Source organism: Equus quagga, chromosome 11, assembly GCF_021613505.1.
Source record: "Equus quagga isolate Etosha38 chromosome 11, UCLA_HA_Equagga_1.0, whole genome shotgun sequence".
NCBI lineage: Eukaryota > Metazoa > Chordata > Mammalia > Perissodactyla > Equidae > Equus > Equus quagga.
The window spans coordinates 91,867,634-91,938,532 of NC_060277.1; the positions used below are offsets into that span (position 1 = coordinate 91,867,634).

The 70,899-nt window shown below is 47.8% G+C and overlaps 1 protein-coding gene across 3 annotated transcripts; it reads left to right on the top strand.

Annotated features, from left to right (window-relative positions):
- The first annotated feature begins 3,106 nt into the window (after positions 1-3,106).
- TTLL6 (tubulin tyrosine ligase like 6) lies at positions 3,107-49,175 on the top strand. Of its 3 annotated transcripts, none has more exons than XM_046674433.1 (14): positions 3,107-3,186; positions 12,106-12,146; positions 13,639-13,757; positions 13,881-14,011; positions 15,491-15,647; positions 16,439-16,582; positions 17,202-17,287; positions 22,429-22,654; positions 23,789-23,964; positions 26,625-26,813; positions 27,672-27,849; positions 28,823-29,098; positions 40,519-40,882; positions 41,352-49,175. In XM_046674433.1, the coding sequence occupies exons 3-14, from the start codon at positions 13,743-13,745 to the stop codon at positions 41,618-41,620; spliced, it is 2,211 nt and encodes a 736-aa protein (XP_046530389.1). In that variant the 5' UTR covers positions 3,107-3,186; positions 12,106-12,146; positions 13,639-13,742; the 3' UTR covers positions 41,621-49,175. The 3 variants fall into 3 exon arrangements, with proteins under 3 accessions (XP_046530389.1, XP_046530388.1, XP_046530390.1); XM_046674432.1 differs by lacking the exon at positions 3,107-3,186 and adding an exon at positions 10,085-11,228; XM_046674434.1 differs by lacking the exons at positions 3,107-3,186; positions 15,491-15,647 and having other exon boundaries at positions 11,237-12,146.
- The last annotated feature ends 21,724 nt before the right edge of the window (positions 49,176-70,899 follow it).

Consider the following 70,899-nt stretch of genomic DNA (forward strand, 5'->3'; position numbering starts at 1 on the left):
AGCAGGGTAGCAGGTATGCTGTCTCAAGCTGGGTGGTCACAGGTGAGCACAGCAATTATCCCCAGCCTAGGGAGAGATGCTTATCCTTAAGGAAAGGCCAATGTGGGGGAAGTTGCATCTTTATCTTAAGGGCATTTGTTCTTCTTGTCTTTGGGACACAGTAAATGCTTAAAGCAGATGTACAACACATGCTCAACGGCCATGTCAGGCCCTTTTGGAAAAACAAGGTCAGGCCAAATTAGCTTTACACCAAATGGCTTCCTCATATACTCCAATATATCCTATTGTTTATATTTATTTATCACAGGAGGGACCTTGGTTCAGGCGGGCAGAAGGAGGACTCTTTTTTTCATTAACTACTTAAAAGAAGAGTCCCAAACTGAGACACAGAGTCTGCGTGTCAACTGTAGAGCCAACAACCTTCAGAGGGATTTATTTAGTCAAGTGGTGCCTTAGGAACAGAAAGACACTGAAAACAGCAGCTTCAGATCTGCGTTTTTTGCACACTCTTGCCTCTGAGTTGGAGCTCAGAGGAGGGGACCCAGTCTAAGTTTTTTGATGACTGGAAGGACGCTCCAACACATTGCTTCAACCTTTCACACCAGGCTCAGAAAAACCCTCAGTGTTTGCTATGTGGATGTTTGTTTCTGGTTTGCCCGGCACAAATCACAAATCACGGATGCTCTCTGACTTCCTGGCTGTTGCTCTCTGGCCCTGGAGGGGATGTCTGATGGGGTCAAATCTGCCTTTGCTCTTCAGTGGGATAGCTCTACTGTTCACCCTGCGTTTGTTCCTGTGATCACCCCTGAACGGACAGCAGTGCCAGGCTCTGGCCTATTAGCTCCCACTGCAGCCAGCCCTTTCATAAATAACTGATTGTCAGGGATTTTAATGGAAACCCTGTGGAAGCGGTAAATCTTTGCTGCTCGCTCCTGCATCCTCTCCCTCATTTCCATCACAATATCACTCCAGAGGGACGTGAGACCAAAGCGGGAGCGTGGCAGAGCAGATTGGTAGGACACTGGGGAAAGAAAGAGGCGGGATGGGGGAGGGGAACAGAGCTGGGGCAGTTGGTCTTAGGGAAGCATCTGCTGGGTGGCCAGTTGATGATGGTCACCTGGGTCCCCAGAGCCCTGGAGAGGGGGAGTGGCAAGATAGCCCAGGGCCACCTGGAGGGAAGAGGGAAGACAACAGGATGGCAGAAAGGTTTCTAGAAGAGCAGCAATGGGCTGCTGGTTCCCCCTCGGGCCCTCCAGGGTGAGCAGGTTTTCAGTGTCTGCTTGGGGCTAAGCTATGCCTTTGCCTCTAGCCTCCTGCCTGCGCAGATCAGCAGGTAAAGGGACAGTGTCCTGTGTTGGGAGGAAAACTTTTCCTCTACCAACTTAGGTGCAAAAGGTAACAAAGTATATTCACATATATATGAGAGCACTCAGGAGTGAGTAACTCTTCAAACAGGTAGAGATAAACGTTTATACATCAGCTTAAAAAGGGAGGTTTAGGGCTTCAAAGGATGGAAGACCCTGATGAGACCTGTTAACACAATTTTTTTGGAATGTCCATGTGTCCAAGGACAGAGCCTGCCTGCCTAGCAATTTTCCTGGAGGATGAGGGAGGCAGTTGTGGCAGGTGACTCTCATAAAGCTCTGCTTTATTTAGATAAGAGAAATTCAGATAAGACATCTTTCTGCATCTGCTGTAGCTCAAATGTTTTCATTTCAAGTGAAAACTATGCTGGAGGGTTTTTTCAGTCCCTTCACCTGCCTTTCCTCCAGCATCCTATCAGAGCACAGCATGAAGACTGGGCACTCTCATCGGATGCAATGCTCCCAATGAATCTGCTAAAAGCTCACATCCTCTGGGAAACTCTCCTGGACCAGCTCCAACAGGCTTCACATGAAAGATGTGGATCTGGCCTCCTCCATTAGTTCTTTTGACTATAGGTTTTCAAAGAAGGGCCTGCTTCTCCTCCTCACATGTCTTCCAAGAGCCCTCAGTAGAGAGGAATGACCGATAGTCTTCCAGAAGTCTAAGAATAAACAATTCTTTTTCACAGGAGCAGCTGCATTTCAGTGGCACCAAGTCAAGCATCTGGAAAATAGGCAACAAGAATCCTTGGATCAATCCACAAGGGAGTTTCCTAAAATCATTAGGGTTCAGGAACTTAAAATCGATCCTTTGCTCTTTCACCCATCCTGAATTAACCCAGGCAGAAACAGCTCTACTGACTGCCAATCCTTCGCAGGCAGGAGTCTGGGCTTAGACAGGTGGAAACCGAAGGAAACCACAATTAATTTGAATCCGTTCTCTACTCTCATTCCCAATCTGTCCGAGGACAGTCAAGACGTTATGAGAAGCCAAGACCCCCGAGCTCCAGGCAGCCCTCTCTTATCGGCCAGTTCAGTAGAGGGGCCACGAGCCCCCTACACACTCTGAGTAGACGGATGATTTACTAAGTCTGAGCGGTTCATTATAGGTTTTCAATACCCATTTTACTTTAAAGAAGCTAAGCTTCCAAGAGATAATGTCAACTGCCCGAGGTTACACAAGCAGTAATATGCCTGAGATCTTGACTTGGGTCTCAATCCAACGCTCTCCGCACGGCGCCTCCTGCCCCTAGTTGTGGATATTTATCTCCCTGGAGGCCTAAGGATGTACAGGCCCCCCTCGCTCAGCGCAGCCCAGCGCAGCCGGGCGAGGGAGCCAGACCCCCGGATCTGCGCCCACCCCGATGTTCCGGCCGCGCCTGCGCAAGGCGCCCCGACCGCGCTGGCCGGGGTGGCCGCGGACCCGGGCTGGGGCGCGTGGTGGGACGAGGTGGGAGGGCTGGGGAGGGCAGGGACCCGCGCAGGACGAGCGGTGGTCGGCCCCGCGCGCCGCCGGCGCGGCCCAGCGTCCTCGGCGTCTCCCGGGACAACCTGGAGCGCTTTTCTCTCCGAGCGCCAGGCGGTTAATTGGGTTCGGAAGGGGGCGGGGCACGGCAGCCTACCGCAGGGGCCAATCGAGGGCCTAGAAAGCCCCATATGCAAATGTGAGGGCCAGGAGGACCCCAAGTTAGGAGGAGCGCGGGTGGTGGTTAGGGCTCGTCTGGCGGCCAGTGGGAGCACGTCTCCTTAATCCTTCGAGGAGGGGCCCGCGAGTGTGGTTGGAGCGGTACAGCGGGGCGAGACCGGGGAGTGGGAAACGCGGGTAAGAGCGCCCCAAAGCCAGGGGCTAGCCCCAGATCGCGACCTCCTAGTGCCTTCCCAGTGAAAACCCGATGTCCCCCACGGTACCAGTTCCCCAGGGCTACCCCTCTGCCTTCCCTGGTGACGTTCTACAGCACAAGCCACTCACCCTCACGGCCCCTGCTCCCCCTCGGCTCCGTACCTCAGCTCTCCTCAGCAGGTCTTGGTAAGGAGCGCCCTCTTCCCGGCTCCTTACTCAAGTTTCCGCTAAAATACCCTCACGCCCTTTTCTCATCCTCAAGACCCCAAGGCCAGGACCTTGCCCACACATCGACCCTTCTTTTCCCAGCTCCATTCTTCCTGTCCTCACGTCCCTCCTGAACCCGGGTCGCCCTCCGAGTGCACCCTCACTTGCTGCCTTCCCTCCATTTACCAACCCTGGTGCCCCCAGGGAGCTGTCCTTATACCAGAGAGCCCTGGGAATGCACAGATCTCTTCCTCTCCTCCTTCCCCATCTCTGGATCTTTCTCTTGATCACGTTTCTTCCTTTGTCTGGAGAAACCTCCGAGAAACACACTTCTGTTTTTCATGGCAGCACAGCCTCTGCAAATACCCCTATCCTTTTTCCAGTCTTTTTCTTTCACTTCCAGTTTTTATGTCTCACCCTCCTGAAGGAAAACTCTTCCAGGCTTGAGGAAAGTTCTCCTGTGGGATTTGGATCCTAGCAAAAATGTAACTTACATCTGGGGATGACAAGGGAAGGGAGCTAACGTGTACTAAGCACCGGTATGTGCCAGGCATTTCAATAAGTCATTTAATATGTACACCAATCCTACCATTATATTTTCATTTTACAATAAAGCCCTTATTTTGAACCAAACACTGCTTTAAGAGCAATAGGAATATTAACCCATTTAATCCTTAAAATGACTCTATAAGATGAACATTATTACGCTCATTTTACTTGTGAGGAAACTGAGGTACAAAGAGGCTCAGTTACTCCCCCACAGTCACCCTTCTAGTAAGTGGTAGAGCTTGGATTTGGATCCAGAGCCATCTGTCTTTGCTAGTAACACACTGAGTATTGTGGAGAAAATGGCTGGGCATAAGCCTACCCTGAAAATTGCATCTTCCAATCTTGCAGAATTCCCCAGTTTCCAGCAGAATAAAAGATGGCATCTGAGTCAGCAAGAAGTTTTTTTTTAAAGATTGGCACCTGAGCTAACAACTATTGCCAATCGTTTTTTATTATTATTCTTTCTTCTCCCCAAAGCCCCCCAGTACATAGTTGTGTATTCTAGTTGTGAGCGCCTCTGGTTGTGCTATGTGGGGATGCCCCCTCAGCGTGCCTTGATGAGCAGTGCCATGTCCACGACCAGGACCCAAACCGGTGAAACCCTGGGCCGGAAACCCTGGGCCGATAGAGCAGAGCACAGGAACTTAACCAACTTAACCACTCGGCCACAGGGCCGGCCCCCAGCAAGATTCTTATTGTCCCAGTGAATGTGGCACGTCATTCTCAGCCCTTCTTATTGGCAAACCCCTTGAGCAGTTGAGTACCCACACCCCTCCCTTGTTAGTCCGTGTGATGCTAAAGACCCCTTCAGGCCCTGTGCTGAAATTCAAAGGGTGGCTAGAATGAAAAGCCAAAAGGCCATAAAAGGCATGTTATTTTATCCTGCCTGCATCAAAGCTCAAAGCACTTTTCTAGATATGAAGCTTTTATCTTCCTGGTGATCCTGTCATCACAGAGAAGAAAGGGAATGAGGAAGGAAGGAGATAATCGCTTGGCTTCTTATGATATGCTATGTCAAAGAGGCAAAGCTGAAAGCAAGATCCAGAGGTCTTCCCTCCACGTCTCCCCACACCCATCCACTTGGTCCTTTCCAAGAGCTAGCCACTGGAAGCCTTCAGAGGGATGCTTCTAGTAGGGGAATGAGGACCAAAGGATGAAAAGGGGAGAGGGGCGCAGGAAAACCTATTATTTGGAGGAAGAGAAGGAAGTCACAGGCAGACATCATGGGAGAGCTCTTCAGTGCTATATGTGTTCCTACAGACTGAAGAAAAGCCTAGGCTGCGAAGGTCAGGATGAAAAAATTTGGTTAAAAGTTGGAACATGTTCCAATCTTTCTTAACTGCCAAATGGTTCTTTCCACCCATTTAGAGGACACCCGTATTAATTCAGCTTTACAAAAGAAAGCACTAAACATTTTCCACCCTTCTGCAACACCTTCAGGGGAAGAAAGAGTAGTCAACATGTACAGTCCTTCAGAAGTGGACGTGAGACGTGGTCCCTGTGAAATGTCCCCAGTAACCAGCAATGTGTTTGCATGGAGCCATCCCAGTGCTCATCCCCTCCCCCTGGTGGCCAATGAAGGTCATTTTCATGCTGTCTAAACAGGATTTGACAGCCTCTGGCTTGGAAGATCCCAAGGTCAAACCCCATACTAAAATGGAAGGAAACATCAAAGTTTTTCACTGTCTTGACTATCCTATTTGGAAAGGTGAACGGAATGTGTCTTGTGTCATTAAGAAAAACTGAAGAGGTATTTACTATGTTTGCTACATTTGTAGCACAACTTAGTCTTCTTGTTTAACCTCCCCAAAGCACTTAGGCCGCATTGCCTGCCCTCTAACCTGGCATAATGGAAAGGTACACAGTGGGGCAGGAAGCCAGGGCTTCGGTCCTGCTCTGCTGACTTGCTCTCTGACTTTGTGCAAGTCTCTTTCCCTAGCTGGGCAGGGGGATTTCAAAACCTCTAAAAAACAAACAGGTTGAACCAGACACTCTCTAATGTCCCTTCCGGCTGTAATATTCAGGAATTCCATAAGAGCTTAGAAAATGTTCTAATTACACCCCAAATAAGAGCCCAGGTACAACGTGGACGTTGGTGAAAAGAAGGGAAAGAAAGTGAAAATAAATACAAAGTAGAAACAATGGAGCTGTTCCCAGGTTATGGCAAATCTGGGGAGATCCAGGCCCCTTCCTGGAGGTGGGAATTTAGAAGCAGTGGCTTTAGGGAAAATGATGTGGAACTAACTGATTCTTAAGGGACTGAAGTCACCAAGGCTGCTTCTGGGAGCTCGGAGATCAGTTGCTTCCCTTTACGGCCCACCGTTAGTGAGTGATCAGCAGAGAGGGAAAGGCAGCGGGTGGAATGTGGAGGAGAGACAGGCTGTGGGGTCAAACGGACACGGCTTCTCATCCCAACTCTGCCTCTACCTTAGCCTTTCCGGGCCTCGGTCTCCTCATCTGTAATGGAGAGAAGATCATATCTGTGATATGATATCATGAGGATGAGACAGTATGTGTGTAAAGTGCTTTAGTATGATGCCTGTTACTTGCTAAGTAGCTTGCAAATAGTAGCTACTGTTATAAGTGAATGAAACTAAGTGTTTTAAGTGCCTGCTATATGGAAGTATTAAATAAATGTTATTTATTTAATGCTCACCGCAAGACTTCTATTACATAGATGAGGAAAATGAGCCTTAGGTGAAATTAGTTCATGCATTTATCCGTTCTTCCAGTCTGTTCATTCAGGAAGCATATGAACCTCTGCTATGTGCCGGACACCGTGGGAGGGGCTGAGAATTCCCAGACACAGCCTCTTCCATCAGGGAGTTCATAGTCCAGGGCCGAACAGCTGAGAATGATAGATAGCATTTAGTGAGCACCTCCTGTGTGCTGGGCACTCTTCTAAGCGCGTTGTATTAACTCAAATGAATTAACTCATTTAATTTAATTCCCATAACTGGGTGAACCATTTTACAGATGAGGAAACTAGGGCAGATGGAGGTTAAGTAAATTGCCCGAGGTTACACAACTAGGAAGGGTAAAGCTGGGATTTAAATCCAGGCAGACAGACTCCAGAATCTGAGTTCTTCGCCACTTCACCACAGCTGCCTTAGCAAGTCGTTTGGAGTCACCTCTCTGACTGCAGAGGCCCTTACACCGGGATGTATGTATATCCCGGGAAGCCAGCAGCAGCCCCCTTCACTCTTTTGTGTTCTCCTTGGGCCTTGTCCTTTGAATCGATTGCCTGGCCTCCTTTCATTCCTCAAGGCTACGAGCGTACTTGGGTGGGAACCCTCAGGTTGGCAGAGAGTGGTTGCTGAGACTGGGAAAGAGAAGTATGGAAGAGCCCAATAAGGCCCACATCTGAAAAGACCGAGAGGGTTCTGGCTCCAGCAAGGTCAGAGCTAATTCTTGTTCTGAAAATGAGCGCATTATAATGCTTTGTGTCCCGCCCTGGGGAAAGCAGCTTTGTTCTAACTGGTTGCTGCTGGGAGGCCAGAGATAGCCTAGAGGAGTAAATTCAGATGTAGATGGGTAAATTCAGATGTAGTGTACCCTAGGAAAATGTTCCTTCCGGAACTCTTAATACTACTATAAGGAAACTAATAGCATAAGGACAGCTGTCACTTGGCTCCTGTATCAGGGAGACAATAGGGAATGTTAGGGACTGGGGCAGACTGGAAAATATCTAAGGAGGGAGCCGTTACTCAGCTCTGGTTGATTGCTGGCATGAAGCAATGGGGACCTACTTTTCCAAAAGGAATGGAAATCTTGATTTTTATGATAAATCTACATTTTCTAGTTATTGGCAACTACCTCTGTTTAACAACTGTAACAACAACACATTACTGTGGGCCAAGTAAACGTTTCTGCAGGCCAGATCTAGGAAGCAAGCTGCTGGTAGGCAACCTTGGAGTGAGATATTCTCTTTCAGGAGCTTTTGGAGAGAAGCCAGCAGGATTTAGTCTTGGGGATGAAATAGGAAGGAGAGGACTCGGGGGAGAGAAAGCCAGGGGACCAAAGACAAAGCAAAAACAGTCACTGGTGGCAATGCCAGTTGTCTGCCATCTTGCACCTGTCTCAGGTGCCATCCAGTGGCGCTCGTGTCATAGGTAGCCTAGACTACAGGGGAAGGAGGCGGGAATGCCATGATGAACACCGGCTCCATTCCTTGCTCTATGTGCCCGAGGCCCTCTTGTGCAAGCGTACCAGAATTTGACTGTTTTTCTGTTCTTTTTGAGGCAGACAAATATAAGCAGCCATGGTTTGTTCTCATCACTTGGGCAAGGACTCAAAAAAGGGTAGAGACAACCCGCAACTCCAGAGGCCAAATTCAGGGTCAGTTTTCTCTCCTCCAGTTAACATTAACCTTTAGGTAAACGGAGCCACTCCTCCTCGAGGGCTTGGTAAACAGGAGCTGCTGCGGAGGGCTGGGGGAGTGGAGCTGGCTGTTTACCTGGAAGGAAGGGAACAGCCCAAGGTCAAGATTTCATGTAGCTTAGTCCTCTTGAACTTCGCCAAGAATGTGCCTGTTCACTGGGAGAAACGGACTCGCCGTGCCCAAGTCTCATTGCTCCATAGCACTGAGCACACTCTTTCTCCCCCTGCTCAGGTGTCACCATAAAGGGACTTGGGTGTAAGCCCTCTTCAGGAAGAGAGAGAAACAAGCGGCAATCCCTGGCTCGCTTAATAATTCTGCCCTCCCTCTCCGGGGCGTGGTTGTGAGCAGTCAGTGAGATGGTGTAGGTGACAATTCTTTGGAAAGCTTAAAAAACTATACCCACATAAGGGCTTATGATTACATTATTCATAGGTAGCCTCCAAGTTAGAGCACTGCCCACCACCAATTTTGGTTTGGGAAAGGGGCGGAGAGACGTGGAAGGGCGTAGAAACGTTAGAAACATGGCCAGAAGGTATAAAAGTTGTCTGGAATTAGCAACTTTGGGTACAGAGGGAAGGGATTCCCAAGAGATCATGTGACTGGTGAGCCTGCTATAATTGCATATTGCTGGTGGTAGTCCAAATTGTTGGAATCCCTCTGGGCAATAATATGGTGACATAAATAAATAACTTAATAACTAGATAAGTAAAACCAGAAGCTATAGGATTTTCATATTCATTAACCTAGTAATCCTGGTTCTGGATATATATCTTAAGAAAATAATTCTAAAGTAAAGGCCTTTTACTTAAAGCCCTTTTATACTTGAAAGTGTTCATTTTAGAGCTGTTTATATAATAGCAAAATTGGAAGCAACTTACATTGCCAACAATAGGATGACGGTTGGTTAAATTCAAACACATTCCTTCAGTGGGACATTATTACACAACCATTAAAAACCAGAAACATGTAAACTCTGCCACAACCCAAAAGATGTTTAGATATGATATTAAGTGGGCAAAAAGCAGATACAAAATTGTTTATATATTATGGTTACAGTTATATAAGAATAATTATGCTTGGAAATGAAGAATAAAAGAGACTACACAAAGAGGCTAAAGTTGCTATGCTAAGGTAGAAAAGCTATGAGGATTTCCCACCCTACCCTTTTTCTAAGCTTCCTTTAAAGATTTTATTTTTTCCTTCTCCCCAAAGCCCTCTGGTACATAGTTGTATATATTTTTAGTTGTGGGTCTTTCTAGTTGTAGCATGTGGGATGCTGCCTCAGCATGGCTTGATGAGTGGTGGTAGGTCTGCATCCAGGATCTGAACCTGCGAAACCCTGGGCTGCCGAAGCAGAGCACGCAAACTTCACCACTCAGCCACAGGACCGGCCCCTAAGCTTCCTTTAATGTTACAGTATTCCAATAATAATAATAATAATAAATTAGAATTAATTTTACTACATATTATTATTATTATTATTATCTGCTGAGGAAGATTCACCCTGAGCTCACATCTGTGCCAATCTTCCTCTTTTTTTGTGTGTGGGTCAACACCACAGCATGGCTACCAGTGAGTGGTGTAGGTCTGCACCCAGGAACCGAACCCGGGCCCCTGAAGCAGAGCATGCAAAACTTAACCACTAAGGCCACAGGGCCAGCCCCTGTAATAAAGATATTATTCATATCTTTTTTAAAAAGCCAAAGAGTTTGTGAGGGAAGAAAAGGTTAGTAAGTCACACGAGGACTCGGCCATCAAAGGAGAGGGGTTGAAATGATGAGCAGGTTGGCAGGGTTTTTGATGGTGAGAAAGGAGGGGAGAACACCACAAAATTGGCTTTATGCTCATAGAAGCCTTGGATGTGAAGGGGATAGGGATCAGTTAATTGGAACTGAGCGGTTCTGGCTTACCTAAAGGCAAACTAAGCACATTCCTAAGCATTAGTGAAGCAGGGGCATTAGAAATCTTTCCCAAAAAATCTGGTAGTTGAAATTTCAAGCACACATCAGAGAAGTCATCATGAAAGTGGGGGGATGAGAACTTCGCTGGACTTCCTTGGAGGTGTGTTATGAATTGGTCCTGTTTCTATTTTGATTCGGGTGGTCGGGGAGACATTATAGCCTCTTCTGTCGCTGGGCTCTCTGGAGGTCTGCATCTGGCCCTGGGCTGGAATCTCATCCAATCAGCTACGAGTCGGTCCTGCATTCCGTGGCTCTCCGGCCAGCAGGTTCGTGCAGTGCTGAAACAGTTAACAGGACTCCTCGAAGCACCTCATCCGCACCCGCTGGGACTAACTCACTCAGCTGAGAAGGCTTAGGGCTTGGTTCTGAGGCTGTCTCCAGACACCCAACTCACTTTAATAATAAGATTGTTTACCAGCTGGCACCACACATAGCAAGCATCTCGGCCATCTCCTGAAAACCCCAGGAGGGAAAAACCAAGACCAGGGTTGGCTGACGGAGTCCCCAAGGTCATAGTCGCTGGCGAAAGGTGGAGTCGGCTCCCTCCTGGAGTTTGCACCAACTGTAGACGTGGGGTGGAGTTTTATAAACTGCAACCTGTTGCTTGGTCTCAGAGGGCTGGTCCACCACCCACATGAGCGAGGGAGGGGGTCCCCCTGCAGGTGGATCCAAGTAACTGCCGCTCCCTCTGCCCTCTCTCCAGGGGGGGGCCAGTATTTCCCCAGGGTCTCCTCCCTGGCTGGGGAGATGCTCCAGTGCCTGCCTTTGGAAGGCGAGGAAGGGACGGACTCAGAAGAGAGGGAGGACAGTACCATAGAAGATCCGAAAGAAATCGTCACCCTCGCTTTTGTCAGACAGAACACTGGGATGCAAAAGGGGCTTCAGAATGCCCAGCAGGAAGGCAAGAAGAAGAGGAAGAAAAAGAGGTTAGGATTGAAAGATGGGGAATGGGGATCCATGTTGGCGAGAGCAGGAGGGACCTGGAGGGAAGGAGGCCTAAGCTGCTAATAGGAGGGTCAAGGAGAAACCGTGCGCTGAGACTGTCAAAATCACACCTCGTTCGGTTCGTATAAAAAGAACCACTTTTGATGATCTGTTTTGTAGAATCAAATACTGATATGTATAATCTAAAACTACACCTTGTCCTCATCTTCATTTTGCTTGTGTTTATAATGCCTCCTTTTTTTTAATTGTGTGGGGAGAGACGATGTCCTTGTTTTAGGAAGTGCTTATTATCGCGGGAATTCAATATACTGTAAATATAACAGGACTATGCGACTTCTTAGGATCTGACTGCAGCTTCTACATTCCAGTTCTTATTTAATATTTTTCTATACCTTGCTCCGTTTTTGGGGGAAATGAATCACTCCTCAGACTGATGGATGTCTGAAAGCTTGTCTACTTTCTAACTCACAGATTCCCTTAATGGGGTGGCAAGAGGAGGGAGACCATTAAGTATTTTCCCCAAAAAGACGTTCACTTCCTGTTTTTGAGGGGCCACTGGAGTAAAAGGATTGAGGAGGCGATGACGTTAACGTGAAGCTGCAAGCAAAATTAGCTGCAACAGCAAGACGGAATTTCTACCTCACGGGCAGAGTAATAGTACTCTGAGCCCACGTTTTCTGCCACTTGGCAACCCTTTGAATCTGTGTCCTCAGTGTCAGGGACCGTCAGACCAGGCGGAAGTGAGGCTGGTTAGGTTCCATGCAGCTCCACCTGGGACAGGGTGTTCCCGTGTGCAGTCACCTGTCCCGGCAAGTGTGTCTGCCTCTGTCTTTCTGCTTTCTTTTTTCTCTTTTCCAGATGATTGGTGATCAATCTATCCAGCTGCCGATATGAGAGTGGTGAGCATCTGCATTCGAGGGATCCATCATGGGGCCCCACTGGATTCCCCCAAAGGGTTGGGAAGAGTCACTTTTATATATTTTTGAGGATGAAAAGGCGTGTCTCCAAATCCTGTTCTCAGCTTCTCCCAGCTCAATGAACTATTTGAGGAAGTTGGGAATCTCGTTCGGAAAAAATATGGGTTTTGACCACACTGGTGTGTGCTTCAGCTGTCTATTGTTCTTGTGTGTGGCTATGTGGGGAATCCGATGGTAGAGAAGGCAGCTGTTGCTGCAATCAGTGGCTCTTTTTTAGAGCACAAGTTACAAACTGGCAGTCTATGGGCTGAAGATGATCTACAGACCTACTTTGTACTACAGAGTGAGTGTTATTATTATTATTATTATTTGAAAGATTGGCACCTGAGCTAACAACCGTTGCCAATCTTTTTTTTTTTTCTGCTTTTTCTCCCCAAATCCCTCAAGTACACAGTTGTATATTTTAGTTGTGGGTCCTTCCAGTTGTGGTATGTGGGACACCGCCTCAACGTGGCCCAATGAGCAGTGCCATGCCCGCACCCAGGATCCAAACCGGTGAAACCCTGGGCCACCGAAGCAGAGCATGCGAACTTAACCACTCGGCTACGGGGTCGGCTCCCTAGTTATTATTATTTTAATTTCAAATTTGGATGCTTTAGGCTGGTCCTGACTCTCCAGATCACTGCAAGCACTTCTTCCTTTTTTTTCTTTTTGAGGAAGATTAGCCCTGAGCTAACATCCACCGCCAATCCTCCTCTTTTTTGCTGAGGAAGACTGGCCCTGAGCTAACATCTGTGCCCATCTTCCTCTACTTTATATGTGGGACGCCTGCCAAAGCATGGCTTGGTAAGTGGTACGTGAGATCTACACTCAGGATACAAACTGGTGAACCCCAGGCCGCTGAAGCGGAGTTTGGGAACTTAACTGCTGCACCACTGGACTGGCCCCTGGCACTTCTTCCTTTCCAGGCTCTTGAAGGTGTTTGAATTTGTGTTGGAGTCAGCTCCTAGTTGTTAGACAGTAGAAGAAAGATGTGATAGCCTATATGTGGCTTTGAAATACATTGTATACTTTTTTTCTGTAAATTTGCCTTACTAAGTAAGCTTGGCTCTGGTGATGTTAATGATAATTTTATATTCCCTGAACATTCATTGCTTAGTGTTTGGAGGAAAGTCAGAGGCCTACTTCCTGGCAAGAGGAAGCCAGGGTAGGTAGAACATTCTGCAGGCAGGTAGATACCCTCCTGTGGGGATCAATGGGCATAGGCCGTGTTCTTCAATAGCTTTCAACTCTCTGTGTTCCTTTCTTGGCAATGGTGTGTCCACACGGAGCAAGATGGCTTCCCGTCCCAAGGAGCCAAGGTGTCTCGCTTCAGTGCTTGGTCTGGGAGCACCTAGAAATGGCTCCTCTTCACCCCATGCTCCTCCTCTGCTTCCTGGGCTAACAGGCCTTTCTTTCTCCAACTCCATGGCAGTGCGCAGGGCTGCTCAACAGTACGGGCTTCGAGAGGGAGCGGAAAATGAGGACTGGACTCTCTGCTGGACAGACTACTCCGTGTCGCTAGAGCGAGTGACGGAAATGAAAAGTTATCAGGTATCTGGATCAGAGCTGATCCTCAGGATGAATGGGGCCCCCACTTTTATGACTGTCCCCCAAGGGGATCTCGTGGGTACTCCCATGTCCCCCATTGTTCCTCAACTCCGGCTTCCTTTGCAGAAAATCAATCACTTCCCGGGCATGAGTGAAATCTGTCGCAAGGACTTGCTGGCCCGGAACATGAGCCGCATGTTAAAGATGTTCCCCAAAGATTTCCACTTTTTCCCTAGGACCTGGTGTCTTCCTGCTGAGTAAGTGCCTGCCTGTGGCCCCTTCTCCACTACTCTCTGAGTTTACGCCTCCCTCTTGCCCCTGATTTCCCCGTTGCTACTTTCCGTTTCCATAGGCTCTCCCATCTCTCTCTCCTCTTCAGGAAGAGAAGGGATGAAGGGTGTGTCCAAGGTTGGAAAACATAAGACTCTGACTATAAAACTGGATGACATTTAGGGGTGGGTGCCTTGGAGCCTGTGCCTGAGCATTTGTTCTGACCCTGAAAGCCGTTGATCTTGAATTTGTTCCAACCTTTTAACTGTGCACTTTCTGATTTGTTAAGGACCACGAGCACTTCTGGAGGGAGTGACGTAGTGCTTAGCACCCAGGCTAGGAGCAGGGAGGGACGTCTGACCTTTGTCCCATGGCAGTGCCATGGATGGCGGTCAGCCTTTCCCCTTCTCTGGTCTCACTTTATCCATCTTGCTGGACATCCATTCCTGGTTCATGAAATACTCTGGACCACACCACCAAGAAACAGGAGAAGTGTGAGATGACCTGAACATGACCTGGTACAAACTGGCGTTTGAGATGAGGTGGAGGGGGGCAGAGAAGTGTCACCATCAGATTTATGCTTACAAGGCAAGGGCCCCAGAGGAATTCCACTCTCCCCTCCCCACCTAGTGCTTTCCAGAACCAACAGATTCCTGGACCAAGAGGTCCAGGGTTGCTCACTTTTCCTATTTGTCTGGAATAACTTTCCGGGCTTAGCAGCAACTTAAAAGGAAATGTGTTTACCCTCAGGTCAACAGGCACCTCCAGATTTCATGGCCACCAAAGAACTTTGCAGATAAATGACTTCTCCAGTGGTCACAAGTTTCCTTTGAGCAAAATGAGAAGTATAGCAAGACTGAGATTTATAATCCGTTAAGTTGGTTTCTTTCTTTCTTCTGAATATACTTTCTTCAAAGTACATTCAAAGATAGTATTTGCCCTCTCACACTCTGGCTGGAGTAGAGGTGTTACAGAGGAAGAGCTGAAGCCCAGAGTGAGGGAAGAGAGACTGACCCAAGGTCACATCATTTGTCAGAGCTTGAGCCAGATCGAGAACCCCAAATCTATCTGCAAACTCAGACCGCCAAACTACTCAGATCACGGCCACCTTTATGGGGTGTGCAGCCATGTGGCAGCGCCTTGCCTGCATTAGGGGTCGTTATCCTCATTGTGTAGATGATGGAATTGAGGCTTAGAGAGTTTAAATCCTTGCAAAGAGTTACACAGCTGGTAAGTGGTGTTGCCTGGGTTTAAATCCAGCTCTGAATTCTCTCAAAAGCCCACCCTCCCTCCACTGTGTGTGCTCTCCTGTCTCTCCCATAATGACACCTCTGGGCATCTGTCTGTCAACTCCAGGGCTTTTGTCACATTAGATAGCTTTATATATAGAGAGAGAGAGAGAGCTAGCCTTCCTTTTCACGGCTCCTCAGCTAAAGGTGTATCTTGTTCCCTCCCTGCTCTGGTAGCTGGGGAGATTTGCAGAATTACAGCAGGTCAAGAAAAAATAGGACATACATTTGTAAGCCGGATTCGGGCTGCCAAGGGAGAGGTATATTCATCACCCGGACGGTGAAAGAAATCAAACCAGGGGAGGATATGATCTGTCAGCTCTATATTTCAAAGGTACTTGCTCATTGTGATTATTTATTTATTGCCCATGGCAACTTCAGGCTGCAGCTCCACTGGACCTAACGTGAAATGAGGGAATGGAGGGTGGGGTGGGGGTGAAGCCGGGTGCTGTCTCCTGCTGTGACTTTGTCAGACCAAGCCTTCTGACCAGGGATGTGATACGTGCCTGGGCAAGAGCATCCCTTGCTCTTACATCCTTGTCAGTTGGTATGGCCCTACCAGGCTGGCCCCTTCCCTGTAACAGACGACAGCTGGGAGGGCACCTTTGGTCTGTGGAGGATCCACCTCCTTGGGGAGACGGGAGTGATCCTGGAGAGACGATGGTAACCAGTTTCACTCCATGACTAGAGGTCAGAGGTCACAGTGGTATAGCCTACTGCAGGGAGGGAGCCCTCTAGACGTGTGCATGGAGGGGAAGGACTGGCCAGCCGCGCATGTCAGCACTGCAAGGAGAACTCTTGCAGCAGTGCAGCAATAGCATAGCTCCAGATGGCGACAACAGGTCCTTCATCACAGGACTTTTTAATGCTATTTTGTTTAGTTGCCAGGACATCTCTTGGAGGTGGATACTGGTGCCATTTGACAAGAAACTGAGGCACAGTGTGGTTTAGTGACTTCCACAAGGTCACGTAGCAGGTCACAGAGCCCAAATCCCCTTGTACCCCTCCCCAACTGTGGCCAAGCGTGCACTTGGTAACACCAGGCAATGTTGGGCTGGCCCCAGGAAGACAAGATGGGGCACTGATGATCTTGATGCTTCGGTGACTTCCGCTCTCTCCTCCCAGCCCTTCATCATTGATGGCTTCAAGTTTGACCTACGGATTTATGTGCTGATGACGTCCTGTGACCCCCTCAGAATTTTTGCGTACAATGAAGGACTGGCCCGCTTCGCCACGACCTCTTACTCCCTCCCTTGCACAGACAACCTGGTGAGCTCAGGGGACATGCCACCTCCCCCTTCTCCCTTAGCATGATAAAAAATCCCAGTTAAATCTGCATTCTCAAGCCCTTGTGGATGTGACTGTCATTTGCTACACACGTACTCTGTGCCAGGTTGCATACGTTCTTTTGTTCAGCCCTCCCAGGAGCCCTCAGCAATAGGGATTGTCATCTCCGCTTTACAGATGAGGAAATTAAAACCCAGAGAGTTTAAGGCACTTGTCCAAGGTCACAGAACTAGGAAGAGGTGAGGCTGGGACTTGTGGCCAGGTCTGCCTGGCTGCCAAGCCAGTGCCATAATTCTGTGGTAGGAGAGAAGGCAATGGGCGAGTGCCCAGCCCTCTCCCCACACCCCCAGCCCCCAGGACTCCTGAAGTGTCCCTCAGGCAGGACACCACGGAGGAGTGTCAATCTCCGGAGAAGGTAGAGGCTGTTCTACTCCAAGCTGTATGATACCTCTTCTTATTTCCTGTTTGGCCAGTTTAAGTAAGCCCTCAGACTTCCCCTTTCTTTCCCATCTCTAAGCCCCAGAGGCAGTGGGAGGGCACAGAGAGGAAGTGGGAGGCCTGCCCTTCCTCCTGACTACACAGACTTGTGTTTCTTTCCCAGGAGGATGTCTGCATGCACCTGACTAATTATTCCATCAACAAGCACAGTTCCAATTTCATTCGAGATGCTCACTCTGGCAGCAAGAGGTGAGGAAGTGGCTCCACTTTTCTTTCCTCTCCCTGCTGGTCTCAGAGCTGCTCTCCAGGATTCTACTCAGGCCCTGTCCGTCCCCATCAGTGTTTCCATCTTGGGTCACATGGTCTCAGAAAATATTTCTTTGCCTCTAAACCCAGAACAGACTCCTTAGTCTCTGCCCTCTGGCTGTTAATCATTAAAAGAAGGCCACATTGTAAACCCTAGGAGGTTAGGAGGAGGAGCGATAAACATGCGCTGTTTCCCCAGCAGGATACACACACACACCAAAACATACGCCGATTTCAGTTGACCCTTCCGACATTTCCAAACCAGCAGATAGTTATTGATTGCTAGCCTCCCACGGGAGGAGGACGTGCCAGGCAATTGATCCTTGGACTGTGGTTCCCCAGGGTGTTGCTTCAACAGAGATTCTCAAATGATGTGTCACGATGCCCTGGTGTGACATGACATGTGGCTAGCTGCCTTTAAGATTCCCCAGAAGAAGAGGGGAAAGCGAGAGGATCACATGAGTATCTTCCCAAGTGGTTTCTACATTCGTGTTGTTGTCTAATCCTGTCTCATTTGAGTTTTAAGACAAAAAGGGACTGAAGAATGTGAACACGATCAGGCCAAAGGGGAAAGGGACAGGAAGTATTTGTGGAGGCCTCCTGGGTGTGGGGGCCCGTGCTGGGTGCTTTGTGTGCATTTTTTTTTTCATCGAATTTTGACGACACTGTGGCACAGGCATTGTAATCTACTCTCTGTGGATGGAGAAATATGAGTTAAGTGCCATGTCCATTTCACAGATGAGAAAACCGAGCATCTGAGAGGTTAAGTTGCCCAAGGTCACACAGCTATAAATGCTAGAGCAGGAAGAGAAGGGAGGTCTGCAGATTCTAAGGCGCATGCTCCTTCTCCTGCACTGGGCTTCAAAGAACTGGTAAATAGGCAATCTGTTTGGCTTCAGAGCATCAGAGAGGCACGTGAAATTTCATGACTTCCTCGGTGGCAGAGCTCCAAAAAGCAAATGGAAAATCACTAGGTCAAGGCTGTTTGAGGGGGACTTGTTGGGCTGGGAGGAGACTATCTCCCTTTTCTCAGAGGGTGCCAGCCACCTGTCTGGCATGAAGCTCTCCCACCTCCTCTTCTCCCCACCTGGACTGCGGGCTCCAACTGAGCCTCCTGCCGTGTCGCCAGTTGAGTGTCGGTGCTCAGCGAGGCCTGGCTTCCAGTCCTAGCTCTGACTCCTGCCAGCTGAGTAGACTTGGGCAAGTCCTTCCACCTCTCCGAACCTCCATGTCTTGGCCTGTAAAATGAGGACAATGAGACACCCTGCCCTGCCCTGTCCGGCCATGCCCTCATGCCATGCCCTCACGTCATAGGGTCACAGGGAGGCTCAAATGACCTAGGATAGCCGCACGGACAGTGCTTGTCGTCACTGTTATTTTTCCTTAGTTTAAGGACATGCAATCAAAGGGGCCTCATTTCTCTCTTATGAGAACTGACACCCCAACAACAGGCTTTGGCCCCTCATGCCATGATAGAGAGATGCTATGAGGTGCCAGGACTAAGGTGAGGGTGTGGAGTATTGTTCGGCCACGCTCCATCCCCCCCTTCTTCCTCTTCCTTCTCGCCTCTCTCTCACCCCAGGTCTGGCCTCACCCCTCTGCTCTTCTCCACCCCCCTCTCTGCTGGTGCAGTCTTCTGCTCCCCAGCCTCCACCCTGCCCTCGCCTGGCTCAGCCTCTCTCCCCTGAGCTCCAGACCCATTTCTCTTGAGCTGCACCTGCACATCTCCTTGTTGCCTTCAACTCAGCATTTCCCACCATGGATGTGTTCTCTCTCTTTGCTTCCACTCCAGCATTCCAAACTTAGACCCCTGCCTGACTTCCCCATCTCTACCTTCTAATCTGCGGGATCAGAGTTTGGTGTCATCTTGGGTGTTTACTTTTCCACTGAGTCATTGAATCCTGAAGGTTCCTTCTTCAAGTGTCCCTGTGTCTCTTCCCTTCCACCAGGTCCAGCCCTCACTTCAGCCTCAGACCCAATGGTTGCATTGGCCTCCTCTCTCTACTCTCTAGCTCCAGGCACCTCTGCTTAACCTCTCTGTACCCCCATTTTCTCATCTCTGAAATGACACGGTAAAAATATGAATACTGGCTGGCAGCCTCACAGATAGGCCGTAAGGACCTATTGAGATGATGTGTAGAATGGGCTTCAAAAGCAATAACCCCCATGCAAGTGGATGCTGTTATTATTACACCTTCTGTATTCTCATTACTTCCACTCTCAGGTAGCCAGTGTGCCTCGCAGGTGCCTGGAGCGTCAAGTTCAAACTCTTCTGCTCAATCTACCATAATTTGACCAGACCCCACTTTCCACTGTAGTTACTGCTACACTAACAGCCAATATTTTATTTGTTGAGCACATGCTATGTGCCAGGCTCTGCCCTAAGAAATTTACATATCTCCACCCATTTAATCCTCACAACAACAATGTAAAGTAGGCATTATTATTATCATCCCGATTTCATATATTAGGAAACAGGTGTAAAAGGTTAAGTAACTTGCTCGAGGTCACACAGCTAGGAAGTGGTAGGGCTGGAATTAAAACTCCCGAGTCCATGCCCTCAACCCCTAGGCCATACTGCCTGTGCTATTCACTCGCTGGTCTTCTACCGGGACACTTTTGCTCACATCCCATATACGGGCCTTGCTCATTCCCACCTCTCTGTCTTTGCTCAGCTTCCGTGGAAAACATGGGAGAGCATCCTTGAAGGCCCGTCTGTCTACTAAGCTTCCGCGTTCCCCTCTCTGATCTGGTTCTAGGTTCTGGTCCAGCCACATAACCACTGCGATGTGGGTGAGACCCATCTCCTCTGTGGGCCTCTGTCTCCTCACCTGTCAGATGAGAGGATTGGCTCCCATCTCTAAGGGCCAGCCTGTGGAATCTGAGTCTGACCACCCACAGTAACCTTTCCATCTCTGGGCTGCCACCACCCTTACAGTCAACATCAGCCATAACCCATAACTGTTCTTTGCTTGGTGCACGTGTTTGTCCTGTGTCCCCAACTGTACTTAAGTTCCTTGAGGGTTAGAATGGTACCCTGGCCTTCTGGGTACTTTCCATGTTGCCAGGCAGAGCCCTCTCCTTCTCCTCCCTTTTCCTTTCACCTTTCCTCTTCTTCTGCTTCCCTGTCTTTTGAGACAATCTGCTTTTCATACTGACTGCCTCACCTGTCCTCAAACTTCCCCCAACTTGAGGTCAACTTCCCCCCGCAGTAAATCCCCCACCAGACTTCAAACTCAGTAGGACCAGTGGAGGAGAAGACAGAAAAACTGGAAACCTGTCCTGCCTCTGGGGCAGAGACCAGATCCCCTTCATCTTTCAGGGTGCCTGGCACATAGCTGGTGTGTTAAATTGAACTGACTAACCGCTGGGTGTTACAAAATCACACAATAATGGATCTTCATTGTGACGTGCCTGAGTCATCAAGAAGAGGTTACATTATAATTGGTAACATCTGTTATAAGAAGGCAGGGAAGTGTTTAATCTATTTCGGGAAAATTTATTTCCCAATTAGACAAATTAAATACATTTTTTTTTTGCACTTGAAAGGACTGGCTTCGTACAATCTGGAAAATTCATTTATGTGCCACACTCCATTCCCCGGTAATGGCAGGTAGACAAGGTGGGCCTCTTCACTGAGTGGCCTTTGCTTATCTGTCTTTATATAAACGCATCCCTGGTTGTTTCATATGTGTGTTGACTCCCCAAATGGTCCTCAGGTTTCCCGTGACAGAGGTGGCAGTTTCTTGGGATCCCATCATTGCATCAGCTTTGCATTCTTGCACAGCAGGCCCTTAGCAAATGTGCGCTGGCTGGCTGACCCTGATTCCTCCTTTATGGCTCCATTGGCTGGGGTCCAGGGAGCTCTCTTTTTTGTTTGTTTTTTGGTGTTTTTGCTGAGGAAGATTCGCCCTGAGCTAATATCTGTTGCCAATCTTCCTCTTTTTTTTTTTTCACTTGAGGAAGATTAGCCCTGAGCTAACATCTGTGCCGATCTTCCTCTATTTTGTACGTGGGTCGCCACCACAGCATGGCTGATGAGTGGGGTAGGTCCATACCCAGGATCTGAACCCGCAAACCTGGGCTGCCAGAGCAGAGTGCACTGATCTTTATCACTATGCCACCGGGCCGGCCCCTCCAGTGAGCTCTTTGAACTGCCTGGATAAGCCATGTCACTTGTCTTCTCATTAGCCTCTTTGCTCTTCACTCCCCTGCGTCTCCTCCTCCTGTATTTCTACTTCCCACCTTGGCTATCTGTGCTCATGGATGTGTGTCTGAGAGGGTGTGTGTCTGTCTCACGTGCCCTCTTGGGCCTGTCAGATTCACCCTCTCTCTCTGTTCTGCCCAGCTTGGAGCTGCCCAGAGCATCCCCTCAGTTGTTTCCTCATGCACCTCTCCACATGGGGTAGACATCCTCTGATCTCTGTGATCTGGTGACCAGGCTGTGACCGAGGGGTTTCCTGGGATGTGGGACTTTCACTTCTAAAATCAGGGCTGTCCCAGTTTGCCTGTGACAGCTGGTAACTCTATTTGCAGAAATGCCCTGGGGCTGCCTTTTCCCTGTGGGCAGCCCTAAAAACAGAATTTCTCTGTCTTTAGTGTCCCCAGAATCCCCTTGGATGGCTGAGGTGGGACCCCAGTACTGGTGTTCTTAAAAGGCTCCCTAAGTGCTTCTAATGAACACCACAGACTGAGAAACCATTGCCACCAAAGCAAAAGCATGATGGAAGGTGTTGAATTTTTACTCTTTTATTCACCCATTAAGCTTTCCACCTGGGATAGCAAATAGCTGCCCCAGGTCTGGGGTGTTTTGTGGGTCACAGTGAGAGGGCCCCAGCCAGGGCTGACATGTCATTATATCTGCACCCACTCCAGGGCTGTGGAGGCTTGAGGAGTGTGGCCCTGCAGCTCTTGCAGGTCCTTCCTGAGATGACACAGCCCTGGTGTCACCCTGACTCCTGGGTGTCCATCCCCACTGGCTCTGGGGCCTTATCTTCTCCAGAAGTTTCTGGTTTCCAGTATGTCATGGCCTTAGATGACCAAAGGGGAGCTGCCCTGCGTCATGGTCTGTGGTTCCCTTCCAGGAAGCTCTCCACCTTCAACCTGTACATGGAGAGCCATGGCTACAACGTGCAGCAGATATGGAGAGATATTGAGGACGTCATCATCAAGACGATCATCTCGGCCCACCCCATCATCAAGCATAACTACCAAACGTGCTTCCCCAACCACACCCTCAACAGCGCCTGCTTTGAAATCTTGGGCTTCGACGTTTTGTTGGACCACAAACTCAAGCCCTGGCTGCTGGAGGTAAGGAGGTTGCGGCGAGTGGGGAACACTGGGCCCTGTTACTGAGGTCAGCCAGCTTAGGGCTCATCCCTCCGCCCTCCCGGCTCAGCTAGAGCCTTTTAATCAACTTCCTGTGCCAGTTCCTCCCACCGTGCCTGCTGCCTGGGGCTTCTCCCTTAGCTGAAAAGTGGCCACCAGAGGGGGGTAGATGGCCAGGAATTAGAGAATTCCTTGTGCCTTCTGGAGGTCCACCCAGACTTGAAAACTCTGATCTCAGGCACAGAGTGATTCTAAAGAATCAGCTTTACATTTTGTAACGGAGTCGTCTCCTGGAATGGGGTCGTTGGTGGTTGCCTCTCTTCACAATTGGTCTTGTGCTCAGCAGCCCTCTCAAGTGGCCGTTCAGTATGCACACAGAGAGCGCAGGTGCCGGGTGGGGCTGTGAGGCACAAGTCAGAGGTGCTAGCGACAGCTGCCCTGACACAGTCAGCCTTCAGATCAGAGAAACCAGAATTATAGATCAGACTCCGGGAGCCCTGCCTCTCCTCCATTCCCAGCCCTCGTTCCCAGGTGTAGGTGGGAAGGAGAATATGGCTGTTTGGAGCTCTCACCCAAAGAGCAGAATAAGCCCATCAGGAGCAAGCCTTCAGAAACTGCTAGAAATCTTCAAATGTCACACAGTGCCTCTGAACAATAAGGGCTTTTCTGTGAGCAGGAATGAGTCCTTTCTCTCCTCCCAGCTGCCTCCCCCTCAACCCTGGTCAGGATTCGAAACGCATCACTCCTTTCTACTCCCTCCCTCCCTCCCTCCCAGCCCGGCCCTTCGGCCTGCCCCATTCCATCTGCTCTGTGGAATGCGCAGTGCACATGAGAGAACATGCACACCAGATGGAGGGCAAACCAAAGACAGGGTACCCTCTGATGCTTCTCAAGAAGAAAGGACTGGAATGAAAGCTGGTTAAACTAGAGGGGTTTCCACTTCCTCCTTTCCTCACTGTGGCTCCAGAACAGACCATCTCTCCCTCTCCCTTCCACTCATCTTGGTAGCCAGGGCCCCAAGGTGGGCTGAGGTGACTCCCTGGAGGTGGCATTTTTGCCTCACTCTCTGCCTTCACTCTGGACAGCCCAGTCCCAGCTGCCTTCTTGCCCTCACAGGTCAACCACTCCCCAAGCTTCTCCACCGACTCCTGCTTGGACAGAGAGGTGAAGGACAGTCTGCTGTATGACACCTTGGTTCTGATCAACTTGGGAAGCTGTGACAAAAAGAAAGTCTTGGAGGAGGAGAGACAACGGGGGCGGTTCCTGCAGCAATGTCGTTCTCGGGAGACCAGGTACAGTAGCACCTCCATACCCCGGGGACCCCATTCTTTATGACTTCCCTCCCCCCCAGTAAGACTGGCTTGTCCTGGTTCAAGTTATGACTTGACAGCCTACTAGTTATGTGGCCTTTATGTCACTTCTCTGAGCCTCAGTGTTCCTTCTGTGGAATGGAGCTAATGAGACATAAGGCTGTTGGAGGATTATGTATAAAATTTGTATAAAATGTGTGTATAAATGTGTATAATGTATATAAATGTGTAAAAATGTGTATAAAAAACTTAGCCTAGTGCTTGGTGCTATAATTTGTGTTAGAGACTATTAAGAATCTTGCCTAGGGGCTGGCCCGGTGGCGTAGTGGTTAAGTGCGCACATTCTGCTTTGGCAGCCCGGGGTTTGCCGGTTCAGATCCCGGGTGTGGACATGGCACTGCTTGGCACGCCATGCTGTCGTAGGCGTCCCACATATAAAGTAGAGGAAGATGGGCACAGATGTTAGCTCAGGGCCAGTCTCCCTCAGCAAAAAGAGGAGGATTTGCGGCAGATGTTAGTTCAGGGCTAATCTTCCTCAAAAAGAAAAAAAAAGAAGAAAAAAAAAGAATCTTGCCTGGTATGAAAAAAGGCATTATTCATAATTAAACTAGGACTACAGGACAGAATAGGGACACATGATTACCCTACTTAAACTATGACATCAAACCTAAACTAGCCCAAAGAAACATTTTTGCACTTCTGCATGTTCGAGAAGAAACAAATGTACTACTAGGCTTTCTGTTTACTTCATTAAGCAGTAACAAATATGACATTACTGTCTTAGCTATTTTATGTTCAGAGTATCATTTCAAGTCAAAGCGTTTAAAAGATGCTTTTTTTGTAAATTTCTTTTGTTTCTTAGGTTTTTTTGGCAGGTGTTTGGATTTTTCGTAAAAGTATAGACAATTTTTGCTTTCCATTTAAAACTACTTTTTAATAGGTTCAGTTAATTTAAAGTGTTTGGAACTTGAACAGTCTTTTTGTTTCCTTGTATCAGTAGAAGGAGTGGTATGTTTGAAAAATATTGGTAAAATATATGCTTAGAAGTCTATCTTATAAAACTAAAACTCTAGTGTCCTTTGTATGCCTTTAACGTAATCTGAATAAAATCCTGCCAAGTAATGTTTCCAACTGTGACGTTCACCTTATGGGTGAAGGGCAACGAAAGGTTTGAACAAAGACAAGCTGAAACCATGTAAACTGTTGTTCTGTTGGATGTTTGACTGTTACATCTCTCTCAATAAAGTTTACCACTTTCTCTAAAGGGAAAAAAATGAATCTTGCCTGGAGTTGGTGAGGAGGGGATCAGTTCTGACAAGTGATTATCACCATCCTACTTTGAAAATTAGTTTATATTTGCAGAATGTGGACAACTTCACTGTGACTATTCCTTTGTTCCTAAAAATAGGAGATGAAGTTATAGACATAACTATATATAATGGATATGAGTTGATTAATATCATATGAAGATTCAGGGATTATCAATATAAAAATAAAAGCCCTTCTTCTTCTTCATTTTTTTTTTTTTACAAAAAGAAAGATTTGTCTGTCCTGCCCTGTGTTACTGTGTTGGAGGCACCGACGTCTCCTGTTTCCCGCTGGGCAGCACTTGCCTTTTAACAGGGGCTTTGGTTCCGAGGGTGATTCTAGTGCCAGAAGTCTCTGAAGTTGGTCAAGGAGATGGCTTGTTGCTTTTCAGATCCCACTGCAGCCCTGTGCCCTCCTCATGAGCAGAGCCAGCCTGATCCTTCGGGATTGAGCTCCTGGAACTGGGACAATAGCATCTGTCTTTGGATGGCTCTGTGTTTCTCAGAGCGCTTTCGTGGGTACTGTCTTCCCTGTAAGGAGGGTGGTAGGCGGGTAGCATGGGGTACTGTATGGTTCTGTTCTTGGAGCCAAGGAGACCAAAGCTCTGAAAGGGAAACTGACTTATACAAGGTCACTTCTCCGGTAAGTGGCAGGTCTGGACCCAGAGCCCAGTGGGTGTGCCGCCTGGGATTCCAGGATGCCTTCCACTGTGCCAGCTTTCTCTCAACCCCTCGAGGAGGAGGCAGCGTCAGTGAAGGAGCAGCCAGGGCGCTCTTCTGACTCAGTCTCCTCATCAGGACCTGGCCCGGGATAGCTCAGCAGCTCTTGGTTTCCCTGCTGTAAGAGGGGCTTATCACTCCTCCCTTCCTGACCTCCAGCTCCCCAGGGGGCTGTGAGGAAGAGTGAGATCAGCACAGCTCATAAACCTCCTCAAGCTCCTCAGGCTCATCCAAGAAGCCCTCAGATTTAGAAAAACACAAGCTGCCCTTCTCCGGAGAAGGGCAAGAGGCGCTGTGATGGGGAAAGCGGCGACAGTCTGCCTGGGCAGAACTAAGCCGAGAGAGAAATGGGCGTTACTTGTAACAGGAGAGAACCTGTGCTGTCAGAAAAGACTCTTCTAACGAGCTCCTAGTACGTTATGACACTGGCTGTCCCGGAAGGACTAGAGTCTCCTTTCAGGGAGACATTCATGTGTTGATTTAGGAAATACTGACTGACCATTGTCGTGTGCAAGGCCTCCGTCTGGCCCTAGATGACATGCAACTCGGCCAAGTTCCTTCCAAGCTTTGTCCCAAGGAAAGCTAACTGCAGCGCTGTGTTCTGCTCCTCAACAGGATCGAGGAAGTCAAGGGTTTTCAGGCCTTGCGTCTAGAGAAAACTGAGAAATACGAGAAGGCAAACTGTGGAGGGTTCCGCCTGATTTACCCCAGTCCGAATTCGGAGAAGTACGAGAAGTTTTTCCAGGACAACAGCTCCCTCTTCCAGAACACTGTCGCCTCGCGGGCTCGGGAGCTGTACGCCCGGTAGGAAGGCTCCCAGGGTGTGGTGGGTGGGCTGGCTGGGGGGATTGTGCTTGACCTGCTGGGTGACTGGCCTGGGGCGCTGGGGAGGGTCTCAGCTTCAGTCCCCAACCTTGAAGTTGCCACGGGAACATTTGCCTCAGTCTCACAAGGACCAGGAATCATGGGCTTCCCTGGCGTGGGGTGTCATTAAGTAGATGTGTGGCTGTGTCCAGAAACTCGTGCCTGAGACAGGCATCCCCGTTACACTCCGGAATGTCCAGCCCCTCAGAGCTGCCTCCTGGAGTCACAGAGGGGTGACGTCGAAGAGCTGGAAGGGACTCATCCGCCTCAGTCTGATCCCCCCACCTCATTTTATGGAAGGGACAGTCAGAGCAGAGAAGGGATCTTAGAGCCATAACGACTGAAGAGGGACTAGAACCCCTGTCTCCCGACTCATGCCACTGCGTTAGTACAGCTACGCCATTGCCCAGAGAGGCCTAGCATATGAAGCAGTCCAACACGGGAGCCCCTGCCTTTGCTCTGCTACTCAGATGCTCTCCCCAGCCCCTGCCGTGTGCGGGATCGGGCCTCCTGCGAAGTGGAGAGGGAGAGGGGTGTGGTGGGGTGGGGTGTAGCCCCCTTTCTGCACATCTTTCCTCGGATGCTATTCCCCAGGCTGAGAATGCGCATGGCTGGAGGGATGACTTTCCCTTCCACATCCTGCCCTGTGACCTTCAATCATTTATGCAGACTGCACGCTTGGGGAGGGAACGCGGAGAACTTGCCTTTTTGCCCAGTCTTGTCCTCCCCTCGAGGAAAATACCCGCTTTCGCAGCCCATCTCTAACCCACGTGACACTCACTGTTCCTCCGTGAGCAGGCAGCTGATCCAGGAGCTGAGACTAAAAGAGGAGAAAAAATCCCTCCAAACGAAAGAGAAGACAGCAGAGATGCAGGGGGAATCATCAGGCGAGCCAGCGAGAGGCAAGAGCGGGAGGAACTGGCCACAGAAACAACAGCAGAAATGCAAAGCCGCCACAACCCACGCCTCCAAACAAGTAAACGTGGAAGGGAGGGGAGCACACATGCCCGGCACCCTTCCCCGGCTGGGGCCAATCCGTGAGGGGCTGCTGAGGAGACCCCTACTCAGAGCCCAGACACACTGAAGAAATGGGGCTGCACGGAGGGCTGGGCCCCAGGAGGGGAAAGTCTCAAGGAGTCTGGTGTCCTTCAGAGCATCCTTCTATTTGGGCAGAGAGGACTGTCACTGGTCTGTCATTCTTGCTTCCTCTAGCAGGAGTAAAAGCAGCTGGGAGGCCCAGCACGATCCCCATGTAGGGACCAGGCTCCGGGACCGCATGAACTCATGGTCCCCAACTCCAGTTTGGGTTAGAATGCCCTCCTCTAACAGGCCAGGGACATAGCTGAGAGAGGAGGCCACAGGGAAGAGCTTCTGGGAGGCAGGACCTTTAGGACCTTACGTGGGGCGATTGACCACAGCTGGGTCCTTCCAGCCTGCTCTCTGCTCAAGTGTGGACCAGCCCAAGGCTGTGGGCCAGCTGTTCAGTTGTCTTACGATCTGAATCTTTGCGTTCTCCTCTCTGCCTAGCTCTCTCTTCCAGCTCCGTGGAAAGATTCAGTTGACTTTTCAGTCCATCTCCTCTTTCTCAAACACTCACCTAAAGGGACAGGATTAGAGCAGATTAGTTTTTGTTTTGTTTTTTTATAACTTTGTTAGGGCCATAGACCTTTTGAGAATCTCATAAAAGCTATGGGATCTCTTGCCATATAGTACAGAAAGATATACTTTTAAAACTGCAGTTTCAAGTGGCTCCAAGACCCCATCAAACCATCCATGAGCCTTTTCGGGGTCCATGAACCCCAAGTTAAAAGCCCCGGATTAGAGAGACTTTGATACCAATTGCTTTCCTTCTCCTCATCTCCTTTGCACCTACCCTTGGGTGCAGATGAATCTGGAAGTGGACGGAGCTCGGTTCCTACAGACTTTGTGTTTGCTTTCCTCCTTCTTAGTACCTCCAGCCATTGACAGTAGTGTCCTGCACGCCTGACTTGCTCTTGACTGTCAGGGATGCAAAGAAAAATGAGACAGACAGCAGCCTTGACCAGCAGGCCCCCAAGAAGGAGGCTGACACTGTTCCCCACAAGCCTACCTCTGCGAGGCCTTACAGCTCTGCACCCGACCTGAGCAATGCAAGCCTCATCAGCTGCTCCAGGCTGGAGCTCAGTGAACCCATCTCCACAGTTAAGGAAGCCAAGTCTGCAGTGAACATATTCACGGCCACCGGGGTAAGTAGAGCCATCTACCTTCCCAGAGGGCTGAGCTCAGGAGGCAGTGGGGGGAGCCTTGCTTTATGGTCCCTTCTCTGCCCATGACTTGCTATGGCCCGTTGAGTAAGCCACTTAACCTCCCTGGGCCTCGATTTCCTGCCTTGTGAAGCCCAAGTTGTGGAGTGGCATTCCTGCTAGGAGTACAGACCTATCCTTTGAGGGCTCTTAGAAGGGCCGCCTCATGCATCCCCTTTTTTTAGGCAGGTTACCACCTGTTGTATTAGTTTTCTAAGGCTGCTGTCACAAGTCACCACAAACTTGGTGGCTTAAAACACAAATTTATTCTCTCACAGTTCTGGAGGCTAGAAGTCTGCAAACAAGGTGTCTGCAGGGCCAGGCTCCATCTGAAGACTCTCGAGGAAGGAGCCTTCCTTGCTTCTTGCTAGATTCTGGTAGTTGCTGACAAAATCCTTGGCGTTCCTTGGCTCGTGGCAGCCTAACCCCACTCTCTGCCCCCATGTCCATGGACTTCATCCTTGTGTTTCTTCTCTGAGTCTTCACACGACCTTCTCACAAGGACACTAGTCACCGGATTTAGGGCTCATCCTAATCCAGTATGACCTCATTTTAACTTGAATAGTTATATCTGGAAAGACCTTCTTTCCAAATAAGGTCACATTCTGAGACTGTAGGTGTACATGAATTTGCATGGGGGACACTATTGAACCCAGTCCAGCACCTAAACAGTGTTTCTCAAACTCCATTGATGTATGGACACCTTGTGAAGGAAAGAAAACTCTTTCCGATCCCCACTGTAGACTTAAATTATTTTTATAAATATATGCAAGCATAAAATCTTTATACTTATGGGTCTTATGCAGCTACAAAACTAAACCAAAACAAAACATGCCAATAAAATTCACATAAAAAATTACTTTAATGTGACAGTTAATTTTCTGTTTTTGCAGAAAGGAAGTCACCACATGAATGTGGTACTGACAGTCCTAGCACGGGTTCTTTTGTGTCATACAGTTGGGCCCACCACGGGCTATGCGATGACTCTACTGTAACTCCTGGAATGTCTTCAACATTGTCGGGCCTTTGCTTGGTCCACGTGCAGGATAGAGTGGTGGAGTGTTTTTCAAATTTCTGACCATAGCCCACAGTAGAAGTCCATTTCATTTCACAATCCATCACGTACACACACAACTGGAGAAAAGTTTCTAAAGCAGCGCTTAGCCATACGACATCTGGTGACTCATCTGATATTTTCTATTCTGTGCTATTGTGTTCTATTCTATTGTTTAAAAAATACCAGTTACAACCCACTAGATTAATTTCGTGACCTACTAATAGGTTTACAACCTGTAGTTTGATGAACACCTTTAAGAGAGTGTGCTTTGGAGCGTCATGACATTGGATGTGGCCATGATATCTTGGATATGATGCCAAAAGCACAGGCGACAAAAACAAAAATAGATAAGGGGGACTCCATCAAACTTAAACAATCCACAGAGTGAAAAGGCGACCTGTGGACCAGGAGGAAATATTTGCAAATCGTATATCCGATAAGGGCTTAATATCCAGAAGATAGGAAGAACTTTTACAGCTTAACAAAGAACCCCAAATAACCCAGTTAAAAAATGGGCAAAAGACTTAAATGGATGTTTTTTCAAAGTCAAATAAGCCAGTCATGCAAAGACAAATACTGCGTGATTTCACTTAGATGAGGTAACTAGAGTAGTCAAACTCTTAGGAATAGAAAGTAGAATGGTGCTTGCCAGGGCCTGTGGGGAGGCGAAAAAGGGAACTGTTTAAGAGGTATAGAGTTTCAGTTTTGCATGTTAAAAAGGTTCTAGAGATCTGTTGCACAACAATGTGCATATCGTTAACACGACTGTGCTATACATTTAAAAATGGTTAAGATGGTAGCTTGATTTTATCCTTTTTTTTTTTTTTTTAACCATATATACACACACAAAGAGTAAAGAGTACACTTTGGGGATCTGGCTGCCTCTGTTTGGATCCTGGAGTCTCCTTTTATTATATATATGACTTTCATCAAGTCACTCTAATCTCCTTGAGGCTCAGTTTCTCCATCTAAAAAAATGGAGTTTTAATAACAGTATCAACCAGTGGATTGCTGTGAGGATTAAGTGGAAGGATCCATGAAAATGCTGAGTGGTGTTAGACATACAGGACTCAGAAAGCATCAGTTATTATTTTAATATTACTGCTACTTCCTTTTTTTGGTGAGGAAGATTGTCCCTGAGCTAAGATCCATGCCAATCTTCCTCATGCTCATCATGGCATGGCTTGATGGGCAGTGTGTGCGTCTGCCCCCGGGATCCAGGCCAGCGAACCCCGGGCCACCCAAGCGGAGTGTGCAAACTTAACCACTAGCAGCCAGTAAGGACTGGCCATTACTGCTGCTTCTTTAGACTACCTTTGTTCTTTTCTCATTAACCTAAGACTTAAAGCAGTGCTACTTAACTCTAAAGAGATTTTTAAGAATAAGGTAGCAACATTTTATTATTATTGTTGTTACTGTTTTGGGTTTCATGTGCAGAAGATTGATTTAATCAAAATCCTTGGTTCAGGACACTGTATCATGCCTGGTTCATTCAAGGCCTTTGCCTGTCTTATTTATTTACTTTGCCCTCTATCCCCGTCCTCACCTCCCATTGTCCTATCCACCATCTTCTGTTTTTGTTTTATTTTTTTAACTAAAAAAAATTTTTTTTTAAGATTGACACATGAACTAACACCTGTTGCCAATCTTTCTCCTCCTCCTCCTCCTCCTCCTCCTCCTCCTCTCCCTCCCTCCTCCCCTCTCCCTCCCCCTCCCTCACCTCCTCCTCCTCCCCAAAGCCCTGCACTACACAGTTATATATTCTAGTTGCAGATCCTTCTAGTTGTGCTGTGTGGGACGCCGCCTCAGCATGGCTCAATGAGCAGTGCTAGGTCTGTGCCCAGGATCCAAATGGGTGAAACCCTGGGCCACTGAAGCGGAATGCACAAACTTAACCACCTGGTCGTGGGCCAGCCCCCCACCATCTCTTGTTAGTATGTTTCCTTGCAAAGTAGGGATTTTTTAAATGCATACATTTAAAATTTATTTAAATATGATTGAATTATCTCATTCTATGTCCTATTTTTTTCTTATTGAGCCTTGTTTGTTCTTTTCATTTTAAGATTCAATTTATATGTATTAAAATGCTAAAGTCTTTTTTTTAAACTCACTGTTTTATTTTATTGTTTGGTTTTGGTTTAAGTTTTGTTTTTTAATAGAAAAAGAAAGTACAATTTGATATGTAGTGACAAAATCAATATTTAAAAAGTTATGCTGAGAGATAATTGAAAAGTTTTTTGCCACCTGAATTAACTTCTATCTCCTAATGATTCTTGGTCCAAGATGACTGAATGGACATCTTTGGAGTTACAGGGCATCTACAAATTCAGAAACACTTAGCGTTAAAAAACAAAATGAATGAATAAAATACTCAAATCTTAACTGTACAATTCTGGCAAATAAATACACTCACGTAACCCATAGCCCTATCATGGTATAGAACCTTCTGATATCTTCAAAGTGTTCCCTCCCGTCCTTTCCCAGGCAATTGCCCCCGCCCCCTGCATCCTTCTCTGAGGCATTCACTCTCCTGACTCTGACTTTTTTCAGCTTAGTTTTGCCTATTCCAGAATTTTATGTAAATGGAATAATGTAGTATATATTCTTTTGTGTCTGGCTTCTTTAGCTCAGTATTGTATTTGTGAGATTCATTCATGTTGTTGGGTATCCCAATAGTTTGTTCTTTATTGCTGAATTGTATTCCTCTGTACAAATATACTAGTTTGTTTATCATTCTCCTGTACATAGTATATAGTATCACCCAAATATTCTATAGGTGATATACTATATAGTATGGACTATACTATGTAATATTGACATTTGGATTTTTTCCTAGTATTATTGTTTTATTGCTATTGTGATTAAAGCTCCTATGAACATTCCCGTGCAATTATTTTTTATGGACATATGTTTAAATTTCTCTTATAGCTACCTAGGAAAAGGATTTCTAGGTCAAAGGGTAGATCTGTGTATAACTTTAGAAGAAACTCCAAACTCTTTATTTAAAGTGATTGTATCATTGTGCATTTCAGCCAACTGTAAATGAGAATTCCAGTTGCTCCATCTTTGCTGATATTTGGTGTTATCTGTGCTTGAAATTTTAGCCACTCTAATGGCTATGTTGTGATTTCACATTGTGGGTTTCATTTGCATTTCTCTGATGATTAACCATGTTGAGTACGTTGTCAAGTGCTTATTGGCCATTCATATATCTTTCTTTGTGGAGAGTCTGTTCAAGTTTTTGCCTCCTTCCCTTTTATAAAATAGGATTATTGCTCTTTTTACTATTGAGTTATAGCCTGAAACTTGCCTATTCTTTTTTTAAATAGCGTCTTTTGATTAGTGAAAAGTTTTAATATTGATGAAGTTTACTAATTTTTCTTTTATGGTTATTGCTTTCTGTGTTCTATGTGAGAAATTTTCATGCACCCCCAGGTCACAAAGATGCCTAGGTTTTTTCTTTTTCTTTTTTTATTCTTTTTCTTCTCCCCAAAGCCCTCCAGCACATAGTTGTACATTCTGGTTGTAGGTCCATCTGGTTGTGCTGTGTGGGACGCTGCCTCGGCATGACTTGATGAGTGGTGCGATGTCTGCGCCCAGGATCCGAACCAGCAAAACTCTGGGCCGCTGAAGCAGAGCGCTCGAACTTAACCACTCGGCCATGGGGCAGCCCCCTAGGTTTTCTCTAAAAGCTTTCTTCCTGTAGCTTTGTGTATAGGTCCATGATCCATTTCACATTAATTTTTGAGTATGCTAGGTGATGGGAACCAGGGTTTGTTTTTCCCATATGTATATCTATTCCCAGCACTATTTATTGGAAAGACTTTCCTTTCTCATTGAATTGCTTCTGTGCCTTATAATTCCAGTAAGTATTTGTTGTTGTTATAGATTCTTTAGGATTTTCATCATAAACAGTTATGTCATCTTCAAATAAAGACAGTTTTACTTCTTTCTTTCCAATTTTTATGCCTTTTATTTCTTTTTCTCACCTTATTGCACTATCTAGGATTTCTAGTGCAATGTTGAATAGGGCTGGAGAGAGTAGACATCCTTGCCCTGTTTCCAGTCTTAGAGGGGCAACATTCAGTCTTTCACCATTTAGTATGATGTTAGCTGTAGGGTTTTTGTAGACGTCCTTTATCAGGTTGAAGAAGTTCACTTCTCTTGCTAGTTTGCTGAGAGTTGTTTTAAATCATGAATGAATATTGAATTTTGTCAAGTGTTTTTTTTTTTTGTATCAATTGATAGGATCATATGGTTTTTCTACTTTAGCCTGTTAATATGGTGGATTACACTGATTGATTTTTAAATACTAAGCCAGCCTTGCATTCCTGGAATAAACCCACTTAGCAATGGTGTAGTATCCTTTTTACACATTGCTGGCCTCAATTTACTAAGGTTTTATTGAGGATTTTTATGTCTGTGTTCATAAGAGATATTGCTCTATAGTTTTTTTTTTTTTTTATCTACTTTCTTTGTCTGTCTTAAATATCAGGATAATGTTGGCTCCATAAAATAAATTGAGAAGTGTTCCCTTGCCTTCTGTTTTCTGGAAGAGATGGTGTAGAATTGTCATTACTTCTTGTTTAAATATTTGGCTTGAGTTCTCCAGTGAAAGTGTCTGGGCCTGGAGATTTCTTTTTTGGAATTTTTAAAGTACAAATTTAATTTCTTTAACAGTTATGTATTTTATTTTGAGTGAGTTTTGGTGGTTTGTGGTTTTTGAGGAATTGGTCCACTTTATCTAAGTTGTTGGATTTATATATAAAGAGTTGTTTCTAGTAGTCCCCTATTAGCTTTTTAATATCTGCAGAGTCCCTCTGCAGACCCTCGCTTTCATTCCTGATATTAATATTTTGTTCATTCTTTCACTCCTTTTTTTTTCTTTGTAAGTGTTGCTAGGAGTTTATCAATTTATTGATCTTTTCAAAGAACTGGGTTTTGGTTTCATTGTTTTTTCTCTTTTTCTTTTTTGTATTTCATTGATTTCTGCTCTTATTATTACTTTCCTTCTGCTTGCTTTTGATTGTTTTGCTTTTCTTTTTCTAGTTTCTTAAGGAGGAGGCTTAGATTATTGCTTAAGACCTTCTTTTCTAATATAAAAATTTAATGTTAAATTTCTCTCTAAGCACAGCTTTCGCTATATACCACAAATTTTGATATACAGACATGGGTTACTTAACGACAGGGATATGTTCTGAGAAATGCATCATTAGGCAATTTTGTCATTGTGCAAACATCATAGCATGCACTTACACAAACCCAGGTGGTCTAGCCTACTGCACATCTAGGCTATATGGTACTAATCTCATGGGACTACTGTTGTATACGCAGTCCATTGTTGGCCAAAGTGTTATTTTGTGGTACACGACTGTATTGTATTTTCATTTTCATTTAGTCTAAAATATTTTCTAATTTCACTTGAGACTTCCTTTATGACTTACAGATTATTTAGAAGTGTGTTTAAGTTTCAATTGTTTAGAGATTTTCCAGTTACTGGTTTCTACTTTAATTCCATGTAGTCAGAGAACACACTTTATATGATTTCAGTTCTTTTAGATTTGCTAAAGTTTACGTTATGACCCAGGATATGGTCTCTTTTGGAGAATGTTCCATGTGCCTGTCAAAAGAATTTGTATTTTGCTGTTGTTGGGTAGTGGGTCAATCAGATCTATTTGGTTGATGATGTCGTTCAGTTCTTCTACAACTTTGTTAATTTCCTGTGTACTAGTCCTATCAGTTACTGAGAGAGGAAAGTTGAACTCAAACTATAATTGTGAATTTGTCTATTTCTCTTTTCATTTCTGGTAGCTTTTCCTTCATGTATTTTGAAGCTTTGTCATTAGTTACGTATACACTTAGGATTGTTATGTCTTGGCCAATTGACCCTTTTATTGTCATGTGATGTCTCTTTCTCTCTCTTACTTGTAATTCTTTGCTCTGCGGTCTACCTTGTCTGATACTCAGAGTCACTGCATCTTTCCTTTGACTAGTGTTCGCATGGCAGATCTTTTCCATGGGTGATCTGTCCCTTAGTCCAGTTCTCAAAGTCTTTGGTAAGCTGTCTAGGGTCAGAGTTGCACATGGCTAGCTCTGGGGTGCGCCCAGGAATCCATAAGCCACTTTGTTGAGTCACTTTCCAAAGTTCCTTCCTCTCCACAATCTCCCTCGTATCATCTTTTCTGATTCTGATTTTTTTTTTTTTTTTTTGAGGCTTCTGGCCTGAAACCTGGAGCTTTAGTTACCCTGCTCTGTGGCACACTTCCTGTGACTATACCTACTTCCAGGGCCAAGTGGCAGGAGATCACAGAGAGAAAAAAGTATTAGGGGGTCACTCCACCCTCTTGGGACCGCAGCTCTTCCACTTGGAGAGGAAGGTTCCTCTCCCTCAGAGCTTCAGGTTCTTTCAGGCCGGCTGGTGATTCTGTTGCTGCCACTGCTGCCACTACGTCAGGATTTCATGGAGGTGGGGGCTCAAGAGAGTGGAGCAAAGAAAAGAAGAAAAAAAGGTCTTTGAACCAAAACTGTAGGGTTTCTCCTAGAGATCTCTCTGTCTACTCCCCAGTACCCACTTCTGAGTTTTGAGTTGCCTTGAGTTCAGGTCAGGGGACGCGGGAAGGAAGACAGTCAACTCATTGCTGCCTTGCTGGTACTTTGAATTCTCATCTTTCCCAATATGCCTGCTACTGCTTACTTTTCAAAATTTTCAAAGAGCTACTTTATGCATGCATTCCGTGCAGGTTTTATAGGTACAATCGGTGGGAGAGACAGGATATAACATACTTAATCCATCTTACCTAGAACAAGAACCAAACTGCTACTTCTTCTGGTCACTTAAGATTTTCCCGTTATCCTTTTGATGTCTTCAGGATCCATAGTGATATGCTCCGTCATGGCTGATAAAAGTAATTTGTGTTTCCTCTTTCTTTATCTTGATCTTACAACAAGTGTATCAATTTTATTAATTAAAGAACCAATGCTAGGCTTTGTTGATTTTCTCTACAGTTTATTTTCCATTTCATTGATTTTCAGTATTATCTTTATTATTTTCTTCTCTCTACCAGCTTTTAGTTTAATTCAATCACCTTCTTATAGCCTCTTAAAGTGGAAAATTAGATTATTTATTTTAAGCCTTTCTTACTTTCTAATATAAGTGTTTAGCACTATAAATTTCTCTGTAAACACTAGTTTATCTGCATACCATAAATTTTGGTGTGTTACATTTTTATTATCATTCAGTTTAAAATGTTTTCTAATTTCCTTTTTGTCCCATGGGTTATCTAGAAGTGTATTGTTTAAGTTTTAAATATTTAGGAATTTTCTAGATATCTTATTGTTACTAGTTTCTAATTTAATTCTTTTGTGATTAGTGTACATACTTTGTAAAATTTCAGTGTTTTTAAAATTTATCAAGGCTTATTTTATGGCCTAGCAAATGATTTATCTCAATGGATGTTCCCTGTTCACTTGAAAAGAATGTGTATTATACGGTTGTTGAGTATGTGTTGTACATGTCAGTTAGATCACTGTGGTTGATAATTGTTCAGATTTTCCGTATTCAGACTAATTTGGTGTCTCCTTTTTGTGTTAATTTCTGAGAAAGGGATGTTAACATCTCAACCCACAATTGTGGGTTTGTTTATTTCTATATTTTGTTCTGTCAGTTTTTATTTCATGTATTTTAAAGCTCTTTTATTAGGTACACTTTTTAAATCATTTTATCTTTTTGATAGTGACCTTTTATCATCATGAAATAAAATCTTCTTTATCCCGGATAATATTCCTTATCTTAGAATCTATTTTGTTTGATATTAATATAACCACTCCTGCTGGTTGTGACTAGTACATGCATGATATATCTTTGTTTTTAAATCCTTTTACTTTCTTTTTTTTTTTTTAAGATTTCACTTTTCCTTCTTCTCCTCCCCAAAGTCCCTCCAGTATATAGTTGTATATTTTAGTTGTGGGTCCTTCTAGTCGTGGTATGTGGGATGCTGCCTCAGCATGACCTGATGAGTGGCGCCAGGTCCGCGCCCAGGATTTGAACCAGCACAGCCCTGGGCCACCGAAGCACAGCGTGAAAACTTAGGGCCACGGGCCTGCCTCTAAATCTTTTTACTTTCAACTCATTTTTCTCATTGTATTTAAAGGACATCTCTTATAGACAGACCTAAGACACCCAGTATGACAGCCTCTGCCTTCTGATTGGAGTGTTTACTCTATTTTCATTTAATACAATTATTAATATGATTGAATTTAGGGTTGAAATTTTATTTGTTTTGTGGGGTTTTTTGAGGAAGATTAACCCTGAGCTAACATTCATCACCAATCCTCCTCTTTTTTTTTTGCTGAGGAAGATTGGCCCTGAGCTAACATCTGTGCCCATCTTCCTCCACTTTGCATGTGGGATCCTGCAACAGCATGGCCCAATAAGCGGTGCGTAGGTCTGCATCTAGCATGTTGTTTTTCTATTCATCTCTTCTGTTTTTGCCTTTTTTCCTGTGTTCCTCCTTTTCTGCCCTCTTTTGGGTTAACTGAAAATTGGATATTTGCTAGTTTTAATTCCTTTGTTTTCTTTTATTTAGAACTTTTTGCATTTTTTTTTTTTTTTTTTTTAGTATTCTAGGGCTTGCAATATGCATCTTCAGCTTGTCAGAATCTACTTAGAGGTAAAGTTGTACTTAATTTTAAATATAGGAAACTTATTCCTTCTTTTGAACTAACATATTATTAGTATTTATTGTAGTGCATGTCTATCTGCTGGTGATGAATTTTCTGTTTTTGTTTATCTGAAAGTGTCTTTAGTCTTCACTTTTAAGGATATATTAGTTGGACCTAGAATTCTGGATGATATTTTTTTTTCTTGCTGCATTTAAAAAATGTTCTGGGGGCTGGCCTGGTGATGTAGTGGTTAAATTCATGTACTCCACTTCGGTGGCCCAGGGTTGGCTGGTTTGGATCCCAGGCACGGGCCTACACACTGCTTATCAAGCCATGCTGTGGCAGGCGTCCCACATATAAAGTAGAAGAAGATGGGCACAGATATTTGCTCAGGGCCAATCTTCCTCAGCAAAAAGAGAGGAGGATTGGCAGTGGATGTTAATTCAAGGCTAATCTTCCTCAAAAAAAAAAAGTTCTGGTTTTCTTCTTTTTCTTTTTAAATGAGAAGTCAACTGTATTCATAACATTTTCCCCTATATGTAATGTGTCATTTTTCTCTGGTTGCTGTCTTTAATCCCTGGGTTTTAGCAATTTGAAATGCAATATGATGTGTCTGGATTTAGTTTTATTTGTATTTATTCTATTTAGGATTCTTGAGCTTGTTGGCTTTGCAAATTAATGTCTTTCACCAAATTTGAGAATTTTATGGCCATTATTTCTTCAAATATTCTTTCTGCCTTACGTTGTTCCTCTCTCTTTTGTTTTCTGCCTTTATGACTACTATAGGTACCTCATATAAGTAGAATTATACAATATTTCTACTTTTATATCCGGCGTATTTCACTTAACATAAGGTTTTCAAAGTTCATCCAGGGGCCCACCCCGTGGCCGAGTGGTTAAGTTCATGTGCTCTGCTTCGGTGGCACTCACAACTAGAATATACAACTATGTACTGGGGGTGCTTTGGAGAGAAGAAGAAGGAAAAAAAATTCATTCATGTTGTAGCATGTATCAGAATGTCTTTCCTTTTTGAGGCTGAATAATATTCCATTGTATATATCTACCACATTTCGTTTATTGATTCTTTATCTGTTGGTGGACATTTGGGTTGTATTCACCTTTCACCTATTGTGGATAATGTTTCCAGGAACATTAATGTACATACTTTTTTTAAAGGAGCTATCTAATAACTTATTTAGTATGTATTACCTAGGAGCGGAATTGCTGGGTCACAGGATATTTGTAATCCCATTTTACCAAGTATTTCTAGATGGCTCATCAGAATGGCTGTACCAGTCTACCTTTCATCAGCAGTGCACGAGAATCCCTATACCCAGACATCCCACCAACACTGATAGCTTTCTAATTTTTGCCAGTCTAAGAGCTGTGAAATAATACCTATTTTTCTGAATACAAGATACTGTTTGAAACCTCTCTCATGTTTAAAGACCTCCAGAGGAGGCTCTGTGGGCATTCCCCATCATCTTCTGCCCTAACCTTTAACCAATTCATTATTAGGAAACTATTCTAACCTAAATCTTTCCTGCTGCCAATGAACTCAGCTCTTACTCTGTTTTATCAAGAACGGCATAGGAAGGAGCCCTTTGCTTTCTGCAATCTCATTTTGGACTGTTTTCTCTTCCAGCCTCTAACCTCAGTAGAAACCTCCCCAGAATCCACTACCCAGGTCTCAGACTCTCCTGAGTCTCTGCTAAGCGTGACCGTGACAACAAGCTCTGAATGCAGTAGCCCAGAGATGGACAGGCTGGTCTCCTTTAAATACAAGCAGCATCAAATCTCCCAGCACCTCATCCAGGGGAAAATATCAAAAGTTTCTCTGCCTACAAAATCCCAGAGCTTCTTGGAGAGTCTGAACCCAACCTGGACTTTGCTAAAGAATACCATGAAGAAGGAGCATCTGATGTCAGAGCTGTGCACCAAGATGCGACTGAGGGAGAAGCTCTCCTTGCTCCCAGCTCACCACAGTCCAAAGCTGAGTAACCAGTCACGTGAGTACCGGTGTGTACAGGGATGTGCCAAGAGCTTAGGGGATGGAGTAACCAATAGGACCAGTCCTCATCTTAGGGGAGCACTCAGCCTGAGGGGGGCGCTGCAGTCCCTGCCCTCAGAGGGACCCCAGTCTGATGGTGGAGACTAGTCCCTGTCCTTAGGGAGTCTCTAGTCTTATTGAGAAGATAAGAAAAATAAAAATAGAGTGCTATGTTTCAGTACCCTCTTCAACATTTCCTGGTTCTCATTCGGTTGAGGCCCAGTCAGCTCAGCCTGTGCCACTTGGGGGCATTCAGTATGAAAAAACAGGGAGAGAAACTATTTGGAAGAAAGGAGTAATGGCTAATTCTGATTTGAGAGCTTCCACTAGTTTTAGGCCAGGGGACCCTGGTGGGAGGTGGCCTTTGCCAGGAATCTGTCTGAGGCCAGCAGCACAACTTGATGATGTCAATGACTTTGCCGTTCCAGAACACCCCTCCCTCACCCAGGAGTGCTACTTCCACAGGCGAAGCTCTGGCAAGAAGAGGCAGCTGGACGTCTCCTCCCTCCTCCTGTTGCAGAGTTCTCACGGCCAAGATGTTTCTCCGAATGATCTGCTGGTGGTGGCCACTCCAGCCCGCCTGGATCCAAGGCCCGGCCGAAGCCATACAGGTGCTATGAGGGACCTGTGTAGACAGAATCAGGAAGCATACCGTCACTGCCTGATCTCTGGCCAAAAAGGATGTGAGAGGAAGTAGGTAGGCCCACCCACATTCCCTTAATGTTTCGGGTGCCTTGGCAGGCGCTATGTGTATATATTTATGGAATGTTGGGTAGGCACATGGATGGATGGATCGATGACAACATAAAGGTAAGTAGACAGTTAAGACTAACCTCAGTCAAGACGTGACCCCTTTGCAATGTCTATTTCTGCTGTGACTGATCTGTCCCCACTGCTTAAGTGCACTCTGCCTTGTCTTCCACTGATGGCTAAAATTAAGACAGTCATAACTGATGATCCCAGAAGTAGAACCATGTCAACCATGAGGGATTGATTTCCACACCTTTCATGCTGTGCCCGCCTGGCCTAGGTCCAGGTCACTTGTCCCCAAAGCTGGCCCTGTCAAGGCGTATACTGAGGGGGCAGAACAACAGGACAGTGGAGGCTGAGAAGATTTGGAAACAAAGGACTTGAAGCTTTGACTCCACTCTGTGAAAGGCCCAAAGAGATAGCAAGGAGCCCTCTGTCAGAACTTGAGTGCTTCTGAGGAAGGTGGGTGTAAAATTTAGGAGAGCTCTACACGTAGCCTCATGTATAGTAGAGGGATTTGTGATGTTTAGCTGCCTAAAGAAGAAGGCTATACAGTTTAACCATCTCCCTTGCTCCTGCCACCTAAAGCAGACTGTGACCAGACAGTCTGACCTGGCCCCCTCGAGAGCAGTGGCTCACACCGCAGGAGGGCCAGCGAGGAAACATCAGCCTATAGGTACCACTTTGGGTGATGAATGCATATTCAGCATAAAAATGCATATTCCAAGGCCTGCGCCCAGAAATTCCCATTCAGTAGGCCTGCGGCGGGTGGGGCAGGAATCTGCATTTTAAGAAGCTCCTCTAGGTTATTCTGATGGTCTTCTCACCACCCTTAGAGAAAAACTGGGCCTGGTGTTTCCCAAACTTCCCTGATGGTATAAATCATGTGGGGGCCCTTGTTAAGCCTTTGGTTTCCTAGGCCACACCCCTGGAAATTCTGACACAAGAGGTTTGGGATGGAGCCCTGGGAATTTGTCTTTTGCGTAAGTCTCTCCAGTGTGGTAGCGAGCGCTGCCCTCCGTCGCCACTCAGGCCTGGGCAGAGGGATCTGTGACAGCCAGGCCTGGCGTGTGGGCCTGTTTTTGGAACAAAACTCCCCGATCTTTACGGAGCTCAAACCCACTCGCACTATCTTTGGTTCATTATTTTCCAGTACTGGAATTTTAAGTAAAGATAGGGTTACCTAATTATTTCTATTTATGCTCGTACTGTTAAAAGAAGGGAGGTCATGTAGCAGCTTACAGTGACAATTTGGATTCAGTATGACTGTTAAAATGAAGTTGTAATGATCAGAAGCCACACAGAGAAAGGGAGGAGATAATTATGTTAAGAGGGTGTGATCCAGTGCTTCCTGCATTGACCACTGAATTTGGCTCTGAACCTCTTAGCAGAAAGGGCCAAACACAGCATTCTGTTTTGATCTTTTTTGTCTCCCCAGTCAGAACAGAAACTCCCTAAGGACACAGACTATGTCTCCACCATCAAACTAGGGTCTCCATGGAGTCAGGGCCTTCATTCCCGCCCCTTCCCCCAACTCCCAACCCAGACCAGGCACTCCTCAAAGATTGGGACTGGTTCTGTTGGTTACTCCATCCCCTGAGCTCTCGGCACATCCCTGTATGTGCTGGCACTCGTGAGTGGCTACTCAGCACCAGCTTTGGGTTGTAGCGAGCTGGGAGTGAGGAGAGCTTCTCCCTCAGATGCATCTTGGTCTGACATGAGACGCCTCTTCTTTGTGTCATTGTTTAGCAAAGTCCACTTTAGATTCAGACTCCCTGAGAAACTCTGGGATTTTTGTAGGCAGAGTTTTTGATATTTCCTCCTAAAGGAGTAAAGATAAGTTTACTCACCTAGCAAACACATAGGTCTTTAGGACGTACTTCTTTCCCTGGCTCTAATTTCTAAGAGGGGTTTGTCATGTGGTCATTATAGACTTTTACTACCATAGCGGACAATGACTGAAGGCACTGACATGTTTTTTTAATGAATTTTAACGAAGGTAATAATTATACTTTTTTGGTAGCCTACCATATAGGTGCCAGCACTCTTCTCGATATGTGTTTTATTTAATTTCCTTCCAATCACAATTGTGCACTTTAGAAAAGAAAAAAACCTAAGGACCAAAGCGCATAAGGTTTAACATTCAGGAGGTCCCACGGCTTTCAAGTGGGGGAGCAAAGATCTGAGTCAGATGTTTCTGATTCCCAAGCCCCAAGCTCTTAAAGCCACACTATCTTTCTTTCAAATGGCGTTTTTAATACTAGTCTTCAGTTAGAGCTGAGGGCATAATAAATGGCTCTTTGCTGAAGGCATTTCCGCAGGTAGCAGAGATGGCCAAGACTAAGCAGGGCCTCCTAGATTTTCCTGTGGAGCCACCAGATCTCAGAGCAGGCCCTCTGCTTTTAGGTAAAATAATGGCTTCTAAAAATTCCCGACTAATCAGACCATAATGGACTACACATACAAGGCAAACTAGCCAAAGTCTAATTATGTGCAGCTGAATGCCTGTCTATTAACACACTGATTTACAAATGTGGCGTGGGAATAGGGCTTCTGCATAATACGTAGTGTTTGAATGAAACAAGGAAAGAGCAGAGGTCCAAATTACTTGGGAGGTGTAATAATAACGCCTTCCATGCATCAAGTTTACGTACCATATCTCTTGTAATCCTCAGGTCCACGCTGTGAGGTTGGCAGGGCAGATATTATTATCTTATCATCAGTTTGCAGGTGAAGAGAATCAAGGTTTGGGGACAGTAGATGACTGGTACAACCTCACACGAGTAATGGGCTCTGGACAAAGAGCCCGATGTTTCTTCCTCTGTACCACTCTGCCATGAACTTAGAGCCTGTCCTGACCCATGTGAGGAATGGAGCCCTGACAAATTCCTCCATCTTCCTGCTTAAATCACTATAATCTCATCATCTTTCCTCTGGGTCTACTTTCACAGTGGGTCGGTCACTGAGACCAGGGTTTCAGATCCGTGAAAAGTTAGGTTTAAGGGATAAATGGCCCATTTTGTAGGAATTTAGTGATAATTAAAAACTTGCTAAAATGGGCTGCCTGGCACCTTACTGAATAAGTGGTAGCTGCAGTGATATGATGATGATGGTGATGATAATGATGATGATGATGATGATAATACTGTGCTGATGGTGATGAGCCCAGCATGGACTGGACAAGACACATTTGCTTTCTGTGTACTAAAACCTTTGCATACATTATATCAATCCTCAAAGCAACTCTTTGTGGTGAGTACCTTTGTTATTCTCTTTTTTCAAATGAGGAGACCAAGATTTAGAGAGGTTAAGTAACTTGCCCAAGGGCACACAGACAGTGAGAACTCCTAAGCCTGTGCTCTTAACCACTACCACTTATCTCCAGCCAGCCATGTTGGCAACTCTTAAATGATCCCTATCAATTTGGGGGCTGTAAGGATACAGGAAGATGATGCTGTGTAGGTAAACTGGGTTTCTGGTGCTATGGATGTGAGTCACCTGAGTAATTCCTGACCCTCTAGATGGGAATGGGAATGATGAGTTCATTGATGTGAATATTCTAGTGGCCATTTTAAAGGAAAATCTAAGAAAAATCTTTTTCTTTTTTCCAGAATCAGACTGGATCTCTGCCATTTTTTCCCTTTCCACTTCTTACTCCCAGGAAATGATTTATCTTTTCCTACAGTGTCTATAATGTCCATAGAATTAACTGAAAGTTTTATTTCCTCAGCTAGATATCCTGATCTTGTAATGACCTCCCCTTAGCACCACTGAGGCCAATAGCCTTGCCTTTTGTGTCTTCCCAGTTAGCTTACAGCGCTGTAGGACCATGACTTCTGGGAGTTACTGGTGCTGCCCCAGGACACACCCCATTTGCCCCACTAGTGGCATTCCTATGGGTTACTCATGTGGCACCAGCATCCAGAACTCTCCCCCAGATACAGCAATGTGAGGGGAGGAGCGTTCAGAGAAGGACTCAAAATTTCCAGGAGTTCAAAGCCCTCCGTCCACCAATAGGCTTGTGTCAGCTGGTCTTCAACTGCAAAGAGAAAAGAGAGAAAGGGCTAGGCATGATGGAGAACTCTGGGCCCTGAGTAAGGGAGTTGGGGCAGTTGTAACTTCACCAGGTAAAGACCACGCCTTCTCCCAGCCCAGCCACCTCAGTGCCCAAACGTCATCCTGCTGCCTCCCTTACCAGCCCAACTCAATCCCGCCAGCGAAGACAGAGGTGAGGTGAGAGTGTCTAGCCTGCAGGTGATTCTTCCGTCGACCTGCAGAAATGATGCATTTTCCCTTCAAGTGTACATTAATAAAATAAATCGCCATGCTCAATGCCGGGACAAGGAGCCTGATCCAGAGTGAGAATGGGACGGGGAGGGGAAGAGACAGTTCTCCCGAGATCCCCTCGTTAAGAAAGCTCCAAATCCACTGAAAATGTGTCAGGAACCTTTGAAGAATTTCTTTGGATGAATGGTTTACAGTGAGCCCTACCCTCTTGCTGGGAGCCCAGAGCGTCAGGTGGCCCTTTAGGGGGCGCTGTGGCTGCCGTGTCTCTGCCCAGCATGGGCCCTGGCTAGCCTCCAGGCATGACATCTCACTTTGTCTGCCAGTTCAATCTCCCCCCTCTCCAGGAATGTAACCCAAGATTTTTGCCTCCCTTGCCCTTCCTGAGTCAGATCCCTGACAGAGCGCTGGAGGAGGAGTATGGGGAAGGGGTGGAAGAAGGGTGAGGTCTGTAGTCAAGCACCTGCTTCACAATGGTGACCCAGCTTTGCCTTATGGATTCCCAGAGGAATGAATTTCTGGCCTCAAGGATGTCAGGGGATTCTGGGATGCTTGAAGATTACAGTACCCCTCAGGCAAAAGACCTGCAGTATGTAAGATATTGAATGGAGAAGTTGGACTCAAGCCATTTGTGTCCAACTGTAAAGCACACACGTGTACACAACACCTTCAGCTCCACCTAGGCCTGGTTTTCAAGGGCTGCTAGTGTAGGGTTCTTTTTAGTAATTAAGTCAAGGCCCACCTGGATGGCAGAAGAAGGAAGCCCTGGTTATCACTGGGCAGACTAGTAAAAGCTTAACTGTCACCTCAAGTCGTCCCCCGCTACCCCTTCACTAGCCCATTCTCGATACCATTTAGAAGGCTCAAAATAGACTGATCTGAGGCCGGTTCTCCCGTTGTCATTATCAGGTTGTCATGCATCATAACCTGGCCCAGGCAGAAGATGTAAGACTTGCTAAATGGGGCTTCCCAGAAGCTCTACAGCTCTGCCTTTTCCTCCCTAGTCACCAGCTCCAGGCAGTCAAGGTTCCTGATGATAAAAAGGAAGTCTCTTAATAAGGTGAAGTCAGAGTTATTTGTCTTCCCAAGGGACAGTTTGGTACCAGCACCTTTGATCCTAGAAACAGGTCAGCTTCATGGACATGCAATCTATGCGGTCACCAGGGCCCTGTACTTAGAAGGGCCCTGCACTTGGTTTAATGCTCTGTTTAATGCTCTTGAAATTGTGAATAATTTTTGAACAAGGAACCCTGCATTTTCATTTTGCACTGGGCCTGCCAAATGATGTAGCCCGTCCTGCCTAGAGACTAACAGCTCTGGATTATCCAGGGAAAAGGCAAAACGGCAGGCAGCCTTCCTAGGCCCACCCACCTCCTGCCTCTTCACCCACAGGGCTCTGCAGAGCAACTCTCTACTGAATGCTTGTGGGAGACAAAAAATGCTTGTGGCAGTCCTTGCCCCCGTGGAGTGTGCAGTGCAGTAAGACAGGTCCACGAAGAACAATCCTGAGTTAAGTGCGACTAAAAAAGTGTCAGTAGATGAGAAGGAAATGCCCTCACACACCCAGCTGGGAGGATGTAGTCCACTTCATTGGAGGAGGCGATATTTGAGGTGGCAGGAAAAATAAATAGGATTTTTAAAAGTGGACATGAAGTGTGGGACTGAGGTATGGAGGCCTGGAAGAAAATAACAACCCTGAACATGATCAGGAAGTAGTCTAGTCCAATTTGGTTGGACCAGAAAGGAAAATTGGGAGATGACAGGGGAAAGATAGCTTAAGAGACCATATTGGTGACCCCAGGGCCCTTTGTTTAAATTGCCATTACTGCACTCCTCATGATGGTGGACTCGTTTGCATGGCTGTCTCCCCACTGGACCGTACCACATCTTTACATCTTTATATCTCCCGAGTTTAGCCTAGTGCCTCAGACATAACAGGAATTCATTAAATATTTACTGAATGAGTTAATATTGTGGAGGGTCTAAAATGTTATCCTGGGAAGTGTTTGCCTTGTTCAAGTGAGCAATGGGAAACCACTGAAGGTTTTTGAATGGGAGAGAGATTTCAGTGTTAGAAAGATGAATCTGGTAGTAGATGGTAGGATGGATGATTGGCAAGGCGAGAGACTGAAGGTGGGAGAGCATTAGGAGGCTCGGATGATGGCCCAGGGTCAAGCCCTTGCAGCCCCTGTTAGGATGGCTGACTGTGGGGAGGAAAAGCAGGAGGCAGGTGAGAGAAACACTGTAGAGCTGGGACGTGGCAGCTGGACAAATGGAGGGGAGAACGGAAAGGGAGCAAGAAAGATGGCTTCAAAAGAACGGAGTCCCCTGAGAGAAAATAGAAACACTGGGAAGAGGAGCTTTTGGAGGATGGAGATCCGGGTTCTGTTTCATAAAGCTGCTGTATGGATTCCTGTCCCCAGATGGATTTAAAAGAGCAATACTGAAGGAAAGGTTTCCAAACACAAAAATGATTTTCCTAAAGACCAAGTTGTTAAAAATAGCCATCTTGATTGGGCAGGCTTTCTTGGTCCCCAGGTTCAGAACTACCTGGGCAGCTCAAACGACATGTGGCCCCCCCCACCCCGGCCCAAATTGGTCAGGGGTGGGGGTGTTGACCTGTATTTAGAAAGCTCTCTCAGAGGGTTCTGATGCATAGCTCTGTTTGGGAGCCACTTCTGGCTCACCCCACACTGGACAGCCCCTAACACGCCTGGAACAGGCTGGGGAACTCTCCCCCAGCCTTAAAAGGCGATTTCAGATTCCAGTTTTCCTTCTACTCTGGCAGGGAAGGCGAGTCAGGCAGATTGGCAGCTGTTCCAAGCGTTGTCCCCGACCCATCCTGGGTTATTACATGAGCTGAATGTAGTCATTCATAACTCCTGTCTTTACAGCTGGCATGTCACTTAGCTTAATTACAGCACACAGTGGCATTTCAACTCAAGGAATCTAAAAAAGCAATAAAACGGGTTTTGCAAATTGTTAGGAAGGCAATGAAGACCTTGGAACTGCAATTTATGAAGCATTGCTTTAAATTATTTTGCATTCTCCTGCCATGACTCTTAAGTTATTAACCAGCAGCGTCAGAAAGCCAAGCAGGCCACGTGTCACATAGAGGGTGTTACATGTTTCCGAGCATACACGGTGTGCTGGGGAGGTGGCTGGAGGCTCCAGGAGCTGCCTTGGGGTGGGAGGGGTTGTCTTTGTTCTGAGCATGTGTTCTTCCCATCAGGCACCTGCCAATCACGCTTCCGCCATAACTCTCCCAAACCATGGGCTCTGACTGGTCTGGGGTGACCTTCAGCAAGGACCCCCTTCCTCTTTACTCCCGGACATCCATTGTTCCAAAAAGGCACAAGGAAAGAAACGTGGAAGAGCAAAACAAGTCCTTTTATATCCAGGATTGGTGCCTGGCTTCTCTGGCTCATTGAGTTCTTTTCCTGGTTTATTTCCTGGTTCCTCTTAATCTTTGAGAATGTACTTCTTGGGCAGCCATTTTAAAGGAAAAGACTGTGACTGTGGTGTCTCTCCACCACCCTGCTTTCTCAAGCCTAGGAGTCTTAGGAATGATAATAAAAAGGGACCCCGTCCGTCTGAGAAGGGGGCAGAAGCAGCAGGAAGTGGAGCAGGCAGCGCTGAGACAGATCCCTTTTGCTGTGAGCAACATTGGTCAGCACGATAATTGGGAGCAGAATGCCAGCTGCCTCAGCAGCCATGCCAGGCGGGAGAGCAAACACCGAAATCCTGTTGGCAAACCCAGCAGGGCCGTCGCAACATGGCCAAAGCAAATAGGGGCTGAGGCCGGCCCACTGCAATGGACTCTCACTTCCCCCTTGGATCTGGCAGAGAGAGAGACTGAGCCAGCTAAGCCCACGTATAGGGAATCAAGTAGCCATGGGAATGCTCATACCCATCCCTGGGCTGGGGTCCGAGCTGGACCCTTGCTCTCCTTGCCATGGTCTTTCATTTGGCACAGACTGAGGAGAGTCTGATAATGATACAGCATTTTCACGGCTATTCCTTTGTTTATTCTTCAGCAGTCCTGTGAGATCAGTATTATCCCCATCTTCCAGATGAGAAAACTGAGGCCAGGGGAGATCAAAGACACAGAGCCAGGACTTAGTCTCGGGGCCTCTGCCTCACTGTCTGCTGCACTTCTCATTCCCTCCCCCCATGTCAATTCCCAAAGTCCCTTCCCGGCAGAGCTCCCACAGTCTAAAGGGGACTTGAGTTCTTTCCATTTCATAGCTGAGAAGCAGAGGCTCAAAGGTGGGTCGGGGGGGGGGGGGGGGTATTTTTGTTTTTAGACCAAGACACAGCAGTTGACATCCGTGATTCTGTCTGCCACACCCACCAGCACAACCGGAGGCCCAGTGAGATTAATATATTTACGAATAGTTTCAATTCTTTGGATATTTCAACAGACTTTTTTCCTCCCTTTTTTTAAACAAGAAAGATCTGAATAAATATCTCTGGTTTTCATGTAATAACGTGGTTGTATGTGGACACGGCCTTGTTAGACCCTCTTATGACCTGCAGCCTCTTGATGTCTCTAGGATCCGAGGTACCTATGAAAATTCATACCCTTGCCGCCTCGTTGGAAAATTTATATTTCGTGGAGAGATGCACAGTAGCTATATTCATATCCGATAGAAGGACTGGGCTCCTATTGAGAGAAGAAAAGCCAGCTGTTGGATTGGCTGTTCCCTTCTGGGTCCCCATTCCTCCACACATTTCCTGGTTATTTGAAATTTCCTGATTATTCTCCAACGTGCCTTTTTGAGGGGAGGGAAGGACAGGAGAAGAAAAGAGGAGTCGTTTACTGGATTCGGATCCTATAACCAATCCTTTTTCTCCTAGCGTTTTCATTTGCTCTGCTTCTGGGGACTTTGCCGGGAAATACCACTTGTCAGAAGGAGCCCGGGAAAGTGGAGGTGGAGGGCGTGACTGGAGCAAGTCCTCTATTCCCCGTCTCTGGAGGGAAAACTTAGAGGGCAGGTGGGGCTGAGGGTCCCCAGGAGAGAGCGAGGCCTGTGCGGGACTAGTTTGGAGATTCTGCTGGAGAAGGTGCGCGTGGGAAAGGCGCAGCCGGGCGAACTTGCCGGGAATTGGAGATTAGGACGCGGGGAGAACACCTCGCTCCCCACGACACAGGCCGGTGTTGCTATTCTGAGTACGGCTGACCCGGGGCGCTGAGCCCCGCGCTCTTCGGCGGAGAGGAATCCCGGGTCGACCGTTACTCACTGCGTGCTTCCCCGACACGCTCACACGCGCTGTCCCGCTCGAGCGCCTCCCGGCACCACCGGCGCCCGGACCGGGAACTCGGCCCTGCAGCTGCCGGCTGCGCGGGGCCCAAGGGCTCCCGGCGGGAGAAGCCGGGCCTTCGCGCCAGCGGGGTCTGCGGAGGATCCGCCCCGGCCGGGAGAAGCAGGACGGAGGCACGGGGAGCTGCGCCTGAGCGCGCAGTGGCAACGCTCAGCGCGGGGCCGCCACCCGCTGCTTCCCTGTCGCTCTCCTCCCAAAGCCGCCGAGGTGGAGTCGGCTCCCCAGGAGGAGGGAAATCGGCTTCCTCCGGTATCCACTTAAGAATTCGTGTCACTGGGGTTTATTTAGCGCGTATTATGTGCCAAGCGCCGGGGCAAAGCACTTTACGAGCTTTATTATCCCCCCAACCACCCGATGAGGGGGCTACGATGCCCATTTACAGATGAGAAAACTGGGTCCGAGAGGCGCAGTAAACCAATATGTGTCGGAGACAAGACAGAACACTGCGGTGCCTCCAAGGCCACGCGGGACCTCGGTGCGGCCCTTCTGGGACCACGGTTGCTTGAACTTGAACCGTGTGCTCGGAATTAGTTTCCAGTATGAACATCAGTTTAATGCCACGCAGGGGAACAGAGCCTTCCAATGGGGTCACCTCCCTCCTGTCGCTGCTCCCATAAGAACTCTAGAGGAAGACAGGCTAGGAACGTCAGTTACCCCGGTTTCACAGAGTAGGAAACACGCTCAGCAAATCCGGCTCACAGCTAGTCCGGAGATGAGCTCCAAGAAGCTCTTCTGATGTCCTAAACCCAGGAAGAGCTTTCAGCCAGGTCCCTCTCCTGAGTTATTTTTGTCTTCCATGTAAATGGGGCGCTGAAAACACAGGCTGCTGGGAGTGTCTCTGCCCACAGTAGCTACAAATTGCTACATCTGCCCCTTCTCAGAGTCGTTAGATCTCTTGGTGGAGGGCTATCTCCTGGACGTTAGAGGAAAGGCAACTGAGCTCCTGAGCTCTCTCCCTCTCTCCCTTCCTCCCTCCCTCTCCCCCTCCCTTCCTCTCTTCCTTCTGCTCAGGGGGCTGTGGAGAAGAGTGGAGTTGGGTGTTTCTTCTTTGATTCGCTTCTCAGTCACTCTAGTCACTTGGCTGCGACTGGGAAGAGGGCATGAGGCAGAAGGTTTCTCTGGGACATGTGCAATGGAAGCCTTGGCAAGGTCTGAGAGGAAGCTGAGGCTAGCGGGACACTATTGGAGCCGCTGAGAGCTGGGCTATGCTGTGCTAGGTGCGTCCCTGTGTTGATTTGACTCCAGCATCTCCTCTGTAGCTGTAGGATTATCTCCCTTTTACAGGCGAGGAGACTGTGCTCAGGCAGATGAAGACACTTGCTGGGACCCGAAGCTGATGGGAAGTGGGATCCGGGCTTATGCTGGATCTGTCTGACCTCACAGCTTCTCTCTCCTGGGCTTATGGCCCAAGAATGGCTTCGAATTGGGAGTCAAACAGGTTCCCTCCACACCTTCTTCAACATTAAAAATGATAGCCATAGTAATCAGGTTCATAAAGTTTAGTGACCAAGTCCTTCCTAAGGAGTGAAGATTTCCACTCTTGTCCTGCATGCACCCTCAGCCCTTCACGGATTCCCAGTCTCCCCTCGGAGGGATGTCCTTCAGGTGATTCTGAGGGGTTGGGAATCAGGCTGGTAGCTCCCAGCCCTTATCTGCTCCCCCCATCCCCCAAGCTTGGGACCATTTCCAAAGTTGCTTGAGAGGCCCCAGTGAACTTTATCTTTATCTGGGGTGAGAGAAACAACGCCCCAAGGGATGTTCCTTCCTTGGCCTGGAGTGGGCAGAGTGGCTGCCCCCAAGGAAGGCCACCGCTGGATTCCTAGCAGGAGAGAGCAAGAGGGTTTCAGAACCTCCCTCCTCTCGGCCCCACTCCTTTCCTCCCTCCCTCTCCTGGCTACCCCCTCGCCTTTCTAGTCCCACCAGTTTCCAACGTGCAGAGGATGTTTACCCTCCGGAGCAAGGCCAGGATGGCACTGAGGTCAGAAACCTGCTTCACCGCAGGAAGATACCTGAGGCGGGACCCCACCCACTGGCTCCGAGCGTGGCCAAGGGTGCGGAGATGGAGGCTGGGAAACTTCACCCCACCCGACCAGTAAACGCCTCCGTGACTCCCCAGCCTGCCAGGCATCCCTGCCGAGATCCGAGACCCAGCCCTTCTTCCCCTAGCACTGGCCAGGCCCGGACGCACGCTGAACCGCGGGAGACCGCTGAGGGGGCTCTGGGTGTCCCCACCCCTCAGTGGCTGTCGGGATTGAGGTTCAGGGCTGTGGAGAGGGGGTTCCCATAAACCGCTTCAGCTCACCCCCTGTTCACTTTAAGACTTGTGCCCTGCCTGAGGCATCCCCTGCCAAACGGAAGGAGATTTCTGATCTCCTCCCCCCACCCCCCAACCGGGCTGAGCGACTCCTCTTCTCTCTTGGGGAGGAGGAGCCAGGAGGCAGAGGAAACCTGAGAACTTGCACCGTTCCACCGCCCAGGGGTTGGGGGTTCGGAGGGTTGGGAAGTGAATCCCAGTTTGCGGGGAAGAAGGGGTGGCAGCCTCCTCCCTCTGCTTCTCCAGGTCCTCCAAGGACTGATTCCCCGCCCTCAGAACCCAGAAGGGGTTAATATTTCACCAGCTACCCCCTTCCCGCCACCTGGAGGCTCCGGAAAGGCCCGTCCCCGAGCCCAGCCGCCGCAGGGTCCCAGGTTGGGTCAGGCAGGCCCCAGGGTGGCCCCTCCTCACCTGCACAGGCCCCCACCCAACGCGTCTGCCTGAGCACGTCGCCTCGGCCCCTGCCTGACCCCAGCACACTGATAAGCCCCCAGACGGCCAAACATCGTTAACTTCTTTGCTTTTCTAGATTTCTCTGCCTGTCCTTTCCCCGACCCGGAGCTGAGGGGTCGCCAGGGTGTGTGTCTGTATTTCTCCCAGGGGCTGGCCTTCGGAGCACCACACATCAGGCCTTTTGCCACACATGCTCTCCCCCAGCCTCATGCTTCTGGACTGGAACCAACTTTCTGTGAGACCCGGTTGGCCTAAAATAGTGTTCCTTCACCCACTACCCCATCACAACTCGCCTTGCCGGTGTAGACTCTGCCTCAGAAGAGCTCCAGGAAACAGTAAAAATTAAGAGAGAGAAAGGGGAAGTTGATGTCAGAGAATGTCAACAGCAATTTCAGAAACTGAAGCTTAAAATCCTTCTCAGCTCAACCCTGAGTATGGGGGGAGGGAGAAGTGCTGGATTGTCCACTGGGACTGTGTAACCGAATAATGTTCTCAGTTTCTTATTTCCCTTTGCTTTCTTAGACATTGCTCAAAAAAAAAAAAAAACTCATATTGATAGGAGACAGTGTCTACACCAAAACAAGCTGTTGCTGGGAAACTTGAGGATGATGGTGTTTTTCCCCTGGTATCACGAAGCGTGGACAAAGGCCGTGTGGGTCACAGCCCCAGGTTCGAAGACCATCTGTCCAGGGTGGAGGGAGCCACCCATAGAAAGCTGGTCATTCTCACAGCAGCTGCTTGCTTCATGCGCCCCCACTGCCGCCAGTGACACCAGTTCTGCCCTCGAATTCTCCCCTACCTCTCTTCTCCTCACTCCTTCTCCCAAGGAGAGGGCCCCTGGAAAAGATCCTTGGAAGACCGGCTCAGACCAAGGAGGCAGGATGGGGGCAGGGGGAAGTGGCATCCACAGGGAAGGGCAGAAGGGTCCCTGGGGGGGGGGGGGGGGGGGGGGGGGGGGCGCTTCCTTCGCCCGGGGGGCACCCCCCTGGGGGGGGGGGGGGGGGGGGGCAAGGGGAGCTCTTCCTTCTCCCAGGGGCCACCTCCCTTTCTATACAGGAGCTGAGCTGTTAAGCCCAAATGTTCAGTTTACACTAATTCAAGCAATTATTTAGACCAATTGGAACATTTTCTCACCTGAAATAATGCAATAATGGGACCAAAAAGTGAAATGTCGTTTGGTCGGAAATTAAATAAGAAAGACCCTTAAGTGTCTCCTGGGAGAGGTTTTTTGACAAAAAAAGAAATAGATAATGTCATTATCTGAATAACGTTAAAAAGAAAACTTGAAAATTTGAGTTACCAAATCCATAACTCACTTCCAACAATTCTGAAGGGATAAAACTCCATGACAAATCTTGGGGAAAGTGTATCTCGTGTTCAAACCTCAGACACTGCGGTGAGGCGTTTGACCACGTCGACGTGCCCGCACCTTCGAAGTTGTTACCAAGTCCCGGCTGCGGCTGCGGGGACGACTCGGTAAACGTTAGCGGTGTCCTCGCCTCGCTAAGGTGGACCTGGCTCCTCACGGTGGAACTCTGCAGGGCCCGAGTGTCTCTTGACCTTTCCTCTAAAGATCTGCCTACGTTTTTGCCCAGTTTCCTGACTGGTATTTCAGGTACGATGAATGCACGCAAAACATTTTGTCTTCCAAAGAATTCCGGAAAGTGGTGGAAATTCAGAACTGGAGAACAGGCTCCCAGCAGAACACGGGCGATGGCTTCTGGGCACGCCACAGGGAAACCTGGAGCGACTGAAAAGGGCTGCGTTTGCGACCCAGCCGGGACCGCGGCGCCAGCCTGCAGTTTTGAGGGGCAGCTGGCTGAGCGCCGGGATCCTGAGGGTGACGGGCGCCACTGGGGAGAGCCGGACGCGGCCTCGATGGTTCCTCGGGTCCTTCCAACTCTTCGCTTGCTTTCCTCACTCCCGACTCCAGCCCCGCCGACCCTCCCGCCCCCAGCCAGTCCTAGCTGTCCCGCTCCTCTGTACCCTGGATCTCTGAGGACATAAGTGCATGGCGATCACTAGGTCCCGGATGGCCAAGGGCACTGGCTGCTTTCTCTCAGTTCACCAGGAACTGGAGGCCGAGACACAGACCGTCAACCTCTGCAAGGGTGGAAGGACGTTATCTCCAAAAGCCCAAGTGCCAGGTGCCTGGAAGGCTCATTTCTTAGACCTCGCCCCGATTGATTTTCTAGAGTATTGTGTGCTCCTGGGTGAAAGTCTGGTGGCCTGCGGAGCGGTTTGCCCCAGGCTGAGACCTAGAGGGAAGGAGATGGCGCGGCGCCGGGTCTGAGGTCTTAGTTCTGCAGCGCTCCCCGCCATGCCCTTCCCACCACAGTCCAAGGCCAGACTTTTTCGGGTCTTCTAATCTTAAAGGAGTCAGAGAAGATGAGGAAATGATTAAGAAAAAACAAATCTCTCCCCATTTTCCAATAAAGAGAGAATTCTGCAGGAGAAAAATCCAAGTGAGAATAATCTACACCCCATTCCATCCATTCTGTCCACCTCCGGGAAAAAGTTTTAGGGAAAACTCCAACACTATAAATAGAGAGAGAGATTTTAAATACTCCTCACACGCATAACTCCATTGACAAAATAAAGCCACAATCTCGTGTTTCAGTAAGATATCGTAAAAGCAAATTAGTAAGAAACTAGATGAACAAAAAGCAACAAAGCGGGATGACGTGAACAGAGTTTTCTGAAAAAAGGACATACAAATTGCTCCTAACACTATGAAAATAGGTTCAACTTCTAGGGACATTAAAAAATGCACAAGGACTTTGAAATGGCCTATTTCTAAGAATATATCACACAGATATACTTGCATATCCTCACAGAACAGCGTATATTGTGTGCAAATGCAGAAACAAAGGAAGAGAAAATTGGAAACAATCTAAATATCTGTCAATAGTCACCTGATTAAATAAATTATGGCACATCCATACAACGAAATGAAGCCATTGAAAAGAAAAAGGCATTAGTAACGATACAGAACCATCTTTAACATGTCTTTTTTTTAAAAAAATAATAAAAGGCAACATACAGAGCCTTGTGCGTGGAAAGGTGCCATTTGTGTTAAACGCTATATTCATAAGAAAACAGCCGACTGAACACAGCGGTTGCTTCTGGAAGGAGAAATGAGGTAAGAGGTGCAAGGAAGAACTACTTTTCAATGTATGTCCTTTTGTATACATTACTTTTTTTGTTAACTTTGTATACATTACCTTTTGTATACATTACTTAGTTTTCAAAAGGTAGATTAAAACCTGGAAGTTGTTATTTTAAGCTTTTTAACTATATGGGTAATATTTTTAACTATATGGGTAATAAAAGCCTATTATGGAAAGATGGAAAACATAAAAAAATTAAAAACTAATTACCCTTCCATTTATTCGGTTCTGATCTACACAACCTTTATAACAACTAAAATGTAGTCTTTTCCTAGATAATTAGAACTAATAAAAATCAGACCACTGACAATTCGTTTTAAAAAATAAAAAGATATTTTTTAATGAAGCAAGTTTGGGGAGTTGAACTCAACAAGAACCATTCGAAAGCAGTTCCTACCAGCTGGTAGTGCGAGTATAAGATTTATTGGGGGCGGGGGGGGGGGGGGGGGGATAGAAACTAACTCTTTTGGCTCCCGGACCAGGTCTATAATTCAGAGATCTCCGACTGAAGACGAAAAGGGGAAATTATCTGCACCCTTCAGACAAAAAATTAAAGCCAAACTCTAACCGTTCATTTTCAAGTTGAAACATATGTACTGCTGCGGGGCTTCCCGACTTTTCCAGGCCGGCTCGGCTCCGTCGATCTTGCGTGCCTTTTCGCCCGAGACCCGAGGCGCCCGCTCTAGGAGATGCTGTTTCGGCGGCGACCCGGCCGGGAGTCGGCAGACGCAGGCGGGGCTGCCCGGGGGTGGGCGCCTCCGGAGGAACCAGGACCATATGAGAATGGAGGCCGGGCCTGAAAGCACGCGCGCACCCCTGATGGGAAGGAATGTTCCTGGAGGGGCATGCCTCCCTCTGGGCCCCTCTGCGGCCTCCCCTCACCCCCAGGTGAGAGATGAGGGCCTGGACCAAAGAGCCCTTCGCTCCGCAGACCCATCTCGACCGCGGGGCCGGTTTCGGGCAATCCTACGGGGATGGACTGGCTCCTGCGCATTAGTCAAAAGAAAGTCGCCCCCTTGGCCGGTTATCCGAGCAGATGGTGAGGAAGGCAGCGGGTCTGAGGTTCTCACCTGGGGCGAGAGCGGGGCGGCCTCTGGGTCCTCTGCTTCCACCCGTTTCGGTTGGGGGGGCGTCTCTCGGCATTTGCTCTCGGCATCCCGGACCGAGCAGCGACCGACGCCAACCCTTGCAGGAGAAACACGGGTCTGGGGTCAAACCCCTTCCCCACAACTTTACCCAAATCCTCCCCTTTTCTGCCTAGACCGGTGTCTCAGCTATCTTCTGAGTCTCTCTCGCTAAAAATTTAGGGAAACTGAGGCATAGAAAGATGAATGAGATTTGCTGGAATGGGGTCACGAAAGAGATCTTGGGGATGGTTTCTTGGTCAGCAGGATCCTTGGCAAACCTGGAGGATGCATTATGTGAGGGGGAACAGACAGATAAGCGTGGCCCAATTTGGGGGTGGGGAACATCTGGGCTGGGGGACGGAATGCTGGAGGACAGGGAGATCCCACCGCCCCGGATCCCCCACAAAGAGCTCCGGGGAGAAGGACCAGCAAGCCAACCTCCCAGGCTCCTTCTGTCTCCTCAAAGAGCCGCCTCTCAGAGACTGAAATGATCCAAACAGCACAGGAATTATAAACGGACTGGATTTGCCCCCAAACCAGCAATTTCCTCCCTTTCCTCCTTTCTCTCCCTTCCTGGGGATTCCACTACCCATTGTCAATCCCCTCCAAAGAAATTGCAGAATGAAGGAAAGATCAGAGTGAGCCCAGCAGGGCCCTCGGAATCTCGTTCCTCTGTCACCCTTCCTTCATTTGACTGGTGTGGCTAAAAGTGGGGGGAGGGGAGGGAGTTGGAATTGAGTTTTTCCCCAAATGTTCCAGCTTTCTTTATGCAAATGCGACTGTGGTTCTGTCACATCAAGCAAGAGGAGATGACCAAGACTAAGACTAATAATAAAATAATGAAAATAAAGACTCTTTGGCTTTTGGGGACTTGAAAATTGTGGGTGCCCCTCTGGTCCCGCTTCTAGTCTGTAACGTGATCAAGGAGATAAGATTAGAGTTGATAAAATTTCAGCATCTCTCAGGGCACTTTGTTGATAAGCAACAAACCAAAACACTTTCTTTCCAATATTCAATCAGTGGAGGGGAGAGGTTGGGGAGGGAGGGGGTGTCTACTCCTAGTTAAGGGCAAAAGGAGCCCACCCACTCTCTGCAGGAGTTAACAACTTAGGGAAAGTGAAAATTCCAGCCATTCAACTGTTGTTTGGCCGAAGAAAAGCCAAACAGTGGCTCTGGCTCATTTTTCTTGGAATTGGCTGAAGTGGCTGATTATTTTGGCATATTAGAAGGCCAACCTAGTGGGTGCTGAGCTGGGTGATCTGTATCTGTGTCAACATGGATTTTGGAGGTTCCCAGCCCCCGCTGCCCTCCTCCCAGTTCGCTAGGATTTTCCCTCTGCTATGTGTGCACCGAAATCCCCCAATTTCTTAACTTCTATTTCCATCCCTCTTTGTCTATACATGCTTCGATTGGTTCATTTTTTCACAGACTGCATCCGTTTCTCTAAGGGGGCTCCTCTGGATTCAGTCTCTTAGGTCTGATCAAAGAATTAACCAGTCATGTGTTAATTGGCTCTTTCAAGTGCTGGGTCAGAGTCTCTGTGTGTGAGGACATGGCTTCCTTCTGTGGTTCTGTCCCTCCGTCTTTTTGCAGGCAGTGCTTGTGGGCACTGTTCTGGAGGTCTTATGGAGTAGACAAATTTGGCTTCATGGGGAGGGTGGCCCGCCACTGCCTGTTTATTGCATTCCCACACACTTTGGAACGACATCAAATTTCTTTCCTTCTGAAACTGCAAATTTGAGTAAACCAGAGAGGGAAGAAGATTTTATTTTGTTTCAGTTTGAAGTCTCCATGGCCCGGACATGAGTGAAAAAAACCCCTCCAGGCTGAGACACAGACTTTACCCCCCATTCGGAAGGACCCGGGGGAATTTGAGGACGAGCCAGAACAGAGTTCTGGGGTCCAGAGGGACCTGAGGGGTGCCTGGAATCAGCCTCCCTTTTACTGAAATAATAATAATAGTAAAATAATAAGAAGAACAGTAATAAAGTCTGGCATCCAAATCAAGGACGGAAATTAAAGAAGGCAAAAGGGAAAAGAAAACCAGGAAGAAAAAAAAGCTGGAGGAGGCCTTTCTTAGTTCAGAACCGGCTCAGGGTAGGGCCCCTGGCGGAGCCTTCCACACCCAACTCTGGGGCCAAAGACTAAGAGAAAACAAGCCGTCCTACTGTTCTTCCTTAAGTTTCCCCTTCCTTTCTTTCACCCGAAGACCCACATTCTTCTCTGGGGCAGGAACCCAGACACAGTGCCAGAGTCTTGCACCCCTTCTCTGGTAGAACTCTGGGTAGGGAGCTCAAGTTGGCCTTGGATCCCAGCCTCTCTCCCACCGTCCCACCCCAACCCCCACTCTACACTGCCTTGGTTTGGGGAAGGAGGCTGGCAAACAGGTGTCCCCACCATGAGTACCCAGACTGCCCTCCCGCGGTACCTCCAGATTCTCTTTCAATGGACATCTCCAGCTCCCCACCCCACCATCTCAAGAAGATTTTAAAACTGTAGACCCCCTGATGCTGTGGCCCAGCCCTGCAGCGCTAATGGCTCTACAGGGATCCGGCACTCATTCCAAGAAGGAGCCTGCTTTGTAGACGTGGGTCTGGAGTGAAGAGCTTTTAAAGTTAGACAGAAAGAGTATAAATCCCAGACGAGGGTAATTCCACGTTGCACAGCAGAGACCTTGTAGTGTGAGGCAAACAGGAATTGTGGGGATAAAGGCCGAATTTCAGAGGCCTCAGCATTAGGAGCAGCTGCCAGGTCAGCTGAAGCAAAATTCTAAATGTCTGTTTTGCAATGAGATGGCTTCACATGTCCTTTGCAGATATTGCAAAGTGATGAAAATAAATAGATATATATTTATAAATGCTAAACAAGTGACTAAAATATATAGATGTGTGTGTGTGTGTGTGTGTGTGTGTATGTAAAACACCAGATTTTCTAAGAAAAGACCCCTGTCAAATCAGTGGTTGGGAAAACAAAATGCAGTCTCTTTGTACCCCTGGCTAGCTGAGTGAGCTCCCTTTAAGCTACAGCCACACTTATATTTCACCTCAAGACCTTCAAAGGATAAATATAAGTTTCATGAAAGTCTCTGGAGAGGGCCACAAGCAGCCCAGTACTCAGGATGGATTATCTGAGATTCAGTTTACGAGGGCAAATTGTGTTTCACACATGAGTCACCTTGAATAACCAAATAATTAATTAAAACCATATCCTGCAGGGGAGAATTTATTACATTCACTGGCTTTTTATGAGCTAGGTGTAGTTTGGAAATGAAAAACATTAGGACTCCTCAATGAGGTCTACACTGCATTCTGCGATGCCTCTCGGAGACTCTCTCACCAGGTCACAGAGAGCAAAGTCGTGGCGTGGGGGAGGACTTTGGCTTTGGAAGAGTAGAGTCAACTTATAGCCGTCAGGCTGGACCTCCTTCAGCTTCTGTATGCAGGGCTGGGCCAGGGTTTCCTGGAGTTCCTCTTGGAGACAAGTCGGAGCTTTGGGATGGTTGACTGCACCAAAGCCGGGACCCTGGGAAGAGGGAAGGGCTATGGGCACTGGGGACGGGGTTCAAGGATGAGACAAAACTCTGTCTCCAGGATCCTTGGCAGTTCCTGGAAAAGAAGAGTGGGCGTCCTGGTACTCTTCTCCATGCCAGGAGGTCACGGCTTCTCTGTCTGGGCACCACCAAGCGGTGGGTACGGGGCGGGGGTAGGGGGGTTCTCCATAGACATGAGGCCAGAACAAGGTTGTAGGCTAGTTCCTCCTCCCCCAGCAGAAATCCTCACCTGCTCCTCAGACACCAACTACGAGAGAAATGACCAATTAGTTACATAGAGTTGTACTCTTTACAGAATCTTCACTTCCCTCATCTTTGTTTGTCTCCAAGTAGCCCTGCATGGAAGGTTGGGGAGAGACAATCACTTCTATTTTACAGGTGAGAAGACCGAGGGTCAGAGACAGGAGATGGCCAGCCGGAGGACACATGGCTGGCAACATGTGTCAAGGCAGGGACAGAAGTTCGAGCTCCCCACATCAGTGATGCCCTCGGGGCAGGAAGGAGTAAGAGATTCCAAAGAGTCTGGCTACTCCACCTCAGAAACAGACCACACTCTTGGTTCCCTTGGGAAGCACGGAGGCCTCTGGGGGCATCACCAAGGGAGGAATTGGACGTTCCTGCCCCAATGGCAGCAATCTTGCCTCTAGAGCTGGAGGTGTGTATTCGGTCTTTGACACTCTCTGAAACCCAGATAATCTAAAGACTCGTCACAGGATCCCATCCTCGGCTGCCTGGGATTGGGAGAGGGAGGGAGGTGCCCCATTCCAAGAGCAACAGAGGAAGCTAAGGGAGTGAGGACGCTGGTCCACAGCTGGCTGCTGTGGACAGCGGGGCAGGAACCTGTAAGAATAAGTTATTTGGTTCAACATAGGGCAGTAATCTTTTTTGACGACGACCAGTACCTTTGAGAATTGGGCTGACCCAGGTTTTTAAATAAATAAATGGCATGAAAAAAGGAGAGGAGGAAACCTATAGATTATAAGAAAGTTAAGAGACACAGTGACCAAATGTAATGTGTGGACTTTGTTTAGATCATGATTTGAACAAATTGTAAAAAGACAATTTTGAAACAACTGAGGATAGTATTAAGGGATTATTGTTAATTTTGTTATGTGCGATAATCACAGGGAGGTTCTGTAAAAAAGAAAGAAAAGAAAAAGAAAGAATCCCTTCCCTGTTAAAGATTCAAACTGAAGAATTTTTGGGTGAAAAATGTCTGCGATTTGCATTAAAATACTCCAGAAAAAAATTGAAATAAGATTGGCTATGAGATGATAATTCTTGAGGCTGAATGATGGGTATAAGGCGTTATGATACCCTTCTGTATATTGGAAATTTACTTTTTTTTTTCTTTTTACTGTTTACATTTCTGTAGATGTAACATTTGCCCCTAGAAAACAAATCAATAAAGCGGTTGATCCACGTCCAAAAAAACCACACACCCAAAATTTCACCCTCAATTTCAAGGAGTGAGCCTCTGAGAAGCCTCTTGGAATCAAGTTCAGAGTCTTCAGGCTCACTAAACACCCATTTGTCCCCAGGGAGAGGACAGAACTGGAAAGTGTGTTGGCACCAGAGCACTGTGTTTTGCTTCTCCGCGGCGCTGCGTGTGTGAGCAGCAGGGCTGTGAGTCGCTGAGACCTTTGGGGCTCAGGCAATTCAGCTGAAATTTCCAGGTGATTAGGTGAAAATTTCTGAAGCTGAGCAAGGCTCAGCTCCCTTGTTGCTCATATGGACTCAGCTCTGAAGGGAAACAGAGCGGCAGGAGTGGGGTGTGGGTAAGGAGCTGAGCTCAGACCCCAACTTTGTAGTTTCATAAGTCATGGGGGTCACTGGTCAAAAATTACTGTTAAAGGTTTCCTTTATTTTGGAGTCAATATTTTATTTTTCCCAAATCCTTTTATATTTCCCTTTAATAACTTCCCAAATAGCTTGTCTATTTTTAGCATCAGTTTGTACTTTTTAATGAGATTCATTTCCATTTAAAAAATTGGAAACGACTTGGTGTTTGCATAGGGAAGAGAAAGTGAAATGGCCAGAGCCTAGATTCGTGTCAGAAAGACCTGTCTGGGAGTCCAGGCTTCATCATCCATTAGCTTCTAGAAGTTGGGCAAATTTATCGCCTAAACGTCAGTTTTCTTATCGACAAAATGGGGGTAACAATTGCCTCCTACCCAGTTCTATTGTTGTGAGGATTAAGCCAAAGGTGCTTACATCCCCAGCACATAGGGTTACAACGATGAGGATTCTGAAGGGCCACTCCAGAAAGCCCGAGGGGCCAGGGGCGAGGATGTGGGGGGTCTGTGTGCTCAAGGCGCTGGGCAAAGTGGCGTCCAGGAAGCGCCGCGTGGTAAAGCGGGTCAGGCAGGCTGCAGCGCGCCGCCCTCCTGCGCCCTAAGCGGGTTTTTGTCCAGGAGGAACTTCTGCCTTGAGGTAGAACCTCCGTCTTAGGATGAGGGATCCGTGGAGAGCAGGGGGCACCTATGGCCTAGAGGAGGTCTCTGGGTGGGTGGAAGGAAGGTCTGGTAGGAGGCTCCCTCGCTCTCCAGCTGCGCACGCAGTCTGAGGTTAGAGACCTCATCCGCGGCAGATCCGCTTTGCTGTCCAAGAAACGAGGGCTAAACCTCGCCGGTCGCGCTGTATTCCATTGCATATGGAAAAATCTGCCTGACCAGATGTTTATACACGCGGAAGGAAGGGAAGTAAGGAAGAATCTTGGACAAAAGGGGGAATGTCCTTAGGCCACCCCTCATCTTGATGGAAAGTTGTTGGGTTCCCTTTGATTCCTAGGAATTCTCCTACCTGGAGGGAGCCGCCTAGGCCGCCTAACACGCACGGATCTCAGGCCACCAAGGGCCCTGGGATGAGGGGCTGGTCCACAGTCCATCTGTGCCTCCTCTGGTCCAAGGCGTGGGCTGTCCCCCTGGGACAGGTGATTCCAGAGTCTAGAAAAACCATGCAGGGGATAAATGAGGCAGCACCCCAAGGTAGGCTGATGTGGCAGGTTCCAATCCAAGGCCAGAGAGCAGCCCCCAGCCTCTGTCTGCATCATCCGGAAACACACACACCAGCAGCTGGAGATCTGGGCTGGGCGTGCGCTGGATCCCAGGGGCTACTGAGGACTTGGAGGAGATGGAGGGATGGAGTCTGCTTCCCATGGCTCCTCTCCAGGCCTCCATCTGGGCCTCTGGGACCAAGCTGCACTCCTAGGAAAAGTTTCCAGGTGGCCCTTAGGAATAAGAAACTGGGTGCCCTGGCCTTGCCTAGTGGAGCTGGAACAGCCAGACCAGCAGTCCTTCAGCCTGAGAGGGAGCGACCTAGTGACCAAGCTTTGGCTCCGGAGGACCTGGTGGACGTGGAGCTGAGCTTGTGGAGCTTCCACACACTCATGTCTCATTCTGCCCGACCATGGGGACTCCTCTGGGGCAGGCATGCAGAAGGACAGTCAGGGCATTCCTGGAAGTTCCAACATTGCTTCTAGCTGCCGTCGCTGTCTACTTCCTGTTCGTCGTTCCTCCTCCTGCTCCCACTACAGCATCTCAGAGCTGCCAGGAACCACGGAACTGGCCATTAGTCTCCTGAGGTCAATGCATTAGGACTTGAGCAAGATGGCTTCCTTCCCTCGGCTTCTGGCACCCAGCCACTAGAGCACAGCACCGGCTGGAACGGAATGATCTCCAAGGATCCTCCCAACCCCAAATGCCAACTGACTCGTTTGGGTAACCAGGGGACTTGGGGCTTCCTGTTCTTCAAAAGAAGAAAGGAGAAAAGGAGAGCCCCACATCGCCCCCACACAGAGACAGCTCTAATTCATGATGTCAACAGAGAAAGGTTTTCAATCCTTCTCAGCTTCCAGATCCTTAGTCCTGGTGTTAGTTTCTACACAGTAGCCGCCAAAATGGGACTCTCCTCCCAAGGCCTACCCCGGCCATATAAGCAACATGAGGGAGAGCAAAGACCTTCATTTCTCTGGGGAAGGGTTTCTGGCATCCGGGGCCAGTAGCAGCTACAGTCCTCTCCAATCACGGACAAAGCTATAGACCCTACCGAGACCAAATATTAAATTTTTCTTGGTGGGCGATTTTCCAATTTAAACTGAAGGGCATTAGAAGAACTCTTAGAAAACCTCTGAAGGAGGCTCAAGGGGAAAAGCATTATTTTAGGCCTAAAGGATCCACAGCCAAGACAAATTATAAGCCCGGAGCTCTGCTCCAATCCCAAATCTCACTCTGATGAAGGGATCCATGTGTATGGCCCATTATCAGCTCTGAACAGTTAGGGTCAGTGTAGACAGGCCACAGAACATCGGCCAGACTCCTCCAGCCTCATAAGGTATCCAGTTCTGGGGTAAATGGCTGGCCTAGAACCTTAGGGGCCTGGCTAAAATGGACTTTCCTCCAGGTCAGAGTCCTCAAGTAGTAACCAGGAGCTACCCAAAGTTCATCTCAGGCTGGGGCTGAGATTCAGAAAGGCAGATGGTGTGTGTGTGTGTGCACAGCCGACATTTGTTGGCGAGAGGGTTATTTTCAAGCCATTACTGAGTCCTAAGGAGGTAGTCCTTTATGGCACCTCTCCCTCCCATCTTGGATATGCTCCTTCAAAGACAGGAACCTATGAGCACCATGGACAGGACAGGCCTCAGTAGGCATGGATTATGGGCCATTTTTCCTTGTTCCATCGTGTGTGTGTGTGTGTGTGTGTGTGTGTATGAAATGTCTACCTTTCTCCCCTCTGGACTTTGTTTCTTGGAACAGATAGCTTAGTGGGAAGACAAGAAAAAACCTTTGGCTATGGGGGTGGGGGAGAGACAGAGAAGAGGGCGATGATGCCACAAGATGGTCCAGTTCTGGGCCATTAGAAGGGTCTCAGGTGTTTCAGCAAGGGAAATTGGGGAATCAGAGCAAGAAATCAAGTCTCTTAAACTGTACTCTCCCCTCAGCCTCAAATCTACCACTCTGCTTCCGTCCAAACAGGTAGGTTTGGGACTGAGGGGCCAGGGCCTTGGCACTGACATTTCTCTTGATTTCAGTGAAAACGCAGTCTTTGTCTCTAGTAGGGTCTGTAGGCCAGCAGCCCTGATGTGTAGCCAGCATTTATCCTGATGATTATTACCTACATCCACATTCCCTGAGGGAAAACACAAAGTGGAGATGGGGGAGGGGAGGGTCCTAAGCAAGTCATATTGCTTTCTTGAATTTGCAAGTAGGATTTTTGATGTAGTCCCCCAATCTTGAGTTCCATCCAGGATCCTAGGGGCTGGAACAAAGGAAGACAAGTCTCCTAGGACCCTAGAAGATGCTGCAAACCCCAAAGATGATGGTTGTGTGTCCCCATTTGAGGATCCCACCACTGTTACTCCACTTCCAAGTGTGTGTATTGCCGGGGGAGGCTGGAGGGCTCCTCAGGGAATTACAGGGTGAGGGTAGACAAGGTGATCTCCGCCACCAGTTTGGTGGGGCTGACCATCCCAACTGAGTCAACCCCTGACAGTTGCCTCACAAGGCCAGGTCGCAGGGCTGGGCTCCCTCAAAGACCTAATAACTGCGCCCCACCCTAGATCCACATGGAATACTCAGTGGCGAGGCTAGTGGCCTCTTTGTGGCTCCCTCCACAGTTTTCCTCCACACTAACGCCCTTAACCTCCAGCAATGCTCCCTTCCCTGATCCTGCCTGCTCACTACCCTTCCTTCCAAAGTGAACACCGATGCAGACCTAAAGAGCAGCTGGTCCAGCCCTTCCCTCCTGACACAGTGCAGATTAGAAAACAGAGGTGCAGAAAGGGGAAATGACTTTGCCCACCACCCAAGCTGGAACAAAGCCTTGCCTAAGACTTGCACTCTGCCATACAGCACGGTAATTTAGGCCCAGAATTCCTAATAGTTGGGGCCAGATCAAGGTTGGGCCTCTCTGAGTTGGGTGCTGGGGGTGGGTGACTGAGGTTGGCCTCCTCAGCAAAGCCCAGGGTGGGTAGAGGGACCTGGGGACTCTGGGACCAGGGGCCCTTCCAGCTCAGCACAAGGCATACGTGGCATGCAAGGAGCAGAAGGCTTGCCTGCCCAGAGCTGCAAGACTAGAGGCCGGAGCTCTTGGTCTTTGTTCAGCGACCCTGAATTTTGGCTCCCCGTTCCTCCTTCCCTCCCCCACCCCTGCGCTCTGCTCAGACCCCACTCACGGATCCTGGGCTTGGCTAAGTGCTCCTCTGCTTTCCAGGTGCCATCAGGGTGGTGGCAGTGCGTGGTGTGTTTGGAGCTGGGCTCTCCTTTTAGCAGACCATCTTTTGATTGAGTCTCAGATCCACTTGTTCCGTGGTTGAGGCCACCATCAGCTCTAATTTCTTAGCTGGCTCCCTCAGCATTGGCCTCTGAAACCAGGCTGGCTTCAGTTTGGTTGGCTTGGGTTTGTCCTGAGAGGGTCCTAATGCCAAGAACGTCGCAAGGCTGCCCTGGTGGGGAGGGACTCGAGAGGTAATAGTGGCCTCCTCCTGACACACCGGTGCCTCCACTCTCTGGCTCTTGTAGCTCCGGGACCCCGCCATCAATTTGTCCAAAAGATTTTCCTCTAAGGCCAGGAGAAGCCCCACCCGACTTCATTTCAGGGAGAAGGGCCCAGGTTGCCTCTCACCCCAAATCGTGCCTCCCCGTTCTGGCCACCGGCAGGGCCCCCAGCCAAGTGCAGGCTCTCGGCCGACCACGGAGAGCTGCGGCCCAGCAGGCCCTTTCCAGACTTCTGAGAAGAACAATGGAAAATTGAGAGGGCCAGAAAGGAAAAACGAGTGTGTGTGGGAGGAAAGAGGGTGGAGATAAGAGAGAAAAAATAGAAAAAATTAAGAAATAGATGAGAGGAAAGACAGAAGAGGAGAAAAAAAGAAAGAAAAAGAGAAAATGAAAGAAAGAAAGATGAGAGGATGAAAAAGCAAACAAAGAAAAAATAGTGTAAGTGACAGAGAGGGAGAAAGGAGAGAAAGGAAAAATAAAGGTGGGGAGCAGGAAGAAAGCAATAAAGAAGAAAAAGAACGGATAGAAAAAGTAAGGTAACTAAAATTGAAGGAAAGACGGGTAGAAAGAAAAATACAAATACAAAAAGAAAAGAAAGATACCAAGAGACCAAAGACAGACGAGAGAACATACAGATGGAAAGACAGGATGGAAGAAAAGAGAAAAGACAGAAAAGGGTGCACCTCAATTAGGCCATTTTCCTGAAACCGAGAGAAGGGAGCGACGCCAAACAGTTTAGCCAGCCCCGCGCAGTGCGGCGGGGCAGCGGAGCCCGGATCCTTTCAGAAAAAGAAGCGTGGCCGCTGCCGATAAATTCTCCTGATTCATCACGACCGAGCTGCGGGCCGCCGCGGTCGCCGCGACCACCACGAACCGTGTTCCAGTTGGGAGAACGAAGGAGGCACCGGCCGCTCACTTTGTTTTACAGAAAATATAATTTAGCAAATGCCCCAAAGGGGACAGGGGGGCGCCTCTCGCCCCCTCCTCCTCGTTGGCGGTCCCCAGCCCTGGCGGGGCGGGAGCTGACACGGAGGTGCCAAGTCCCCGCGGCCGGAACCTTCGGGGGGCGCGGCGGCGGCGCTCAAAGGCCCGCTGTAAAGGTCAGAGGCGGTCTGTGGGGCCGAGCTGAATGGGCTCCCGGAGGTAAACAGACTCTTAACTTTCAACTTGGCCTTGACCTTCCTGGAGGTGTCTGGCGGGTATGTAAAGGCGCTGCTGAGGCTTTCAGTGCGTTTGACGGGGTCGATAAAGGGGGCTGGGTAGGGGGAGGCTCAGGGGTCCCGGAAGATCTGCCGGGAGGCTCCCAGCAGGACACAAAGGAGTCTGTGGGGCTGGCGGAAGGACGGGTTCAGTCTAGGCCCCCGGGCCTATCCTGAGACTTCAGCCGTGAACTCATGTGGAGTCTCAAGGAGGATTTGGATGCTCTGAGCCTCAGTTTCTCCATGTGGGAGCCTCAGGCTCACTCAGGGCTGAGAGAAGGGAGTGAGAAGTGACCGGGACACTTTAGGGCAACTGTCCTTTTCTTTTCAGATAAAAGCAGGTGGCTTGTAGTTCATTAGAAATGGATTGATGTACAGAAACACACACAGAACTCATATTTATTCAGTTTATAAAATGCTTTCATGTGCAAAATCTCATTTAATCTTCACATCCTTCCTGTGAGGTAAGAATTATTGTCCCCATAAGCAGATGGATAATTTTTATGGATAAGGAGACTTAATCCTACCTTATCTGACTCCCACTGAGGTCTAGAAGTCCCAGACAGACACACATGCATATACATTACAGGAAATGAGAGCACCTGCATATATGTTAATAAATATGACATGCAGAACGGTTCCCTGGGATCTAGTAGATGCTAAATAAATTGTAGAGTAAAACAACACCACCACCCACAAAAACCATAGTATTTATTTGTATTGAAATGCATCTGTTTCCATGGGGGCTCCAGCACAGCTGGCGAGCTTCTCCCAGGCAAGGTTTGAGTTGGTCATCTCTGCATGCCACAACGATGCAGTTACCTGTGCACTTAGCTGCTCATTTCCATGAATGTGGATAAGAACACTACATATCCAAAAAGTCCAGTGGCAGGCAATGTTGCTATGAATCTTTACATTTTTATATTTAATTTTTTTCCTTCCAAAATAGAGATAAAACGAATGTACGGCAAAGTGCAGAAATAACAGGTGTACAGCTTGAGTTTTCACAAAGTGAACACACCCGTGTAACTAGCATCCAGCTTGAGATCGAGAACATTTCCAGCACCCCAGAAGGCTTCCTGATGTCACCTCCCAGGCAGGAGCCCCTCTCCCTAGGGAAATCTCTTCTGACCTCTATCACCGTGGATTAATTTTGCCTGTTCTTGAACTGTGTGGAAATAGAAGCATACAAAAGTTGCTCTTTTGCGTTTGACTCCTTTCACCCACATATCTGTCTGACTCCTCCATGTTGTGTGCAGCAGTATTTTTTTTCGTATTGCTGTGTAGTACTCCATTCTTTAATCATAGTG

Excerpts from the sequence above, each read along its gene's own strand:
- TTLL6 (XM_046674433.1), top strand. Across the intron at positions 16,583-17,201 it reads TCCCTTGCACAGACAACCTG|GAGGATGTCTGCATGCACCT; the intron begins GTGAGCTCAGGG and ends TTTCTTTCCCAG. Across the intron at positions 17,288-22,428 it reads GCTCACTCTGGCAGCAAGAG|GAAGCTCTCCACCTTCAACC; the intron begins GTGAGGAAGTGG and ends GTTCCCTTCCAG.